At 49.1% G+C, this 64,293-nt stretch overlaps 2 protein-coding genes across 3 annotated transcripts; one reads left to right on the top strand and one right to left on the bottom strand.

The window, feature by feature from the left end:
* Window positions 1-24,816: 24,816 nt before the first annotated feature.
* Window positions 24,817-34,607, top strand: LOC115640045 (protein FAM3A-like). Its single transcript, XM_030542920.1, is given in 9 exon segments — window positions 24,817-24,912; window positions 31,067-31,127; window positions 32,170-32,199; window positions 32,202-32,304; window positions 32,511-32,569; window positions 32,750-32,800; window positions 33,141-33,229; window positions 33,613-33,753; window positions 34,596-34,607. Coding segments are annotated over 9 exon segments (642 nt in total).
* A 3,531-nt stretch (window positions 34,608-38,138) lies between these two features.
* On the bottom strand, window positions 38,139-39,962 carry LOC115640047 (dynamin-1-like protein). 2 transcript variants are annotated; one of them, XM_030542921.1, is made up of 4 exons: window positions 39,529-39,962; window positions 38,678-38,787; window positions 38,383-38,542; window positions 38,139-38,311 (listed from the first exon to the last, which is right to left on the bottom strand). In XM_030542921.1, exons 1-4 carry the CDS (start codon window positions 39,631-39,633, stop codon window positions 38,255-38,257), a joined length of 432 nt encoding a protein of 143 aa, XP_030398781.1. In that variant the 5' UTR covers window positions 39,634-39,962; the 3' UTR covers window positions 38,139-38,254. The 2 variants fall into 2 exon arrangements, with proteins under 2 accessions (XP_030398781.1, XP_030398782.1); XM_030542922.1 differs by lacking the exons at window positions 38,139-38,311; window positions 38,383-38,542 and having other exon boundaries at window positions 38,695-39,418.
* Window positions 39,963-64,293: the final 24,331 nt, after the last annotated feature.

Here is a 64,293-nt window from a genome sequence, read left to right as displayed (position 1 = left end):
CCCAGTCTGAGGAAGAACTGGTGACGCCAGCCTCAAGGGAACAGTTCCAGACTGAGCAGGAAGCAGATGACAGCCTTCAGAAAGCTTGGGCGGCTGCATGGAGCACCCCACCGCCTCTCAGATCTTCTACTTGATCCCGGTTTGTTATAGACCAAGGACTGTTATACAAGGAGATTCTTTCTGGGGGACACCGGGAAGAATGGCAGCCGGAAAAACAGTTGGTGGTTCCAACCAAATACCGGGGGAAGCTCTTAAGCTTAGCCCATGATCATCCCAGTGGCCATGCTGGGGTGAACAGAACCAAGGACGGTTGGGGAAGTCCTTCCATTGGGAGGGGATGGGCAAGGATGTTGCCAAGTATGTCCGGTCTTGTGAGGTATGCCAAAAAGTGGGAAAACCCCAAGACCAGGTCAAGGCCCCTCTCCAGCCATTCCCCATAATTGAGGTCCCATTTCAGCAAGTAGCTGTGGATATTCTGGGTCCTTTCCCAAAAAAGACGCCCAGAGGAAAGCAGTACATACTAACTTTCATGGACTTTGCTACCTGATGGCTGGAAGCAGTAGCTCTAGGCAACACCAGGGCTAACACTGTGTGCCTGGCACTAACAGACATTTTTGCCAGGGTAGGTTGGCCCTCTGACATCCTTACAGATTCAGGATCTAATTTCCTGGCAGGGACCATGCAAAAACTGTGGGAAACTCATGGGGTGAACCACTTGGTTGCCACCCCGTACCACCATCAAACCAATGGCCTGGTGGAAAGGTTTAATGGAACTTTGGGGGCCATGATACATGAATTCATCAACGAACACTCCAATAATTGGGACCTAGTGTTGCAGCAGTTGCTGTTTGCCTACAGGGCTGTACCACATCCCAGTTTAGGGTTTTCACCATTTGAACTTGTGTATGGCCACGAGGTTAAGGGGCCATTACAGTTGGTGAAGCAGCAATGGGAGGGGTTTACGCCTTCTCCAGGAGCTAACATTCTGGACTTTGTAAGCAACCTACAAAACACCCTCCGACACTCTTTAGCCCTTGATAAAGAGAACCTAAAGGATGCTCAGGAAGAGCAAAAGGCCTGGTATGACAAATATACCAGAGAAGGTTCCTTCAAGGTAGGAGACCAGGTTATGGTCTTGAAGGCGCAACAGGACCATAAGATGGAAGCGTCATGGGAATGGCCATTCACGGTCCAAGAGCGCCTGAGAACTGTGAACTACCTCATAGCATTTCCCAATTCCTCACTAAAGCCTAGAGTGTACCATGTTAATTCTCTCAAGCCTTTCTATTCCAGAGACTTACAAGTTTGTCAGTTTACAGTCCAGGGAGATGATGCTGAGTGGCCTGACGGTGTCTACTATGACGGGAAAAAAGACGGTGGTGTGGAAGAGGTGAACCTCTCAACCACCCTGGAATGTCTGCAGTGGCGACAAATCAAGGAGCTGTGCACTAGCTTCGCCCCATTGTTCTCAGCCACCCCAGGACAGACTGAATGGGCATACTACTCCATTGATACAGGTAATGCTCACCCAATCAGAACCCCACCCTACCGGGTGTCTCCTCATGCCCAGGCTGCTATAGAATGGGAGATCCAGAACATGCTACAGATGGGTATAATCCGCTCATCTACCAGTGCATGGGCATCTCCAGTGGTTCTGGTACCCAAACCAGATGGGGAAATACGCTTTTGCATGGACTACCATAAGCTAAATGTGGTAAATCTTCCAAACAACTATCAAATGCCACGCACCGATGAGCTATTGTAGAAGTTGGGACTTGCCCAGTTCATCTCTACAATAGACTTAACCAAGGGGTACTGGCAAGTACCGCTAGATGAACCTGCCAAGGAGAGGTCAGCATTCGTCACCCATGCGGTGGTGTATGAATTTAATGTCCTTCCTTTCGGCCTTCGAAATGCACCCACCACCTTCCAGAGGCTGGTAGATGGTCTACTAGCAGGACTGGGAGAATATGCAGTTGCCTACCTCGATGATGCGGCCATTTTTTCGGACTCCTGGCCCGAACACCTACTACACCTGGAAAAAGTCTTTGAGCACATCAGGCAGGCCGGACTAACTGTTAAGGCCAAAAAGTGTCAAATAGGCCAAAACAGAGTGACTTACCTGGGGTACCAGGTGGGTCGAGGAACCATAAACCCCCTACAGGCCAAGGTGGATGCTATCCAAAAGTGGCCTGTCCCAAAGTCAAAGAAACAGGTCCAATCCTTCTTAGGCTTGGCCGGGTACTACAGGTGATTTGTACCACACTACAGCCAAGTCGCTGCCCCACTGACCGACCTGACCAAAAAGACCCAGCCGAATGCAGTTAACTGGACTGATGAGTGTCAAAAGGCCTTTACCCAACTTAAAGCAACGCTCATATCTGACCCTGTGCTCAAGGCCCCGGACTTTGACAAGCCATTCCTAGTAACCACAGATGCATCTGAGCATGGTATAGAAGCAGTTCTCATGCAGGAAGCAACGGATCACAACTTCCATCCTGTCGTGTTTCTCAGCAAAAAACTGTCTGAGAGGGAAAGTCGCTGGTCAGTCAGTGAAAAGGAATGCTATGCCATTGTGTACGCCCTGGAAAAGCTACACCCATATCTTTGGGGACGGCAGTTCCAGCTACAAACTGACCATGCTGCGCCCAAGTGGCTTCATACTGCCAAGGGAAACAACAAGAAACTTCTTCGTTGGAGTTTAGCTCTCCAAGATTTTGATTTTGAAATTCAGCACATCTCAGGAGCTTCTAACAAAGTAGCTGATGCACTCTCCCATGAGAGTTTCCCTGAATCCAGTAGTTAAAAAGTGTTCTTAAAATGTAAAAGTCTGTTAGTTATATACTTAGTGGTACATGTAAAGGTGCATGTGTTGTATTAATCTGTTTCTTTTAAAGTTCTAGGTGGAAATCGCTGCCAGTGAGCTTCCCCACTGTCTGCAATTTGGGGGGCGTGTCATAAACAGATAGCTAAGGGTTAATGTTCTTTTACCTGGAAAGGAGTAACCTGAAACACCTGACTAGAGGACCAATCAGGAAACAAGACTTTTTCAAATCTGGGTGGAGGGAAGTTTGTGTCTGAGTTCTTTGTTCTAGTCTTCTGCCTATACTCTCTCTCGGCTATGAGAGGATTTCTGTCTCCTGCTTTCTAATCTTCTGTTTCCCAATTGTAAGTACAGAAAGGACAGTGGTTTATATGGTTTTTTTTTTGTATTTACATGTGTGTAGTTGCTGGAGTGTTTTGAATTGTATTCTTTTTGAATAAGGCTGTTTATTCATATTTCTTTTAAGCAATTGACCTTGTATTTGCCACCTTAATACAGAGAGACCATTTTTATGTATTTTTTCTTTCTTTTTATATAAAGCTTTCTTTTTAAGACCTGTTGGAGTTTTCTTTGGTGGGGAACTCCAGGGAATTGAGTCTGTAGCTCACCAGGGAATTGGTGGGAGGAAGAAGTCAGGGGGAAATCTGTGTGTGTTAGATTTACTAGCCTGACTTTGCATACCCTCTGGGTGAAGAGGGAAGTACTTGTGTTTTCCAAGACTGGAAATAGAGAGGGTGGATTCCTTCTGTTTAGATTCACGGAGCTTGCTTCTGTGTATCTCTCCAGGAACCCAGGGAAGGAACACCTGGAAGGGAGAAGGGAAGGGAAATGATTTATTCCCCTTTGTTGTGAGATTCAAGGAATTTGGGTCTTGGGGTCCCCAGGGAAGGTTTTTGGGGGGACCAGAGTGCTGCAAAACACTCTAATTTTTTGGTTGGTGGCAGCTTTACCAGGTCCAAGCTGGTAACTAAGCTTGGAGGTTTTCATGCTAACCCCCATATTTTGAATGCTAAGGTCCAAATCTGGGAATAGGTTATGACAGGTTTTATTTGCCATTATTTTAACTACTGCTTGTAACCTCAGGAGCCTTTTTGCCTGGTCTATTACTCCCCCAAGTGGGATAAAGGAACTGCCAATAGCCTCTTCCTAGGTGTCATTACTGTTCCATATTGTGTTAAACGGACAAGGTCCTCCAGTGAGGTCTGGGGAGTTGAGTGGGATAGCCAGGACAGGAACACCAGTTTGAGAATGAGCTGGGATGTGGCTGCAGACCCAGCATTTAGAAATAATAAGGGTCTGAGCTATCCAAACTTGCTGCTGGATAAAAGAATTGTCATTGTTGTGGACTCCCCAGACCTTAAGACACCAGCAGTTGAGGAACAGGCACCACCAGAGGCGCATGTTGGAGGCTGGACCCTTCTGGTTCTGACAACCTCAACTGAGGAAAGCGCAGTCACAGTTTTATGTCCACCAGGCAGCAGGCGCTAGGCTCACTACTGCTTCTTCTTGGGCCTTGCTTTAGGTTGTCGTCTGCTTCTGGCAACCCTTATGAGAACGTAGATTGTAAGGTATTGCAGGCTGTTCCTCTACGTCTTCTTCTGGAGTCACAATTGACTCTGTGTGGTCCTGAGGTGATGATTGGTTCACTGAGGGTGGTGCATTTTTACACGGCGAAGCATGTATCCACCCTGGGATGCCAGACAGTTTAACAGCCGTCGGGGTAGTAAGCAGTGCCTGGTGATTCTTTGATGTTATTTAAGTCTCTTTACTACTTCTTCCTTGACTCTGGCTATAACAATGGCCTTCACACCTTTATCTTTTCCTGATGCATACATTCCTCATTCACACAAATAAATTGAGAATACAAACTGTAGTATTTTATATCGAGCAAAAAAGCATTGCAAATTAAACCTTGCTAAGTTTTACAATTAATAACCAAGACAATTTACATCGAGACCCAGGCCTTCAATGTTTCTCTAATTTACTTAACATAGACACAACAGAGAATCCTGTCTCTTACTACCTAAATTGTAAAACAAAGAGTTAGAGAGGGCCCAATTTGTAATGCATATGGGAAAACAGAATCTTATATTTTCAGGGGGTCATTTCTTTCTGCTATTTAAAAAAGGTGGCTAGCAGGATGAAATCAAATTATACTTTAATTCTTATGGGACATTATAAAATCCTGCTCCTATAAATCCCCCTATTGACACTAAGATTATTAATCGCCAGTGTCACTTCTTATTTAGTCCACGTAATAGAAAATACTGAAAGGTGATTTGGGCCTGTGGCTTTAGCTTTGCATACATTTGTTTTATCCACCAGCACATTTGAAACATTTCAATTAAACACATACAATTTAAAACCAAAAACAATTAGGGGTAGTAACATTAGTATGCCAGTAGTTGTGGGAGACCATCCAGAAAATATGTTATACCAATGGTAGGCTGTTATGTTTTTCTGCAGTGGCAATTCTTAACATGTCCCCATTTGCGTATATAATATGAATGGTCCAGTTTTCCACATTTTTTTTTCTAGGAACTATGTTACCTTTTAACAGATGATTGGTAACTGTTTGCCATTCAATGCCAAGATTGATAGAGAACTCAACTAAATCAGTGCTTACAGTAAGCTGAGACTCTTTTGTTGTTGTTGTTGTTGTTGTGGCAAATAGTAAATGTGATTATTGGTAAACACAGTACTTACAGTACATTTACATTTGTCTTCTAGTGCATTGCTAACACTTTTTAAACACTTTTCCCCAAGAATTAACACATACACATAGCCCATGATACAGTACTTTGGATTATCTGAAAGACAAAAATAACATTTTTCTACCCCTTTTGGGGTGGCATTGATTATTACTTAAAATATTTCTTTCTTTTACAAATACCCTTGCTGACTGCAGGCAAAACAGAGGAATTACCCCCATTTTTTTTGCGTTTTTTGTTCTATAGGCAGGCCAGGTTTTAATGGGTTCTACTTTTTAAGGGTTATGTGGAAATTATTCCACTGTTTAGTTGTGGGGACTTATTCTCCCTACACTGATCTAGGTGGATGGGGTGCGGCGCTGGACCGGGGTTGTGTCCGGGCTCTTCGCGTGGAGCTGCCGCCTCCTCGCTGCCCCCTTGCTTCCCCCTGGGCCAGTCTCTCTGCTGCCGCCATCCGGGAGAGGAGGCGAGTGGCTCGGGCCGCGGCCCCCGCTCCTCGCTCCTTCTCATACACTCGGGCACCGGGCGCTGCTGGGGCCCCGGCAAGGCAGCGCATGGAACCCAGGCGGACGGGCTCAGCGCCGCTCCCACTCTGGTCTCAGGGATGTGTGGGTCTCTGCGCGGGGCGCTCTGCAGGCAGAGGTGGGCGGCAGCTGCCACTCGTGAGTGCCCGTTGCCTCCTCGGCCGGAGCCTTGTGGCTGTGGCGGAGGGCGCTCGGGGGGCCGGGCCGGGCTGCAGCTCGCGCCTCGGATCCACTTGTTTTCTGTGTCTCACACAGAGCGATTGGTTTGGGAGAAGAGAGGGGAAGAGGCTGTAGATCGTTCTTTGTGTGGTCGGGGATTGCGTCATTGCGGTTGGCCAATCAGGGGTGATTAGAGGCATGGTAAGCGCGTGATTTTTCTTTTTGTCCAATTAGATTGCTAGCATGTATGATGTTAGCCCGCACGATTAGTTCTTATGTAACCAGACTTAACTATATAAGGGGGTAGTAGAAAAGAATAAAGGGATTCCTGACTTGTTTGCAGCTGTGTTGACTGTGTGAATTTTCTTCGCTCCGCATGAGATACCACAATTGGTGACCACGACGTGATCCGATCCGGCAGGACCTGGTCGGCGCGCTCGAGAGAAGAAAAGCGGAGGTAGCGGCCGCGGCAGGAGGTACCGAGGGAAGATCGGCTCCTGGTCGTCCGAGAGAGGTTTGTGAGCTCACAGGTGAGCGGCCGCGCATATTATAAAAGGAAATATGGGTTCCGCTTTGTCAGCGGAGGAAAAAACGGTGCATGACTTTTTGTTATGCACTGCTGAGAAGCAGGGAGAAAAGATTCCCTCCGACGCGCTGTCCCAGTTGTTGAAGTGGGGACAAAGGCGCGGGTTTTTTATTACCCCAAGTACTGTTTTGGATACAGCCGTTTGGGAGCGGGTGGGATCTGAACTATGGGAGTCTGTCTCGCATGGCGACAAAGAAGCCCCATCCCTGAGCCAAATATGGCGCAAAACAAAAAGGGTTGTAGAGACACTCGCCACGGAGGCAGAAGTGCAGGCGGCGGTTAATAATATTTTTCGGCGAAAAGAGAAGCCGCCCTATGTGTTGCCGGTTGGCGCCCGAGAGTTCTTTGGGGGAGAAGAGACTGTAATTCCGCTAGCCCGCAGTGCGCCTGAAGTTGATCCTAGCACCGTCCCGCTCCCTCAGGATTCAGATGAATCCTTGGAAAAAATGGAAGCCATCAATGCAGGGACGGTTGAATTCCAGGAGGAGATCAGAAGGCAGGGTTATCAATTGCAAGAAATGTTAAATAAATTGTCCCAGATGGTCGGGGAGGACCATCCTCTGCAATCTCGTACATTAAAGACTCTGCACGAAATGTCTGAGCCGGGTTTGTCTAATTTTCAGAGAGCTTATAAGACTAAACCGCCTGATAAAACCCCACCCTCGGGTGATGTTGTCACCGCCTGTCATCGCTACAGGAGTTGGGGGTGTAATGTGGAATGTACTGAGCGGGATAACCCCTTTGTGGGCAAGCCGCGGGAACTTGGCCATCCCTTTATTAATAAGCCACCAACGTGTTCTTCTGATGATGTGGGTCCAGGGTCTCTGGATACGGTGCGGCGGTGGCATGGGCTTATAAAGGAAGCCCACATAGTAGGAGAATTCTTACCTAGTGCCTTCCCGGTTATTACACTGGACCCGAACAACCCTGCTAGGCGACAGTGGGCACCATTGGACTGGAAACTTGTCCATGAGGCACAAAAATCAATAATGTCCTACGGCATGAATAATCCATATGTACAGTCCCTCATAGAGCAGGTGTTCATCGGACAAGATATGTGCCCTTATGATTCGTTAAAGTTTGCTGACATGCTTCTAACACCCACTCAAAGGCTATTGTGGAAGGATAATTGGTCAAAGCGTGTGGAAATGGCTCTCATACGCAATATTGATTTGTCTGAGGACAATCCGCTGTGTTATGCCACTCAGGATATGCTTATGGGAACTGGAGTTTATGCGGACCCACAACGGCAAGCTCGTCTTGATCCTCGGATTTTACAACAGTCGCAGGGATTGGCCTTGGCCGCTTTTAAGGATGTACCTCAAATGGGTAAACCGATCCCATCGTACGCAAAAATTGTCCAGGATCCCTCAGAGCCTTATTCAACATTTCTCGATCGACTTAGAGAAGCAATAGACCGCTCCCCTAATTTGACTGCCGAAGCGAAGACAGCTGTTCGGCTCGATCTTGCTACACAAAATGCCAATGCTGTTTGTCGTCGTATCTTGGCTACCTTGCCAAAAACTGCTTCCCTAACCGAAATGGTGGAAGCCTGTAACAGAGCGTCGATATACGAGGAGACAGATAAAGCGGAAATACATGCAAAGGCTCATGCGTTAGCACTGGCAGTGGCCCTTTGACCTTTGGTAAGGCCCAGTAAGCCTTCACGCCCGTCGGGGGTTTGTTTCACGTGTGGAAAGCCAGAGCATATGAAGAAGGACTGTCCAAGTAAGAATGTACGGGTGGGGACCGAAAATGCAACGAAGGCTTTTGCAGGAACTTGTAACCACTGTGATAAGTTTGGACACCGTGCGTCTGAATGTCGATCTCGTTTTAAAAAGGATGGCACACCGCTTCAGGGAAACGGGACGCGGAGCGCCCACCGGGGGGGCGCGAAGACACAAGAGTCCCCCAACCCCAAGCCGGTTGTCTGGAATACCTTACAGGAGCCACCCGAGGAAGTGCCGGAGTGGACTTGGCCACCACAGCAGATGTAACATTAGAAGATGACAAAGTACAAATTGTTCCATCGGTAGTAAATGGCCCCTTGGGGTACGGACTTAGTGCTCTCTTAATCGGCCGCTCTTCTATGTCCAAGCAAGGGCTTTTTGTGCTACCTGGTCTTATTGATGCAGATTATATCGGGAATATCGGAATAATGGTCCGTGCCCTCTTCCCTCCAGTCAATATTGCAGCCAGCACTCGTATTGCCCAGTTAATTCCATTCCAAAGCTCCGTTCCAAAAACTAAACTGATGGAACATGGGTCCCATGGTTTTGGCTCTACAGATTCTCCACAGGTAGCCTTTGCCATGACAGTAACCCAACGTAAACCTTCACGGATGGTGCGTCTACAGGGCCCGGATGGCCGCCAGATCCGACATGAAGCCCTTTTAGACACTGGGGCCGATGTCACTGTTGTTCCGATTCAATTTTGGCCTGATACCTGGCCCCTGCAGGATGCTATGACCTCGTTTAGAGGTATTGGAGGGACCCAACCCACTTGCATCAGTACGTACTATATTACAATCTGTGATGACGAGGACCCTGCTACAACAGCAAAGGTGCATCCTTACGTTCTTTCTGCTCCCGTCTGGCTGTTAGGCCATTATTGTTTAAGTCAGTGGGGAGTTGTTTTACAAAACTCCCCTTTTGCTTAGCGGCCATTGAGGGGCGGCCGATCCTACAGTTGGAATGGTTAACTTCTACTCCGATGTGGGTCGCTCAATGGCCGTTACCAGCTCACAAGCTCGCTGTGTACAAAAACTGGTCCAAGAACAGCTCGAAAAGGGCCACCTCGAACCTTCTTTAAGCCCCTGGAACACTCCAATTTTTACTTTTCCCCAAAAATTGGGAAAATGGCGTCTATTGCATGATCTGCGGGCAATAAATGCGGTTATGAAAGACATGGGAGCCCTTCAGCCAGGCTTGCCTACACCTACGATGCTCCCACGTGATTGGCCTCTACTTGTCATTGATTTAAAGGATTGTTTCTTTACAATTCCTCTTCATCCTGACGATAAGGATAAATTTGCTTTCTCAGTTCCTTCTGTGAACAAGGCCGAGCCCGCTCAACGATATCAATGGACAGTGCTTCCCCAAGGCATGAAAAACTCACCCACCATCTGCCAGCTTTATGTAGCCTGGGCGTTGCGGCCGCTCCGTCATGCACATCCCGAATGGCTTATCTACCATTACATGGATGACATTCTTTTTGCTGGAGCAACTCTTAATACTGAAACGGCCATCTTGGAAATTGCTTCTGTGTTACAATCTGCTGGCCTCACAATAGCCCCGGATAAAATTCAACGACAGGCGCCTTATTTTTATCTGGGCATGCGCATTACTAACTCTATTGTGTGACCTCAGAAATTAACTATTAATCTTACTGTTCGCAATTTACATGACGTCCAATGCCTGGTCGGAGACCTACAGTGGGTCCGTGGGCTTTGTGGCATTTCTAATGAGGACCTTGCTCCTCTTCTTCAACTTCTCAAAGGAGGCCATGATCCAGCTGAACCTCGCTCCTTGCAACCACAACATGAAGTTGCCCTTCGCACTATTGCCAACAAGATCACGCTTCGGTATTCCGGCCGTGTTCTCCCGGGTTCACCTGTATCCCTAGCAATTCTTTCTAGAGATACCTCCCTGGAGGCGCTACTTTTTCAATGGCTCCCGGATTTACCTGATCCTCTCGTCGGACTTGAATGGATTTTTCCATCTTCTTAATTTTCCAAAACAGTTACCACTCGATTGGAAGCCATTGCATCACTTATTGTGACAGCCCGTTCCCATACTGTTGCAATTACGGGCGCTGACCCTGATGTTATTTATGTGCCTTTTAATGCTTTGTTACTTTCCCACATTCTTGCTAATGATGTTTCTTTTGCTGTCGCTTTGTTATGTTATACTGGTCGTCTTACCAATCATTATCCCTCTCATCGCCTTTTGTCAGTAACGATTCCCTTAGAGAAGGTGGTCATGTGACAATCTTCCCCTGTGCAAGGACTTACTGTATTTACTGATGCAAGTGGCAAGATGGCCCGCGCCAGCCTTCTGTGGCACACGGCTGGTGCTTGGCATCACGAGCTGGTCGTGGCTGAGGGATCTCTCCAAGTTTTGGAATTTCAAGCCATTATTCGTGCCTTTGTCAAGTGGCCCACCACCCCTCTTAATATTGTTAGTGATTCTCTTTATGCTGTGGGTGTGACATGTCGCTTGGAACGTTCTCTTCTGAGACAAGTGTCTAATTCTGTGCTGTGGCAAGCCCTTTTGCGACTTTGGCATTTACTTGATGCCCGTTCCTGCCCCTATTTTATTACTCATATTCGCAGTCATTCTGGTATTGTTGATGGTCTTGCCCAGGGCAACGCCATCGTTGACCAATTGGTTGGTTCAGTTCATGTCCCTGACTCCTTTGCTCAGGCTCGCCTTTCGCACGATTTTTTCCACCAATCTGCCCGTGCCTTAGCCCGACAGTTTAAGCTCCCTTTGGCTACCACTCGTGCCCTTGTGGCCTCATGTCCTAGTTGTCAACAGCATGTTGTACCCCCTTCCCTTGCCTCTGGTGTTAACCCTCGTGGTTTGTCCTCCTTACAAATTTGCCAAACAGATATTACCCTTTTTCCTGAGTTTGGCTCCCTTAAATATATTCACGTCACGGTGGACACCTTTTTAGGACTTTTGTGGGCTACAGCGTTAGCCAGTACTGGTTCTCAGGATGTTATTAAACATTGGCAGGTCTGCTTTGCTGTTATGGGCATTCCTGCGTCCATAAAAACGGACAATGGTGCTGGATATATTTCTCGTCGTACAGCTCGCTTTCTTTCCTTATGGGGAATTTCTCATGTTACCGGTGTCCCTGGCAATTCCACCGGCCAAGCTATTGTGGAACGCTCTCATGCCTCATTAAAGCTTCTTTTGTTAAAACAAAAAGGGGGAGTTGCCCCCGATGCTGATCCATTGTCCCGTACGCCCCATGCTCGCCTTTCAAAGGCTCTATATGTGCTTAATTGGTTACAGGTAGGAACCCATAATGTCCCACCAGTTATGCGACATATCGCTGGTGCTATGGGCCAAGATTGCCAATTGCCCCGCCCACAGGTCCGATGGTTTAATTATACAGATCAAAAGTGGCAAGGTCCTGTGGATTTATTAACATGGGGAATGGGCTATGCCTGCGTTTCTACTACTACAGGTCCCAGATGGATCCCCGCGAAGTGGGTTCGACCGTGGCTCACCCAGCGACGTGATAAGCAACCACACGATCCGATATAGAAGCGGCAAACGATGATACCATCCCGGATCTACGCTTCCTCTTTCCTGACTTTAATTAGAAACTTGTAATTATTAGTTAAGTTGTAAGATGCAGATAGTATACGTTGTGCAGTTTTGTAAAATCGAGCAACTATTGATTATAGAATAATGTGTATAACCAGGGATAGAATCCTCCCCGGGATTGGCTTAATAGTTTTGGTTAACCAACTTGGTTTACTTCACTATTACACACTAAATTGTATCTATTAATGATTGTATTGCTTTTCTTGTTTTGCTCCTTGTTTTGTTTATATATTATGACAAAGTCTTATGCGCATTGCCACGGCCTTGCTTGAAAAGAAAGTGGGAGGTGTGGGGACTTATTCTCCCTACACTGATCTAGGTGGATGGGGTGCGGCGCTGGACCGGGGTTGTGTCCAGGCTCTTCGCGTGGAGCTGCCACCTCCTCGCTGCCCCCTTGCTTCCCCCTGGGCCAGTCTCTCTGCTGCCACCGTCCGGGAGAGGAGGCGAGTGGCTTGGGCCGCGGCCCCCGCTCCTCGCTCCCTCTCGTACACTCGGGCACCGGGCGCTGCTGGAGCCCCGGCCAGGCAGCGCAGGGAACCCAGGTGGCCAGGCTCAGCGCCGCTCCCACTCTGGTCTCAGGCATGTGTGGGTCTCTGTGCGGGGCACTCCGCAGGCAGAGGTGGGCGGCAGCTGCCACGCGTGAGTGCCCGTTGCCTCCTCGGCCGGAGCCCTGTGGCTGTGGCGGGGGGCGCTGGGGGGGCCGGGCCGGGCTGCAGCTCGTGCCTCGGATCCACTTGTTTTCTGTGTCTCACACAGAGTGATTGGTTCGGGAGAAGAGAGGGAAAGAGGCTGTAGATCGTTCTTTGTGTGGTCGGGGATTGCGTCATTGCGATTGGCCAATCAGGGGTGATTAGAGGCATGGTAAGTGCGTGATTTTTCTTTTTGTCCAATTAGATTGCTAGCATGTATGATGTTAGCCCGCACGATTGGTTCTTATGTAACCAGACTTAACTATATAAGGGGGTAGTAGAAAAGAATAAAGGGATTCCTGACTTGTTTGCAGCTGTGTTGACTGTGTGAATTTTCTTTGCTCCGCATGAGATACCACATTTAGTTACTAAATTTATGAGGTGGTGTACCTCCAGTTTTTCCTCTTATACAGCAGACCAAGTTTGTAATGTTTTTCCTGCTGTGTTAAGCTTTAAGTTTATTCACAGGTAATAGCTGAGAAGCATCATCACCATATTACTTTAAAGGATTTTTTCAAAAATCATACACACTACAAGTTGTTACAGGAGTACTTACTAACATTAAAGTTATTTTAATGTTTAATATTAACAGTAACATTAGCATCAAATCTATTAAAGGTATCTTGTTATACCATGCCTTTTATGTAGGCAATTTGTTTTCTCACCAGATATGTTCTTTATTTGCAGCTGCTTTTGTGCTGGCAGTTCTCATCTTTCTTTATCAGTTTGGTAATTTGCATCAACACAGGCTTGGCTTTTGGATTCAAAGCCATCAGCAGAGCTCAGAGACTCTGTCTTAATACACAGGGATCTGAAAAAGAAAACACAGCCTATTGCGGCTCTTTTTGGAGCCCTAATAGGATTTTAATTCAGAAGCACGTTTCATTTGCATTTTTTTTACCCCTTTCTAAAATATACACTGCACATGTCCTAGGGAAAATGCACATTCCTTCTATACTATAACTTTTTAAAAACATTAGCCATATTAATTTTTACATAAAGTGTAACTTTTTCTTTTGTTCTTACAGAGTTTTCATGTACCCTTATCAAAGTGACAGTCTGATTACACAGAGCCATTTTAAGGCTCAGTGTTTTTAACGTTGCTTCTTTTTGTTTTGTGCACCTCACCTCTGCTGTTGCTTCAGAGGGTCACTGTTAATTTCTTATTCTTTCATGACAGCTTTTATCTGCTATTGTTACCAAAAAAAAAACTCCAAACAAACAAAAAGACTCTAGAATCTCTACCAATTCTCCTGATTCTGACTGCCCTATTGCAGCCATGACTTGGTCTTTATTTAAAAACATTTTAATTTTGTGAAGAATCAAGTTACCCCTTAAGGGTTAAATGCTAAATCCCAAAGCCAAACAACACTAATTACCAGTGTCTTGCAAAAAGGTCTGTCAGTTTTGCAATTTTTAATTAAAGAGTCAAATGAATTTGTAGTGGCATTAAAAACAAAAACAAAATCAATTTATCTTACACCTACAAAACAGGAGTTTTACAAACCAGATGTGCTGATTTAGATTCTTAGAACTTTACATATTTTCACAGACAAATAGATACATACACATTTTCTTTTCCTTAACATTCCTTTACACTGCTTTGTTTTTACATAGCTGTATATATATTTGGATTATTTACAGTCATTCTTCTGGAAAAGGGCCCATTTTCCCTTCAGAATGGCTGCAAAGAAACCAAGAATTCTCTCTCTTTAATATGGTCCTTTTAAACATTTTCACAAAGTTTAACTGCTTAATTCTCTCCAGCCTCTGTAGAGTTAACTTTTCACTCTCTTTTCTTAAATACTTGTTTATGTCCCAAAATGACACCTTTATCACCTCAGATTTCACCATTTTAAGTATTGTTCCAGGGGTTCATACCTGCACTTACTGTTTTTTTTTACTCCTGACACTATTCTCTTAGGGCTTTCAACCTGTTTCTTTATCTGTTGCTTGCCTGCTTGTCTGGGCCCTATCCTGCTTTTTCCAATGAACCGTTTGTGAGTGATATTGTGGTCATTTCACAATTTTGAAAGAAATGTTCAAGGAAAGGGACCAGGAAGGGTGGGGGCTAGTTGAGGACCCCACCCTCCTTGCTGAATTGGTAGTGGAACAGTAAAGAATCAGTTTTTGAGGCAGACAACAAAGGGGAACAGAACAAGGGGCTTTTTGTCCTTTTTACAATGAGATGGGAGTGTGAAGGGGGTTGGATTGATCCGGGGTTTGGAGAACGGGGTAAAGGGGAGCGCTCGGACTGGTGGTGGGAGAGGAGGCTTTTAATAAAGCTTTTAACTTATTATTTGAATAATTGAGAAAGGCAAGTTTTGATTTTGTCCACCTACGATTTGCCTCTTGCCAACACTGCATGAAACAATTAACCTCTCCTTTAGCCAATTTAGTTTTAGGTTGGCCGAGTTTGTCTTTTAAGACGTCCGCTCAGTCTTTGTTCCAAGATTTTAACAGTGGCCACTGAGTTTTGGGATCCCCCTGAGTCAGCCTAGACCATTTTTCCAGGAATTTATGGGAGTCTGGACCCTTTTTACAGGAGCCGGGACCCATCCTAAATACATAAAATGAGCCAGCATTCATTTAGGGAACTGTCCCTACTTAGACGTCTGGTTACCAATACAGGAGGACTTCACACACCAATCACACAAGAAGGAAATTCAGGTTCATCAGAGCGATGCTCGCTGCAACACACAAAAGGAGCCCACAGGCTACTGCCTCAATTGCCCTTGCTTTCACACCAGGGGTTTCACCCAAAGTGTGGTGCGGCTGCGATTGTGCAGATTCCACTCACTCAGACCGCGAGGACAAGAACCCCTTGGTCGGCTGATCCCCAGACAGAGAGGGCACCCAGACTCAAACACTCCACAAGAGGATGGATAGACACAGCGACAGGACAGTCCTCAGTCTGGACAAAACACAGAAATAATTACCTGACCAGCTTCCTGATCCCGGGATCCCTAACAGAACAGAGTGGGAACCAACAGGTTCAATGGCGTAGACTTCACTGTGGTCGTGCGCCTTTCCACTCTAGTGGAGGATCGCTCGGGCCAAATGCCCAGGTGCCGGCTGCCATGGTCATCCTACAAAAACGGTCAGGAATCAAACGGCCCCAGTGAAGACGGTTGCTATCTCGGTGGAACCTCCAAATTGTCAAAGTTAGACTCAGGACTCACAGTTTGTCAGACCACTCTGTTTTATTAGCACAGCGCTCTGCTAACAACACCCTGATAAAGTGAGCACCATGCAAGACACAAACTATCTTATTTATACAGATAAAAGAGCGGGAATTAGAGAAAGGGACAAAGAAAGCAAAACAGTAAAATTCAGCTGGGGCACAGCATGCATATCCTACTTCCTTACTAACTCTTATCGATCTAAGGCTAATACTTCACCAATTGCCCTTAAACGGTGCAATTGTTCTATGTTAATGTATGTATTCCTGACATCTGGATTGCAGCATTCCATCAATTTTGCTTAAAGGTACAGACATCATTTCTTTAATCCTTTCTATTTTCACAATTCATTCTACTTTCACACTCCCCAGTTCCCTGGCAGAAGCGGGGAGGGAAGGCAGCGCCCCACCCCCGCAGAAACAGCTGTTGCCCAGTCCCCTCATAGAGCTGGGGAGGGAAGACAGCGCCCCACTCCGCAGGAACAACAGCTCACCAGTCCCCTCGCAGAACTGGGGAGGGGAGGCAGTGCCCGGCCCCTGCTGGAATAGGCGCACCCCAGTAACCTGGCAGAGCTGGGGAGGGAACCTAGCATCACACCCCCACAGGAATGGCGCACTCCAGTCCCCCGGCAGAGCTGGGAAGGCAACACAGTGCCCATCCTCCGCAGGAATGACTGCTGCCCAGTCCCCTCACAGGGCTGGGGAGGGGAGGCATCACCCCGTCCCAGCAGGAAAGGCCGCACCCCAGTCCCCTCACAGAGCTGGGAAGGGAACCCAGTGCCCCACCCCCTCTTGAACTGCCGCTCCCCAGTCCCCTTGCAGAGCTGGGGAGGGAATCCAGGGCCCCGCACCCGCAGGAACGGCCGTTCCTCATTCCTCTCGCAGAGCTGGGGAGGAAAGGGAGCATCCCACCCCCGCTGGAATGGCTGTTCCCAGTCCCCTCGCAGAGCTGAGAAGGGAAACCAGTGCCCCGCCCTCGCAGGAACAGCCGCTCCCCAGTACCCTGCAAGAGCCGGGGAGGGAACGCAGCACCCATCCCCCACTGGAATGGTCACTCCACAGTCCCCTCACAGAACTGGGGAGGGAACCCAGCTCTCCACCCCGGCATTAACGGCCGCTCCCCAGTTCCCTCGCAGAGCTGGGGAGGGGAGGCAGCACCCCAACCCTGAAGGAACAGCCGATTCCCACTCCCTTTGCAGAACTGGATGGGAATCCAGCGCCCCACCCACCCAGGAACAGCCGCTCCCCAGTCCCCTCGCAGACTTGGTGAGGGAACCCAGTGCCCCATCCCTGCTGGAACGGCTGCTCCCCAATCCCCTCGCAGAGCTGGGGATGAAACCCAGCACTCCGTCCCAGCAGGAAAGGATGCTCCTCAGTCCCCTGGCAGAGCTGGGGAGGGAAGGGAGCGCCCCGCACCCGGAGGAATGGCTGTTCCCCAGTTTCCTGGCAGAGCAGGGGAGGGAACCCAGTGCCCTGCCCCCACAGGAATGGCCGCTCCCCAATCCCCTTGCAGAGGTGGGGAGGGAACCCAGCACTCCGCTCCTGCAGGAATGGCCGCTCCCTAGTCCGCACAGCTGGGAGGGAATCCAGTGCGCTTCACCTGCAGGACTGGCTACTCCCCCGTCCCCTTGCAGAGCTGGGTAGAAAAAGCAGTGCCCCACCCCTGCTGGAATGGCGGCGCCACAGTCCCGTCGCAGAACTTGGGTGGGAAGGCAGCAATGCGCCCCGCAGGAACGGCCGTTCTCCAGTCCCCTCGCAGAGCTCGGGAGGGAAGGCAGTGCCCCGACCCCGTAGGAAGGGTGCTCACCAGTCTCCAGGCAGAAGTGGAGAGGCAACACAGTGCCCCGCCCCCGCAGGAAGGCCGCTCCCCAATTCCCTTGCAGAGCTGGGAAGGGAACACAGCACCCCGTCCCCACAGGAACGGCCGCTCCCCAGTCTCCTGGCAGAGCTGGGGAGGAAAGGCAGCACCCCACCCCTGCTGGAACGGCCACTCTCCAATTCCTTTGTAGAGCTCGGGAGGGAACCCAGCGCCCCACCCCCACAGGAACGGCCGCTCTCAAGTCCCCTCACAGAACTGGGGAGGGAAGGCAGTGACCGGCCCCCGCAGAACGGTCTCTCCCCAGTCCCCTCCCAGATCCAGTTAGGGAACCCAGCGCCCCTCCCACGCTTGAATGTCCGCTTCCCAGTCCCCTCACAGAACTGGGGAGGGGAGGCAGCTCCCCCACCTCAAAGGAACAACCGCTCCACACTCCCTTCGCAGAACTGGGGGGGAATCCAGTGCCCCACCCACCCAGGAACGGCTGCTCCCCACTCCCCTCGCAGAGCTGAGAGCAAACCCAGCGCCCGCCTCTGCAGGATCGAATGCTCCACAGTCCCCTAGCAGAGGTAGGGAGGGAACCCAGGGCTCCGCCCCCGCAGGAACGACCACTCCCCAGTCCTCTCACAGAGCTGGGAAATGAAAGCTGCATCCTGCTCGCCCTGGAATGGAGGACCATCAGTTCCCTCGCAGAGCTGGGGAGGGAACCCAGCATCCCGCCTCCACTGGAATGGTGCCGCACAGTCCCCTTGCAGAAGTGGGGAGGGAAGGCAGCACTCCGCCCTGGCATGAACTGCCGATTCCCCAGTCTCCTGGCAGAGCTGGGGAGGGAAGGCAGCGCCCCGCCCATGCTGGGATGGCGGCTGCCCAGTCCCTGCACAGAGGTGGGCAGGGAAGGCAGCGCCCCGCCCCCCCTAGGAACGGCCACTCTGCAGTCCTCTGGCAGAGCTGGGGAGAGAACCCAGTGCCCCACCCCCGCAGGAATGGATCTCCACATTCCCCTCGCTGAGCTGGGGAGGGAAGGCAGTGCCCTGCCCCCACTGGAACGGCCGATCCCCAATCCCCTCGCAGAGCTGGAAGGGAACCCAGCGCCCCACTCCCGCTGGAATGGCCACGCCCCAGTCCCCCAGCAGAGCCGGGGAGGGAAACCAGCTCCCTACCCCTGCTGGAACGGCCGATCCCCAGTCCCGTGACAGAGCTGGGAGGGGAACCCAGTGCCCGGCTCCCGCAGGAACGGCCGCTGCCCAGTCTTCTCGCAGACCTGAGGAGGAAACCCAGCGCCCTGCCCCCGCAGGAACGGCCACTCCCCAGTCCATTGGCAGAGCTGGGGAGGAAACCCAGTGCCCCGCTCCCGCTCAAACAGCTGCTACCCAGTCCCATTGCAGAGCAGGGGAGGGAAGTCAGTGCCCCGCCTCCGCTGAGACACCCGCTCCTCGGTCCCCTTGCAGAGCTGTGAAAGGAAGGAAGCGCCCCACCCCCGCTGGAACCGGCTCTCCCCAGTCCTCTCGCAGAGCTGGGGAGGAAGGGAAGCACCCTGCCCCCACAGGAATGGCCACTCCCCAGTCCCCTCGCAGAGCCTGGAAGGGAACCCAGTGCCCTGCTCCCACAGGAACGGCCAGTCCCCAGTACCCTGGCAGAGCTGGCGAGGGAAGCCAGCGACCCGCCTCTGCTTTTACAGCAACTCCCCAGTCCCCTCCCAACCATTGGAGTGATCTGTAGAGGTATCCCTCTTTGGGGAAGCTGAGGGAACTTGCTGGCCACAGCGCTGAAACCCCCTTGGGGAAGGCTGCAGAGACAGAGTCCTGAGGGAGAAGGGATTCCTATACTGGGAATGGGCTCCCCAATGGGAGTAGAACTGGGGGGAATCGAGAGGGAGCTGGTGATGTCCCAGGAATCCACAGGGTTCTTCCCTTTCGAGCTGCTGGACGGGAGGAGAGTGAAGGGACCCCTGAACCTGGAAGGGGAGGATTGGAAGGAGAAAGGGGAAGACCCCCTGTGGGATCTCTTACCTGAGGTGGGACCCAATCTCCCTATCAGGTGTTCCCTGTTCAGAGTCACTGGGAAAGCAGCCCAGAAGCTGAAAAGAGAGGTCAAGGATATGCTGCCTTTAAATGTGATCCAGCCATTTTACAGCCCATGGGCCTCATCCGTGGGGCTGATCCCCAAGGGAGACAGGATGATCTGGTTTAGTGGGGACTATCGAAAGCTTAAAGCCATCACAGTGTCCAATGCCTACCCCATCCCTAGGCCTGGGGAGATTCTAGACAAGCTGAGGGGAATGGAGAACATGGCCCTGGCATACTATGACATGTCTGTCTTTAGCCAGACCTGGGAGGAACAGGTGTCCCAGGTGAAGAGGGGGCTGGGCTGCCTCAAGGAGGCAGGACTGACCGTAAAAGCTGAAAAGTATAAGGTGGGGATGACAGAGGTGTTGAATCTGGGCCAACAGGTGGGGAGCGGCTGCCCAAACGCAAAGCTGGCCAAAAGCCAAGAGGGGGGGCTCTTAACCAAGAGAACCCGAATCACAGCCCAGAATGCTGGTGTCATAAACAGAAAAAAAAAGTTAATAGCATAGAAGTACTTTATGTCTCTTTGACTGTAAAGGGTTAACAAGAACAGTGAGCCTGGCTGTCACCTGACCAGAGGACCAATCAGAGGACAGGATACTTTCAAATCTTGAGGGAGGGAAGTTTTTGAGCTGTGCTGTTAGTTTTGGTGGTTGTTCACTCTGGGGGCTCAGAGGGACCAGATGCGCAACCAGGTTTCTCTCCAATCTCTCCAATACAGGCTCTTATAAGTTCAGACTAGTGAGTACCAGGTAGAAAAAGCAAGTTAGGCTTGTGGTCGTTTTCTTTATTTGCAAATGTGCCTTTGGGTGAAAGGAGTTTAATTGTGTATTTGGCTGAAAGGAGTTCAAATTTGTATTTTTGCTGAAAGGATTTTAATTTGTACTTGAACACTTAGGCTGGGAGGGTATTCCCAGTGCCGATAGCTTAAAAAACCTATACCTATTCCATCTTAAATTTACAAAGATAATTTTCACTGTTTTTTCTTTCTTTAATTAAAAGCTTTTCTTGTTTAAGAACCTAATTGTTTTTTTATTCTGATGTGACCCCAGGGGACTGGGTCTGGATTCACCAGGGAATTGGTGGGGAGAAAGGAGGGAAGTAGGAGAGAAAGGCTAATTTCTCTCTGTGCCAGGATTACTTTCTCTTAGGAAGAGTCTGGCAGGGGGAAAGAGAAGGAGGGAAGAAGGTGAATTGTCCTCTCTGTTTTGTGATTCAAGGGATTTGAATCACAGTGATCTTCCAGGGTAACCCAGGGAGAGGAAGCCTGGGAGAGGCAACGGTGGGGGAAAGGGTTTACTTTCCTTGTGTTGAGATTCAGAGGGACTGGGTCTTGGGGGTCCCCAGGCAAGGTTTTGGGGGGACCAAAGTATACAGGCACTGGAATTCCTGGTTGGTGGCAGCGCTACAAGTACTAAGCTGGTAACTAAGCTTAGAGGAATTCATACTGGTACCCCATCTTTTGGACGCTAAGGTTCAGAATGGGGAATTGTACCATGACAGCTGGGAAAAGACTCAATCCCAGTTTGAACCCCAGGGGTATTGGGGTGGTTAAAGTGTTTGGGCTGCATAATCCTTCCCACGTGCGACTTGCGCGTGCCATCAAGCACACCCGACCTAAGATCCCTCCTGCTGATCACCGCCCCTTGCAGAACCCCCCCGCCAGCACCTCTCAGACCTCCCTCGCTCATTCCTTCCCCCTGCAGAGACCCCCCAGCCAGCCCCTCTCAGACCCCCGCGCTCATCCCCTCCCCCGCAGATAACTCACAGACAGTGCCTCTCAGACCACTGCCCCTAGGCACCTTCCCGCAAACTCTCGCGTCCCGCACCCTCCCCCACGTGTCCTGCCTCTTCCATGTCCACCTCGCCCCCCACCCCATCTGCTTCCAAGTGCCCCCCATCCCATGTCCCACCCCCCCGGCCCTGTGATGTGCCCCCTGCCTGCGTCCAACCTGCCCCATTGCCCTGTGACTTGCCCAACCCCAGGGTCCAACCGCCTCCCGACCCACATCCCGCCCCTTCAGGTCCAACCACCCCGCATCCCACAACCCAAGATCCGATCGGCCCCTGCGTCCCCCCTCCTCACATCTGATCGTCCCCTGTCCCCCCTGTCCTGATCCACACTCCCTTCATGTACCTTCTATCACGGACTCACAGATTGAGCCCACTCGTGGCCTCGTGTGGTCCGTGGGATGTGTGCTTTTCAGTGACACAGCCCTTCTCGAGGGTCCACTCTCACTCTGCATCAGGCCCCTCCACATCATGGAGCCGCACCTCTCTGAGCCTTAGCACGTCTGTCTCTGCTGTGGGCCCCCTCAGGGAGTCCACCAGCTCTGGACCCCTCCAGCCTCCTCACCCCCGAAGGGGTTGATGCCTCCTGTTCTCTAGCCCAGAGTGACTCTCAGACAGCATAAAACAGGAGGGTTTATTGAGAGTTGAACCCAGCACAGGAAACTCTCAGGGTCTCAGGCCTGGCCTCCCTCAGCCCAACACATCCAAGTCTCCCTGCAGCCAAGTGGTGTGACGAACTGGGACTGTTCTTACAGTGGTCTGTGAATACTGTGTTGGTGCCTCAGTGTCCCCATGGCAGTTCTTAAGTATCTAGCAAAGCAAAGGGCCAGTTCACCGAAATGCCTGGCACTCTGTCTCCTAGCCACTGATGGCCTGGGCCCCTCCTCTGCAAAGATGCCAGCTGAAAGTGTTGGAGACAAAGGGTTCAGGTGACCTCCTGGCCCGGGAAAAGCAATTGAGAGAGGAGGAGGGGCTGAAGAGGGTTTGGCAGTCTGGAGCTGGCTGGGGGAGGAAGGGAAGGATAGACAGGGCTCTGACCCCCCACCTCAAATGGGGATGTGGTGCTCCTGGGGCCCCAAGATGGACCTAACTGGGGAGATCCTGTTGTCTGGGCCTGCAAGACCTGTCTTGGACTGTGTTCCTGGCATCGAAATAAACCTTCTGCTTTACTGGCTGGCTGAGAGTCCTGGTGAATCGCAGGAAAAGGGGTGCAGGGCCCCGACTCCCCCACACTCCGTGACAACTGGCAGCAGCGGTGGGATTTACTACACCCCGTGGACGGCGCTTCCTGCAGTAAGTGACTGAGGAGCAGTAAAACAAAGGGGGACTGACAAGGACCAGGTGGGCTGAAGAGTCAGAGAGAGACGGGGTCAGGGGGTGATTAACCCCTGGGAGTGTGTGACCAGAGAGAAGGACTTTGCAGTAACAGGGTCCCCCGGGAGGATTGCAGGAGCGGTCCAAGGGGCAGAGGAGTTTGCAGCTCAACCCTGGCAGAGAGGGGGTGACCGGAAAGAGGGCTGGTGCACGAGAGGTCTCCCTGGAACCGGTGGAAGCTCAGAGCACAGGCCTGAGAGTTGCCAGCAGGAAGATTTATGCTAAGCGCCTTAGGAAAGACCTGGTGGAGCTGTGGAAGCAGAGGGGGCTGTGCATTGGGATGTCCACCAAAGAACAGCTAATTGCCCAGCTGGAGGAGAAGGATTGCTTGGGTGAACAGAGCTTGGTCCATGAGGGAAGCTGCCCAGCGGACGCAGCATGGGCCCTGGGGCCTGACATGGCTGGGAGGGGCCAGACTGCTGCCGAGAACCCCCGAGACCTTTCCCACCTATACCGAGGAAAGAGGTTGGGGGAAGCCCAGTGAATACCGAGGGCACCCTGACCCTGGCAGCCAGCAGGGGATCGTCCCGGCAGAGCTCCCCGTCCCTGGAATGGATGTGGATGGAACATGACAGGGAACTGAGACGAGAAGAGCTTGAGTTAAGGAGGCAAGAACTGAAGGAGTGGGAGAATCAGTGTAAACATGAGGAGAACCAGCGCCAGCATGAGCGGGAGGAGAAGGAGATCCAGCGTAAGCATGAGCGGGAGCTGGACTGGCTGAGGAGCAGTGGGGCCCTGGCTGTGGCGAGTGAGTGGGGACCCAAGCCTACAAAGAGCTTTGATAAGTGTTTCCTGGCCCGGTGTAAGGAGGGGGAGGACATAGACACATTCCTGACGGCCTTTGAGAATGCCTGCGAGATGCACAGGGCTGACCCTGCAGACAGGATCCCATTTCTCACCCGTTTACTGGACTCCACAGCCGTGGAGGTGTACAGCCGAAGAAAGGGGTGGAGGCAGGGGACTACGAACTGTTCAAACAGGCCCTGCTCGGAGAGTTTGGGCTGACTCCTGAGATGTACCGGAAAACATTCCAGAGTCAGCGTAAAACCCGTGAGGTCACATACCTACAACTGGTCAACCGGGCGCAGGGGTACGCCCGCAAGTGAACAGCTGGGGCCTAAACTAAAGAGGACCTGCTTGACCTATTCATACTGGAGCACTTATACAAGCAGTGCCTGTCTGACCTGAGGCTGTGGTTAATGGACCAGAAGCCGGAGAACCCACAGCACGCAGGCCAGCTGGCCTTACAATTTGTGGACAGTCGGGCAGGGGATAACAGGGAGGAGTCTTGAAAGAGCAGGCCTGCCTCAACGCAGAGAGAGAGTCACCATGGGACCTCCCAGCGGAGGCCTATGGAGGAGCCCCACCAAAAGGGAACATCCAGCATCAGGTCCATCTGTCCCACTCGAGGGGACCCACGAGACATGGGCTGCTATCACTGTGGCCAACGAGGCCACATACTGGCCCAGTGCCCCAAGCTCAGGGACAGACCAAGCAGACCCAACCCGCAGAGGGTTGACTGGGTAAAGACCCAGTCGGATGAGGGGCAACATTCCCAGGAAAGGGGGGCTGACAGTGTACCACCGGTGAAAGAGGGAGGAGGTCCCCAGGTCAGCTCCTCTCGGGGGCTGGATGCTCCAGGCTCCGAGTTTTTGGTTTACAGGGTGGGAGCAGGGCTGCCCCTCCGGAGAAAGTGCCTTGTTTCCCTGGAGGTAGATGGGAGGAAGGTCACAAGGACACGGGCGCAGAGGTGATGATGGCCCGGCCTGAGGTGCTGGCCTCAGATCAGTTGGTGCCCGACACCTACCTGACCCTGATGGGTGTGAGCGGGACCCCATTTGAGGTAGCTGTGGTGAGGTTATGGGGGGTCAAGGAGGCCCCAAGGACATGGTGGTACATCCACATTTCCCCACGGAGGTGTTAATGGGGGAGACCTGGAGCTCTGGCCAAGCAACGCCCAGGGTGCCCTGGTTGTGACCCGTAGTCAGAGTCGGCACAGGGCACAGCGCCCGGACAACGGGGAAAGTACTGTGCCCTAGGCGCAGGACCCTAACCTGGTGGGGAGGGAACGCCCAGGGACACGGCTCAGAGAGGCTGCGGCCTCAGACCCAGCCAATGAGAGAGAGCAGGTTCCCATCCCTGTCCCAGCTGCTGAGTTCCATGCCGAGTTGTAGAAAGATCCCTCCTTGTGGAGGCCAAGGGACCTGGCCAACCTCAGTGCGGTACAGTCCATGAGGAAAGGTTGCAAGGAGAGGTTCCTGTGGGAGAGGTGGCTTCCGTGTCCAGCTCTGGGAGGGGTGTGGGGAGTGGCGGTTCCAGTGGGGGTGGGGTGTGGCATCCCTCCCCAGCTCTGTGGGGGGTCTGGGGAGTGGCAGTTTGAGCGGGGACGGCGTGCTGGCTTCCCTCCCCAGCCCTAGGAGGGGAACAGAATGTGGTGGTTCCAGCAGGGGAGGGGAGCTGGATTCCCTCTCTAACTCTGCGGGGGAGCGGGAAGTGGCGGTTTGAGCAGGGGCGGGGCACTGGCTTCCCTCCCCAGCTCTGGGAGGGGCGTGGGGTGTGGCCGCTCGAATGGGGGAGAGGTGCTGGCTTCCCACCCCAGTTCTGGGAGGGGAGCGGGGAGTGGCATTTCGAGCAGGGGCGGGGCGCTGGCTTCCCTCCCCAGCTCTGGGACAAGCCTGTGGAATTGTGGTTCCAGTGGGGGTGGGGCGCTGGTTTCCCTCCCCAGCTCTGGGAGGGGAGTGGGGAATGGGAGTTCCAGGAGGGGTGGGGCGCTGACTTCCCTCCCCAGCTCTGGGAGGGGCCTGAGAAGTGGCGGTTCAAGCGGGGAAGGGGCGTTGCCTTCCTTCCCCAGCTCTGGATGGGGATTGGGGAGTGGCGGTTCCAGCGGGGGTGGGGTGCTGGCTTCCCAGCCGAGCTCTGGGAGGGGCGTGGGCTGTGGCCGCAGGAGCGAGGTTGGGGTGCTCGCTTCCCTTCCCAGCTTTGGGAAGGACCTAGGGAGTGGCAGTTCAAGTGAGGGCAGGCAGCGAGCTCGTTGCTTTGGTCACAGCCTCAGAGCCAGCGTAAGCCCCCTCTCCAGTGTGCAGGGGGGGTGCATCTCTCCCTCCCACTCAGCCCCAGGGGGCTGGTTACAGGTAGGCAGGTACCCTGAGCCCAGCAGCCCCTCCCCCCTGCCAGCCAGGTCATTTGCATTTTCACTGACCATTTCAATCCTATCCAATTGGTTCCCTGTATTTGAATTCAAACCCTTGGCCGTTACAGGAGCAGGGCCTGGATCCTGTCCCAAAGAGACACAGTCACCCCCCAAGAGGGCCTCCCAGCCGATATCCTGGAGAACCCCAACGACCAGCCAGCCAGACCCCTTCTGGGTCTGCACAGGGATCCAGGCCATAGACAGGACGAGGGGCTTCACCCCAGGGACCGTCACCCAGGTCCCTCAGCCCCTCAGCATCTGCGGCTGCACCACCACATTTCCTCTGTCCCAGGGTCTCGCCACTCCGGGCATGTTTCCCCACTGACCCTTGGGCAGCCCCCTATGTCTCTCTGCTCCACCTTCCCAAGTCCATGCTGCTGCTGCTTCTCCTGCAGCTTTTCCTCAGGCTCTTGCTCTCTCTCACGATCCTCTCGCACTCTCAGTCTCTGCTCCCATCCCATACATCTCTGATCCTCTGATGGGGAACCCGATCGTGAAAACCATCATCTGATTGGAGACCAGACTTTCGGGGATGCCTGGCTGCTGCTCCAGCTGCTCCCAGATCCTCTTGTAGCCCCATCTGGGTCAGGAATCTGCTCCTCAGAGCAGTCCTTCTCCTCCAACTGCACGATTAACTGTGCCTTGGTGAACTTCCCCGTGCGTAACCCTCTCTTTGTGCACAGGATCACAATGTCCTTCTCAAGGAGATGGTGATAGGTCATCACTTCACCGTTCCCAAGTGGCTCTGGACTCACAGGCCTGTGTGCTCTTGACTCCCCCTGGTTTCCAGGAAGAACCCCTGGTGTGCCAGCCCTTCTCGTGGTCACCACCTCTTTGCCAGGGTCGAGCTGCAGCCTCCTCCGCCCCTGGAACTGCTCCTGCCATTCCCAGGGGAACCCTACTACTTCAAAAATCTTCTTTCCTAGGGCAGAGCGGCAAGCTCCTTCGCTACTGAGACTGCTCACTGCAGTGCTCAGGGGGACCCTCTTACTCCAACAGTCCTTCTTGCTGATCACACACTCCCAGAGATTAACTGCCCTCTGAAACCTTCCCTCTCTGAGCCTTCAGCACACCTGGTCCTCATTATCCCCCCTTTGTTTTACTACTCCCCAGTCACTTACTGCAAGCAGCGCCATTCACGGGGTGCAGTACATCCCCCCCCCGCCACCAGTTGTCACGGAGTCCCCGGGCGATGCTCTGGAACTGCTCCCCACCAATCCAGTCAGGACTTTGAGGAGCCTCCTCTCCCTTGGAGCAGACGTTTTTAGGGCAAGAAGCTCACACGTCTTCACCTCCTGGGTCTCTCCTTGGAGCATTCAGCATCCTCTCACCCTCTGTGCGCTTCCCACAGCGAGTCCGCCCAGGCAAGGTCCATTCTGGGGGGGTATCAAGGTTTTTTCCCCATGTTGAACTTTAGCGTCCAAAAAATGGGGACCTGCATGATCACTTTTAATCTTAATTATCATCTTAAATTTGGTATGCTGCCACCAGCCAAAAATATAGGGTTTGGCACACTTCCTGTTCCCCCAAAACCTTCCCTGGACAATCCAAGACCCAAACCCCTTGTATCTGAACACAAGGAAAAATTAGCCTTCCCCCTCCTTTCTTTTCCCCCCAGACTTTCCCCTCCCTGGGTTACCCTGAGAGGCTTAACTGATCCAAACTCCTTGGACCTTAAAACAAAGAGGAATTAACCTTCCCCCCCCTTGTTTTCCCCCCACTAATCTCTGGTGCATTCAAACCCAATCCCCTTGGGTCTTAAAACAAGGGAAAAAATCAATCAGGTTCTTAAAAAAGAAAGTTTTTAATTAAAGAAAGAAAAAGTAAAAATTATCTCTGTAAAATCAGGATGGAAAATGTTTTACAGGGTATTCAGATTTATATAGCCCAGAGGGACCTCCCACCCACGGCCTTAGCCTGAGATTCAAAGTTACAGCAAACACAGGTAAAAATCCTTCCAGCAAAAGACACAATTAAAGTTAAGAAAACAAACATAAGACTAATCCACATTTCCTGGCTATACTTACTATTTTGAAACATGAGAGACTGATTCAGAAAGATTGAAGAAAACCTGGTTGCACGTCTGGTCCCTCTTAGCCCCAAGAGCGAACAAAGAACAAAACAAACAGCACAACAAAGACTTCCTTCCACCAAGATTTGAAAGTATATTGTCCCCTGATTGGTGCTCTGGTCAGGTGTCAGCCAGGTTCACCGAGCTTCTTAACCCTTTACAGGTAAAAGAGACATTAACCCTTAAATGTCTGTTTATGACAGCAGGGAAGCCAGCGCCCTGCCCACGTTGGAACTGCCCTTCCCCTGTCCCCTCCCACAGTTGGGTCGGGAACACAGCGCCCCGTCCCCGCAGGAACGACCACCGCCCAGTGCCCTCACAGAGCCGGGGAGGGACGGCAGCACCCTGCCCCTGCTGAAACGGCCGCTCCCCAATCTGTTCTCAGAGATGGGGAGGGAACCCAGCACCCTGACCCCACAGGAACGGTCGCTTCCCGGACTCCTGGAAGAGCTGGGGAGGGAACCCAACACACAGCCCCCGGAGGAACGGTGGCTACCGAGTCCCTGACAGAGCTGGGGAGGGAAGATGGAGCCTCATCCCCGCAGGAATGGCCACTCTCTTGTCTCCTGCCAGTACTGGGGAAGGAAGGCAGCGCCCCTCCCCCACAGGAACGGCCACTCCCCAGCCCCTCACAGAGCCGGTTAGGGAAGGCAACGCCCCCCCCCCGCTGAAACGGCAGCTCCCCAATCCACTCTTAGAGATAGGGTGAGAACCCTGCGTCCCACCCCCACAGGAACGGATGCTCCCCTGTCCGCTGGCCGTGCTGGGGAGGGACGGCCGCGCCGCATCCCCGCCGCTCCATAGTCCCTTGACACAGCCGGGGAGGGATGGCAGCGCCCTGCCTCCACTGGAATGGCCGCCCCCCAGTGCCCTCGCAGAGATGGGGAGGGAACCCAGAAACTCGCCCCCGCTGGAACGGCCGCTCCCTAGTCCCACCACAGAGCTGCGGAGGGAACCCAGTGCCCCGCCCCCACAGGAACGACGACTACCCAGTCCCCTCGCAGATCTGGGGAGGGAAACCAGTGCCCCGCCCCCGCTGGAACGGAAGCTCCCCAGTCCCTTGGCAGAACTGGGGAGGGAACACAGTGCCCCGCCCCTGCAAGAATGGCCGCTCCCCAGTCCCCTCGAAGAGCTGGGAAGGGAAGGCAGTGCCCCGCCCCCGCCGGATCGGCCACCGCCCTGTCCACTGGGAGATTTGGGGAGGGAACCCATTGCCCCGCCCCTGCTGGAACAGATGCTTCCCAGTCCCCGTGCAGAGCTGGGGATTAAACCCAACGCCCCACCTCTGCAGGAAAGGCTGCACCCCAGTCCCCTCACAGAGCTGGAGAGGGAACCCAGCACCTCGCCCCCACAGGAACAGCAGCTCCCCAGTCCCCTTGCAGAGGTGGGGAGGGAAGGATGAGCCCCGCCCCCGCTGGAACGGCCGCTCCCCAGTCCCCTTGCAGAGCCAAGGTGGGAAGGCAGATCCCCACCCCCACAAGAATGTCTACTCCTCAGTCCGCTCTCAGAGCTGGGCAGCGACCTAGCGCCCCGCCTGTCACGGAGTGCGGGGGAGTCCGGTCCTGCACCCCTCTTCCTGGACTCACAGTGACTCTCAGCCAGCCAGTAAAACAGAAGGTTTATTGGACAACAGGAATGCAGGTTACAGCAGAGCTTGGAGGCACAGCCAGGACCACTCAATCTAGTTCTTCTGGGTGTTCAGGGTGCTTGGATCCCAGCTTGGGATACCCTAAATTCCAACCAACCAGCCCAAAACAGAAACTGAACTGCCCTTCTTCCAGCCGGCCAATTCCTTTGTCCAGCTTCCCGGGCAAAGGTGCTGACACCCTCCCCCCATACCTGGCTCAGGTTACAGGCTTAAAAATCCTGTCCCTCATCTAATGTCCTCCCCAGCTCTCCCATCCCCCACACAGACAGTCCCTACTACATCACATCTCTCCCTCCTTCGAGACTGAACTGAGTGGGGTCACTCTGCCCAGTGACCTGAGGAAGTTCAGGGCCCCCTCTCCGGGAAAACGCGTCTGCTATCAGGTTGGTGCTTCCCTTCACTTCATAGTCCTGCAGGAGCAGGCTCCACCTCAGGAGCTTGGTGTTGGCTCCTTTCATCTGGTGCAGCCAGGTCAGGGGAGAGTGGTCGGTGTACACGGTGAAGTGTCGCCCAAAGAGATATGGCTCTAGTTTCTTAAGGGCCCACATCATAGCCAGGCATTCCTTCTCGATGGCTGCATAGTTCTGCTCCCGGGATAGCAACGTCTTGTTCAGGTACACGATGGGGTGTGTCTCTCCCTTTTCATCCTCCTGCATTAACACCACCCCCAGTCCCATGTCTGAGGCAGTGAACACCATAAAGGGCTTGTCAAAATCAGGGTTTGCTAGAACTGGGCCACTAAACAGAGCCTCTTTCAGCGCCCGGAGAGCCTGCTGGCACTGGTCAGTCCAGACCACCTTGTCTGGCTTCCCCTTCTTGCACAGCTCAGTGATGGGGGCGGTTATGGGGCTAAAGTGGTGCACGAAGCTTCGATAGTACCCTACTAGGCCTGGACCTGCTTTTTGGTTTGGGGGGCAGGCCAGTCTCCGATCACCTCCACCTTGGCTGGTTCTGGCTTTCGGCAGCCGCTCCCCATCCGATGGCCCAGGTAAGATACTTCAGCCATCACTACCTTACACTTCTCAGATTTTACGGTTAACCCAGCCTCTCAGAGTTGGTCCAGCACTCCTTTAACCTAGGACACGTGGTCTTTCCAGGTCCGGCTAAAGACGCAGATGTCGGCAAGATACGCCACGACAAAACTCTCCATCCCCCTCAGTAGCTGTTCTACCAGGCGCTGGAAGGTGGCCAGCGCTCCCTTGAGGCCGAAGGGCAGGGTTAGAAACTCATAGAGCCTCAGAGGGCTGATAAAGGCCAATTTCAGCCTGGTACCTGCGTCCAGCGGCACTTGCAAGTAGCCCTTTGTCAGATTCATGTAATGAGATACCGAGTGCCTCCCAGCTTGTCTAGGAGCTCATCAGGCCTAGGCATGGGGTTGGCAACATATATGGTGATGACACTGAGCTTTCAATAGTCTACACAGAACCGGAGAGACCCATCCTTTTTGGGGACCAGCATCACTGGCGAGGCCCAAGGGCTGGAAGATGGCTGGATCACCCCCAAAGCCAGCATGTCTCTGACCTCTTTTTCTAGGTCCTAGGCAGTTTTCCCGATGACCCGAAAAGGGGAACATCTTATAGGGGGATGTGACCCGGTCTCCATCAGGTGGACAGGTCGGGAGCCAGAACCCCATGGGGGGCTGTGGTAGCAGGGGGCTGGGTCCCAGGTCGGGAGCCGGAAGCCCATGAGGGGCTGTGGTAGCAGGGACTAGGTCCCAGGTCGGGAGCCGGAACGCCATGGGGGGCTGTGGTAGCAGGGGGCTGGGTCCCAGGCTGGGAGTAGGGACCCCATGGGGGGATATGGTAGCAGGGGACTGGGTCCCAGGCTGGGAGCAGGGACCCCATATGGGGCTGGGTCCCAGGCCGGGAGCCAGGACCCCATGGGGGTGGTAGCAGGGGCCTGGGTCCCAGATACAGGGGTAGGGATCCTGCTGCATCACCTCAGGTGTCCATACTGGCAGGGGTGAAGGGTGTCCTAGTCCCATAGGGTGGGGGAGGAGCACTCCCCCATATAATAGGTGACTCCCGTGGTCCTGTGTCCCTCAGCTCACGTTCCCCCACCAGTGCCCCCCTCCCAGGAGCCTGTCCCCCGCATGGTGGGGACATGGCACCCTTGACTGGTGTGGGATCTGTCTAGCCCAGGGGACCAGGGGTGGTGTGTGACATGAGGGTGTTTTGGCGATCTCCCCACATCTCCCCAGCCCCCTCCACAGAGCCGCGGCCCAGGAGATATAATGTGGCCTCCTGCAGCCCTGCCCCGAGCAGCGTCTCACCTTCCGCCTGGTCAGCGGTGCCGCCAATGTCATCGGGCCCAAGATCTGCCTGGAGGATGAAATGTGAGTTGCAGGTTTGGGGCTCAGCATGGGAGGTGAGAGAAGGCAACATGCTAATCAGGGTCAGAACTGTGGGACGGACCCAGGAGTCCGGGCTCCCTCCCAGCCCAATGGACTGCACACCCCTCCCAGAGCCAGGGAAATAACCCAGGTGTCCTGGCTCCCCTGTAGGTGGTGGGTGGGACGTTCTCACCTCACTTTCATTCCAGGCTAATGAGCCATGTGAAGAACAATGTGGGGCGGGGCCTGAACATGGCCCTGGTGAATGGTGAGGGGGGGAGGGGGAACATTGTTGTGGGGCACTGGGCAGGCCAGAGGGTATGGGGGGGCTGGGGAAGAGGGGGGCTGCAGAGGGTGGGGGGAACTGGGGAGGGGGCAGGAAAGGCGAGCTGGTCAGGGGAAGGAGGGAGGCTGCAGCGGGGCAGGCTCTGACTCTCTCTGGTTCCAGGGGTCAATGGGGAGCTCATTGATGCCAGGTTCTTCGACATGTGGGCTGGAGGTGAGAGGGGGGCAGCACTTGAGGATGTTGGGAGGAGGGAATCTTTGGGGGCTCCAGTTGGGAGACCCTGGCGCAGGGGGTGGGGAGTCTGTGAGAGGCAGGAATGTGTGGGGGGAGGAGGCTCGGAAGCCCTGTGGGGCAGGAGGGCAGGGAGTCATGGGGCAGCCACTGAGGATGTTGTGGGAGGGGCTTGGGGACGGGGGGAATCCATGGGGGCTCCAGTTGGGAGACCCTGGTATGGGAGGTCCGTGTGATAGGCAGGAACCTGGGGGGAGGCTCAGGGGAACCCCGTGGGTCAGGGGGGTCCAGGCCTGCACTCACCCTGCATCTTTTGCCCCAGATGTCAACGAGCTGCTGAAGTTCATTCGGATGCTGCACGAGGGAACCCTGGTGTTCGTGGCCTCATACGACGACCCAGCCACCAAGTGGGTGTGGGGTGCGGGACCAGTGAGGCCTTTCCCCTCTGAGGGTGCCGGTTCCCATTCAGCCCCAGGGCAGGGACTGGCTGACTTAGGGGGGTGGGAATGCAGCCTGGGGCCTCACCCCTCTGGGGGTGCTGACTCCCATCGAGACTCAGGGCCAGTGTTGGGGGGCCTGTCTGGCTAGGGGGGCAGGATATAGGTCCTCTCCCCTCTAGGGGGCACCAGCTCACATCCGGCGCCAGGGCGGGGACTAGCTGCCTCGGGGGGTGGGGTGGGGTGGGGAATGGGGCCTGGGGTCTTTCCCCTCTGGCAAGTGCCAGCTCCCATCCAGCCCCAAGGTGGGGGCCCTGGCTGGCTCGGTGCAGGGCCCTGATCCTCCTGCTGAGCCAGGGCTCTGCCCCCCGGATGAACAAAGAGACGTGGAGGATTTTCAGCGAGCTTGGCAGCAGTGTGGCCAAGGAGCTTGGATTCCGTGACAGCTGGGTCTTCATGGAGGTCAAGGGGGTGCAGGACAAAAGCCCCTTCGAGCAGGTGGGCCCCCCACCTTCCCGTTTCCCCCTTCCTGGGGGCCAGGCCCACTGCGCTCCCCATCCCCAGCTGATTGCCTTCCCAAGGGCAGACCTGGGGCCAGCCAGCTGGTGTCCTGTCATTCCTGCAGAGATTCTCATGAGTGGAGGCCTGGGGGAGGGGGGGATGGGTCACAGCTTTGGGTGGGGGAAGAGGGTGGGGCCCCTGGGACTGAGGGGGTGGAGAAGCTGGGGGGGGCAGTAGGGGAATGGGTCACAGCTTGTGGGGAGGAAGAGGCTGGGGCCCCTAGGACTGAGGGGGTAGGGAAGCTGGGGTTGAGGGTCACAGCTTGTGGGGGGGGAGAGGCTGGGCCACCTTGGACTGGTTTTAGCTCGGAGACTAGATGAGCCCGGGGGGGTGCACAATGCTGGGGGGCGGCGGGGGAGACTGCAGAACTCTATGCAGGGGGCTCTGTATAGACCCCACCCATTTTGTGATGAACTCTGCAATAAATGGTGCAGTAACAACCCCTACCTGTCTGAATATAAGCAGGAAAAAGACCCACCCATCCCCTCCCGAGGCTGCAATCCACCCCTTGGAGCTACCCCCACTGGAACCGCCCCCAGCATAGCCTGCTGGGATCAACCTTCTCCCAAGACCGCTCCCATATACAGCTTCCCTTTCAGGAACTCTCCCCTCCCTTTGGTTAATGAGCCCTGTGGCCGCTACGCAGCCCTCCCTTGGATCCTCCTTCCGCCCAGCATGGGAGATGGGACTTTCCCAAAGACCCACAAACAGCGTCTTCCAGAATCCACCTCTGCAGACCCCCCTACCCCCCCAAAGGGACATGTGCCCCATGCTGGCAGGTGAAGAGTTAACAGGCAGCTGAGTGGTCCAATTAGCCCATCCTGGAGAGGGATGGAAGGCAGCTAATTAAGGATGAGCAGCAGCTGAGGAGGTGCAGGCTTGGCTCCTATAAAGGAAGAGGATGAGGGTGCAGTAGCTGGAAAACAGAGGTGGAGAGAGAGGATTGTGCTGGGAGCTGGACCCGCCCCCACCCCCCGGGTGTGGGTTCCTATATTGCTGGAAAGCCCCCTTCCATCAGTGCAGTCTCTGTCCATGCTGCGGGGTCACTCTAGTGTGGTCTGTTCCATAGATACCCCTATGGCCAGGGTTGTAGGGTGGGCCCCTGAGGGAGGGACAAGGAATTGGGGGGGGTGACCTTCATTGAGGTGGAGCTAATTTCACAAGTAATTTTATATTTTTATTTTTAAAAACAAAAATGTGTTTAATTACAAAAAAATCTCCATTTTTTAGTTAAAAATATGATCCTCCCTTATTTTGTGGCCCCTTCCCGGGGGGACAGAGATGCCTGCAGTGTTGGGAGCAGCTGAGTAGGGGTTTTGTTAATGCCGGGGGGAGGCATAAATGCTGGGAGTGCCCCTTGTCACTCCAGCCCTCAATGTTCTGTTGCCCCCCCATGCACTGGAATCAATGTCCCAGCACTGAAGTGGGGCAGGCTGCACCAGGAATGCTGGCAGAATCACTGCCTGAGAGCTCGTATTTGAGACAGGTGTCGGAGGGATTCTAAATGCCATGTGTAGTACGGGTTTGGTTGTGCAGGGAATGTCCGCACATCAGTGCCGTGTCAGCTACCTATGCCAACAGGGGGCCGGGGGGAGGTTTCCTATCCTCATAGGTAATCCACCTCCCTGAGAGGCTATAGCCAGGTTAATGGAAGAATTCTTCCATCTTAGTGCTGTTTACACCAGGGGTGGTTCAGTGTTGCTGCCTCTCTCAGGTTCTTCACACTGTCGCTGCACTGATGTAAATTCCTGGTGCAAACCAGGCCTAAGAGATTGTGGCTGGTATGCCCCGACAAGCATGCTCGCTCTCCCCCTCCCCACCCGTGGGACGCTGACTGGCAGCTGAGCTATTAACACCTGCGTAGGCTCATCCACACAACAGCTCTGAGGACTGACTCTGCTGAGCGCCAGGAGTTCAGCGACGGTGCAAAGCAAAGGGGTGTGCGCCAGTCATGGTCCGGACCCAGGAGAGAAGAGAGGCAACGGGCTGCACTTCAATGCATTTGAGCTGCAGGTTGTTTGGGGACATAATCTGTCCAAGGTTTGTACATGGGGCCCAGGGCTCTGTTGGGAGCTGCCGGCCCAGCATGGGGTCAGCCAGGTCACGCTGATGTTTGTCGAGGTGGGGCGAGGCCCTCGGCTCATGCAGGACTTGGGGCCAGAGACCCCCCCCACTCCTAGGACGTTCCTGGGGCTGCTCCTCTGGGCGGCGCTCTGGGGGGGTCGAAGTAGCTGCTGATTCCTTAGGAGCTGCGGTGAGAGCGGCCGCAATTCAGCCCGTGGGCAGCGATCCTGAGGTTCCGGCCGCCTCGTGAAGGGCAAGGAGCAGCCGGAACTGGAGGGAGAAGCCTGGTCCTGGGGGCCAAGCAGTGGCTGTGGAGGCCGGGTGCAGACGGGCAGCGAGGGGGCTGGTGCGGAAAGAGCCCCAGCTGCAGGTCCCTGTGGGCGGACCTGGAGGGAAACCGGGGTTCCGGGCGGAGCCGGTGTCCCAGCCCCGTCCTGGCTCCTGGTTCAATCAGTGGCGGGTTCAGCAGCTGGTAAGTTGGTGCGCAAAGCCCCCCCCAGGGGACTCCCAGCCCCGGGCCAGGACACAGCGGCACCAGGTTCCCCCCCCCCCCCCCGGCTGAGAACTGGCCATGGACCCAGCGTGACAGCCTGGCAGGTGCGGCCAACAGCGCGGCGATAAAGCAGGGGATGGCCCCCACTCAGGGAGCAGCGGTGGCTGCTGCCTCCGAGCAGGGAAGAAGGCGTGGGGGAAGCCCCCCGTGTCCTGCTGCGGAGGTGCCCCAGAGGGAGTGAACCCAGCAGGCAGTGACCAGGGATCTCTTCTCTCAGCCATCTCCACCCCCGACAGACAGAGGCTGGGTTCCCCATTCCTTACCCAGCCTGGCTAGTTATCCAGTTCCCTTGTAAACCCCACTTATAACTTTTCCTTATCCCCTTTCTCCACATGACTCATAGTTTTATAGACCTCTGTCATAGCCCCCCTTAGTCATCTCTTTTCCAAGCTGAAGGGGCCTAGCCTCTTTAATCTCTCCTCATATGGGACCCTCTCCAAACCCCTAATCATTTTAGTTGCCCTTCTCTGAACCTTTTCTAGTGCCAGATGATCTTTTCTGAGATGAGGCGACCACAGCTGTATGCAGTATTCGAGATGTGGGCGTACTATGGATTTATAAAAGGGCAATAAGATTGTCTTATTTGTTATTCCTGAGACTAACATCCTGTTTGCTTTTTTGACAGCCTCTACAAACTGTCTTATTGTAGCTAAATCAGCCCCTATCATATTGTATGTATAGCCCGAGTTATTTTGTTGCCCAAATCATTTAGTTTTGTGAGATTGTTGAGCAGTTTGAGACAAGGCACAGGCTGTGGGGCTTGGCCACAGGCCTTCTCCCCTGGCAGTCAGGGCCATGGGCAGACAACGGAATTTGGGCAGGGCAGGAGCTTGTCTCCAGCTGGAGAAAGAAAGGTAAGTTGGGGATATGGGGCACCCCTAACCCCCAGGGAGAGGGAGAGTAGCCTGATCTCTTTCCCAGTCCTTCTGGGATAAGTTGGAGGAGCAGGTCAGGAGAATGGCTAGCCAAAAACTCCAAAGGTAGTAATAAAATGTTTTTTAAGTACATCAAAAGGAGGAAGACTGCTAAACAACAACCAGTGGGGCCCCTTGATGATGGAGATACAAAACTTTGCTTCAGTCTTTACAGCTGAGGACGTTAGAGAGATTCTCAAATCTGAGTTGGCTTTTGTAGGTGACAAATTGAGAAAATGTGAAGTTGCAGAACTAGTCATTTAGATTCTCTTTGTTCCCTTATCAATTTTCTACATTTCCTAGGTTCTGGTTTATGTTAAGACCCTCTTGTATGGTTATGGTTATCATCCCTGCATTTCAGCCCAAGATGCCACCTGAAAGGGGTTGCTCAGAGCTGGGGGCATTTCCCATCCTTTATTCCAACATACGAGACTGGGCTTGCAGGTCATGCTGACAAGGACAATGACAACTGTGCACCAAGGGACAGAACAAAATGGCAGTATAGGCTGCTAACAGAGTAGGGAGCATACTGGTCCCGTATGAGGAGAGATTAAAGAGGCTAGGACTCTTCAGCATGGAAAAGAGGAGACTAAGTGGGAGGGAGGGAATATGATAGAGGTATATAAAATCATGAGAAAGTAGATAAGTAAATAAGGAAAAGTTATTCCCATAATAGACAGCAGGTTTAAAACAAATGCAAGGAAGTTCTTTAAAAAGCATTCTTATGAGCCAGGCTGGTGCCCATACTGCATTAGAGCCACTCAGTGAATTCAAGCCAGCTTTTTGTGCAAACAGGTTTTATTCCATAACACCAACCCACCATCAGACCGGCTCAGATATATAGGCAGCAAAGAACCAGAGGGAGGGGTGTGTGTGGTGTCTCGAAACTCAGCTTCTCCAGCCATCCTCACCAGAGTTGCGTCTCCCGGATCTCAGAGATGGTCTGGCTGGCTCGCTGCAAGGCCTGATGGGAGATAGAAGACATTAGCAAAGGTAGGGTGGCAGAGAGACCTCACACCCTCCCTCCTCCCTCACCTGGAGCAGCCCAGCAGCCTTCTTGCGCTGCTGTGCCATGTCCTCTGACTCTGTAAGCAGCATGTCCAGCAGCTCCTGCTTGTATAGCTGTCCAACCAGCTGGCTCTGCAATTGGTCCTTGACATAGTTCACCAGGAAATGCATGATTGTCTTGAGGATGCTGTGGAGGAGGGGCAGAGGTCACAAGGGCACCCATCTCAAGCCCTTTCAATTCCCCATGGCCCTTAAGGGTCCAGGAGAGGGGCTGCAGCCTCACACCTTTGTCTGTCGTTCCCCCCTACCCCCTCAATCTTACCTATCCTGGATCCTTTTGCGCACAATGAGGAAATAGGATATGATGAGTCTGCGGATCACCTCACAATCCCACTGCTCCTGATGGCTCAGCTTCCATGTGGCCGGCATGGGCTGTGGGAAAAGAGAGAGGGCATGGGCCTTCAAAGGAAAGGGGGGGGTCCCAACACGCAGGGCCTTCTCCCAGGGATAACAGTAGTAAGGTTATAAAGCCAGGCAATCTCCAGTTCCAGTAGCACAATGCTAGGATCACACACAAAGGTCAGAACATTCTCCAACGAGGTGGGTCGAAGCTGAAGCTAGAGACATTGAGACTGGAAAGAAGGCAGAAATCATTAAGAGTGAAAGAATGGAATGTGGTGCATTGTCCAGCACTGGCCAGCTTTTCCCTAGGAATAACTTTGGGGCAGTTCTCTGGCCTATGGGTGTTGCAGGGTGTGTGTGTCAGACTAGATAATCAAAATGGTCCCTGCTGACCTTGGAAGCAAAGCAGCTCTGAAAAGGCGCAATGGGAGCCAGAGCACTGAGGTTGGCCCAGACACAGCTCTCCTGCTGTCACTACCCCACTCTCACCTGCCTGTGTGGGAAGGGTGTAATTCACTGTGTCCAGCAGATTGACAGCATGGGAGCGACTGGGGCTGGAATACATGGGGGCCTGGGCATTCCCCTTGGGCTTCTCCTCCATGCCAGCATCCTCCACTTTGTCACTCTTCCAACGCCGGCTCCCCTCCGCAGGGGGGTCATTCTGGGGACAGCAGAGACCAGCTGGCCACGTCAAGAGGGGTGACACTGGTATCCAGTGGGGTGGGGGGGGAAGAGGCTCAGCAGTGGGATACAGGAGCAGAGAAGCATTACCTTGCTGGTGCTGACAGAGGCAGACACCAGCGCTGTGTCCATGAAGTCCGGGTGCTTGGTGTTAATATAGGCAAGCTCGATTGAAACCAGATTATGAACCTGCATGGGAGAGAGATGGGATGGGGCCCAGCATGGTGGATTCAAAACAAATAACCCTATGAGCTTTGAAAACAAAACAAGATTTAATTTAAACTCAATAAATGTGATTTTTATTGTGAAACTGTTTAAAGTAATATTGAGAGTATTGTAAGCTTAGCCCTTAACACAAGTTGCCAGAATTGTAATGGATTTTAATCAAGAGCAGTACATGCTTGCTGCTGACATCTTAAAGGACATCAAACCACACATCCTCTTAGGATCATAGACTTGCCAGGGTTGGAAGGGACCTCAGCAGGTCATCTAGTCCAACCCCCTGCTCAAAGGGGAACCAATCCCCACACAGATTTTTGCCCTAGATCCCTAAATGGCCCCCTCAATGATTGAACTCTCAACCCTGGGTTTAGCAGACCAATGCTCAAACCACTCAGCTATCCCTCCCCCACAAAATTTCACAACATTTTTCCCCTGCTTTGTGACAAGCTCTAGTATGAAATTCTCTATGGATAAGGTCCCAAGATCTCAGATGCTACCCTATCCCAAAGTATCGCAGACCCTACAATTCCCTATAGCCCTCCATGTCTCCTCACTCCAATCCCCCTCCATCAGTGAATCCTCTCCATGACAATCCTCCATCACTCCTACCTGGTACTGTCTTTTAGGGCTCTGTATGTCTTACACTGTTTGCTTAGGTAGCAAGGCCACAGTCTCCTTGGATTAGGAAAGGCAGCTGTGGGAGAAAAAAGAACCAAGAGATCAAGTGGCTGGCAATTGCTTAGAGAAGGTCCTCTCTAGAGCTCTGCAAACAGTTGCAAATTGAGTTTGAAATCACATCACAAATGTTAGTTAGAATGATTCAGAGGCCCTGGAGTCCAAAAGAAGGTTATTGTGTTAACACACTCAGTTTTCCCTTAGCCAGACCTCATTCCTAGTCCATAGATTAGCTTTGGTTTGATGATTTTGTGCCCATTTGCATAGTTTTGCTGGTATCAAATGTGGAACCAAATTAGTTTGAGATTTGATGCAATAACAGGATTTGGATCTCTAGGAAATTTTCTCTTTCAAAAGCGGGATGTTAATATGTGAATCAGAAAGACATTTGTTACCTTATAGCAACTGGAGGTTCTTTAAGATGTGTTGTCCCTATCTGTATTCCACCGAGGGGTAAACACGCACTCTATGCACCCGTAGACAGAGAGTTCTGAAAGCAGCATCCATTGGTCCACACCTGCACTCTGGCTCACCTCAGGCCTCCAACCAAGGAAATAAGGGGTAGGGCAGACAGACTGCCTCTCCAGTTCCTTCTCCACAGCAAATCAAAGAAGATCCAAAGCAGAGGAGAAGGAAGATGAGTAATGGAATACAAGCAGGGACCATACATCTCGAAGAACACCAGTTACTATAAGGTAAGTAACTTTATCTTCTTCTTCTTCTTCAAGTGCTGATCCCTATGTGTAATTCCACTGTGGGTGACTGACAAGCTGCACTCAAATAGGAGGAGGATGCGAGGTTGGAGGTGGCAGAGCCAAATGGGGGACTGCCATTCCAAAAGATGCATCAGCAGAGGAGTTCTGTACCAAGGCATAATGATTCGTAAGCATGTGAATGGAACTCCACGTAGCTGCCATTCAGATATCAAGGAGAAGCATTTCTTAAAGTGATGCTATGGACGCTGCTTATGCTCTCGTGGAATGAACTCTTATCCTCTGAGTCTGGGGGGAAGATTAGACAGCTGAGAGCAGAACAAAATACATCCTGAGATCCATATTGAAATTCTTTGAGAAGATACAGCCAAACCTCTGACTCTTTCTGCTATGGAGACAAACAATCTCCTTTCTTCTGAGGATGCATGTGGTTTTGTGAAGAGCACAACGTGAACTGACTGGTTCAGGTGAAACTCAAACAACTTTGGAGGTGAGTTTAGGGTGTAAACACAATGAAATTTTGTCCTTATGGAATATAGCACCGTCAGTGCTCCAAGTTCACCAACCTTCCTAGCTGAAGAGATGGCTACCAGGAATGCAACCTTCATGGAAAGTGGACTCATGGAGCAAGAAGCTAATGGTTCAAAAGGGAAGCATAATAAGTACTGAGAGAACAAGATTCAAGTCCCACGGGGGTAGGCTTTTTTTTTTAATATCCAGAAAGGTTCTGATTAGACCATTCCAGAATCTGCTAGTCTATGGGTGTGGGAAGATAGAGTAGCCCTGTGATTGCTGCCAAAAGGAGCTGATGGACAAACTTGCTGTCTTTAATGAAAGAATACAATCCAAAATAAGAGGAATATCTACTGCTTCTCTGGATATATGTCTTTGATATCCTCAGATAAACTCTTCCATTTGGCTAGGTAACATTTCCTAGAGGAATCCTTCCTGCTATTAGAAAGGATGCTCTATATAGCTTCACAACATGATCATTTTAAAGACAATGCCCATACAAAACCCAAGCCCTGAGATAAAGTGGACATGGGTTGGTCCTGCTTCATCTTGCTGTTCCCCTGGGTCAGGAGATTAGAAAATGTGGAATAATGATCAATGCCCGAGATGACATGCATAGGAGGTTCAGGAATCAAAACTTACTGGGCCAGCTGGGGGCAATGAGGATGATGCATTCTCTATCCTGCCGAATCTTGTGCAAAACCTAGGGCAAGAGTGGTAGTGGAGGGAAAGCATAATTCAGGTGGTCTGACCATGGAAGAAATAGTGTTGCCCTGCAAGTGGCAATCTAGGCCTCCTCTGGTGCAGTATATGTTGCATTCCTGTTTGTTTGGGAGGCGAACGAGTCCCTGGAGGTGGTCCCACATAAAGTAAAAATATTGTTCACCACAGAGTCATATAGCTCCCACTCATGATCAACCACAAAGAGTCTGCTGAGAGAGTCCACTAGCACATTCTGGTTCCTGAGAGTTACAGGGAGATCTGATTGCCAATGCACCAGTTCAACAGACTGCCTGCTTCTGTATTCGGAAGACGGTTGTGATGTCAGGCATGGTGACCTTGAATGAACACAAGAAAAGCTTCACAAGCTCTTCAAACTGCTCACAACTCCAGAACATTGATATGCATCCTGGACTTTTAAGATGTCCAAATGCATTGCACTCTACGGTTGTCCTTGTGGGCTTCCCAACTCCACAGTGATGTATCTGTAATGACTTCCCCATCCAGTGAGGAGGCAAGCAAGGGAACCCCCATGCATACTTGGCAGGGATTCTTCAACCATAACACGGATATCACTTTGGGGGAACAATCACTATGGTGTTCATGGACTGCCAGTTTGATGAGTACACTGTTTGAAGCCATACCTGGTTTGCAGCTCTCAAGCTCCCATCAAAAATAATGTTTAGCCAAGGCTGAGACTGGGAACCAGAGGAAGGTGCTGTGGAAGGTGTGGGGAAATGGGGTTTTGAACCTTCTTCTCCTATGGGGTGGCTCAGAAGGTCTCTGGTGGTAGAATTGTTGACCCAACAGTATAGACTTGTAAGACTGCCTATGAAATTTCTTTTCAGAGCAGGAGTATATATACCCAGGGAGGAAAGCGTGGCCCTGGTGTCCTTAAGTGTGTGTAAAGACTTTTCCATCTTCTGATTACACAGATGAGTCTCTTCAAAGGGTAGATCCTCAGCAGTATACTGATCCTCTCTGGGAAACGCCGAAGCATGAAGCCACAACTCCATGTGCAATCCAACGGCAGTAGCCAACACCCCGGAAGATGTATCAGCTGCATCTACTGCTGATTGAAGAGGGGTCCAGGCAACTATTTTGCTTTCCTCTATGAGAGCTCTATGACAGCTCTGTCCTGATGCATACGTCTGTTAGTAAAGTCTGCATCTTTTAAATAGTTCAGAAAGTCATACTTAGCCATTAGTGCTTGGTAGTCGGCTATTCTGAACTGGAGACTAGAAGTCCTTCCTTTCCAATAAGTTGAGATGCTTGCCCTCCTATCAGTCAGGGAAGATTGGCGGTGTTGTCATCTGGATTTCTCCATGGGAGCCTGGACCACTAAAGAGTTAGGGGCAATGTAAGAGAATAGAAATTCCTCCCCTTTGCTGGGACACAGTAACGTTTCTCTGCCCTCGAGGGTCAGGGACACAGATAGTGGGGCTATACAAGACTGCTCTAGCTGTCTCCAAAAATTAAAGTTCCAGGCGAGGCCAAAGAAAACAAGCAATTTTTGGCCTAATATTCTTCAGAGCATGCACATATTTGAATAATTAAAATTCCTGTACCCACCTAAGGACTTCTTTAAAACATAGCATGAAAAAACTTCCCATTCTGTTGCATATGTATAATCTGAGTTAAATATACTTCATTAATTTGTATCAAGCTGGTAAAAATGTGCACTCAGACATGTTACTAAATATCTGCTCAAACTATGAGGGTGATGCCAGTTTTTAATGTGTTGTAGCTGATTTCAGCAATCTCACTTTGTAGTCTTTAAAAAGTTTTTTTTAACTTTAAATATATAGAACATTTAATAATAGGTTATGCTGTACCTCTATGGCAGTTTCCATTTGATCTGAAAGTGCTTTACCACCATGAATGAATTCAGCTGCACAATACTCCCATCAAGCAGGGACATTTTCAGATGGGGAAGTTAAGGCACAGAGCGATAACAGGCTAATCCTGGAGCCCTATATCATGTGAGTTGTCCCCTTTCATATAAAATAGAGAAATGGGCTTTTAATTACTTGAGTCATGCAGAAAGTCTGTGGAAGAGCTGGGAATAGAATCCATATCTTCTAAACTGCTGCCCCTCATCCTTCCCCTCAATTGCAGTTAGTTGTCTATCTATTGGTTTAACTGAACAACTAAGGCTGCTCTTGCTCCCATTACATTCAGTGGCCAATCTGCCATTGTTTTCAATAGAGCCAGAACAGGTCTTTAGCTAACATGCCTGAATCTATTTCTTGCACTTCAGATCTTTCAGTGAAACTAATTTGTTCTAAATTCTCAGGATCTTTTAATGATTTAAATATAAATGAAGCTTAGATAATATACTCTTTTTCCCTCCAATAAATTGGCAAGGGGGATCTAACTCCTTTTTAATGTAAACGATCCTAAGGCCCAACTTCAGACATAACATTTCACTAGGTGGTCTGGGAATAGCTGAATTGTATTCAGACAGAATTTCTCTAACTGAAAAAATATACTTCACTTGTTTCAGTTTCGATAGCTTTGCCAGACATACATTAACCAAAGTGAAGAATAATTAAAGCGGCAGCTGATGCATATGAATTCTAGCCTTTGCATTTATATAACATTTTACTTTCTCAAAGTGCTGCATAAGCATTAATGAATCAGTCACTTTTTAGCAAACCGGTGTGTGCATCTGGAGCATTCATCATAAAAAGATTCATCTTACAAAAAACAGAACATTAATTGTACCCGTGCAACAAAGTAGACCGTTCTGTCCCTAAACACAGACTACTGAAACTTTAGAATTCCTCAAGCAGTGATCCCTACTTCATGTTGATAAAATTCAGGGTTTTCAGAACTTTTGACCCCTTTTGATTTGCATTCTGTTTGCAGAGTCTTTCACCCCCTCACTTCCCTTTTAGAAGCACATTAGGCTTTCTAGCCTTTACTTTGGATTCATTAGCCCTCGGAGAATTTTTCCCAAGACTGCAGTTCCAATGAATATTTCAGTGTATCTTGTGCTAAGTATATCTCCTTTGAAAACAATACTGTTTTAACAAATCGTTATTTTAATTTGTCCTCTGTTGTCAAAGGATAAAGCGTACTCATTAAAAAACCAAAAATACAAAAACATCTTTAACAAATAGTGTTACGCTAAAGGATTTAACTTCTCAACCCAATCACGTGTTCCTCATTCGCCCCAAGCACCCCACTGACATCAACAGGAGTTGAGCGTGCAAAAAGAATGCCAGATGGGGCCCTTTACTGGTTTGGTCTAATGTCTGTTGATGGCAATGGGAGCCTTTCTTTTAAGTTCAGTAAGCACAGGATCAGGCGCTAGGAGTGAGATTTTAAAAAGCACACCGCTTTGGTTGAACTCTACCCACACTGAAGTCAATGCAAGTTTTACAACTGACTTCCATGGAACAGCTAGCCCAATGCTGAATGCTTTTGAAAATCCCACCCTATATAACAGTTCTTCGGTCACCATCATTCTTAGCAGTTCAGAGATCTCTGCATTCTCTTGCAACTAAATTTTTCACTGAAAGGAACAGAGTCAACTTTAAAAATAAATCACACTTTTGTCTATTGTTAGAATTTTCCCAGTCACTTTAAGATCTTTATGTTTCACTGAATAATTTAGATTCTTTGTGTGGAAGGGGAGAAAGGATCTCTCTTTAGTTACTCTTTGCGCAGGGGGCGGAACAGGGGGTGAATATTAATGCTATTTCACAAACATGGTCAGTTTTATTTTTGAAGTAGTATTAGTCTTTGTTTCTGAATTGTTAGTGTGGGGTCTTGGAGTACTTCAGTCATTCAAAATCTGTGTTCATTGGGGGTGAGTCCAAGCCTAAAAAAGCTATGCGAAGTTGTTAGGGTTGGCACAATTCCCTTTAGACTGCCACACCTCAAAATGAGCAGAGAAATCGTCAAACTCAAATGAAAATGCTCACAACAGAATAAGCAACAAATCAAGAATAATTAGGGGAAATCTTGTGTAAAATCCTGCTATATAATCCTATTTTTCCGTTCCATTTTCCCTGCCCCAGAATGGGTATTTAAATGTGAGTTTCTCAAGAGCCCTAACCAGTGGACCGAAAGCTATGTGAATGGAGGGGCAGACCCACAATCACAAAGATTGCTGGCCCCAAACTGACTTTTCCAATTTGCTGACAAATTCCAAATATGTTCAGAACCAAACCAAATATTTTCGCTGATTTTTTAGTTTGCTGGCCAAACTGAGAAATCAATTATTCAGCCAGCTCAGCAACTAGCGCTTACACAAATAACACTCCAGTTCCTTTCTCTGAGAGGGATGTGGTTTGTTTAAAAAGCACATCTAAGGGCACATTTATGCAGCAAAAAAAACCACCATGGCAGCGAGTCTCAAAGCCCAGGTCAACTGACTTGGGCTCATGCTATGAGGCTAAAAATAGCAGTGTAGGCATTCCTGCACAGGCTGGAGCCTCAGTTCTGAGACCCAGTGAGGAGGGTGGATCTCAAAGCCCAGGCTTCAGCCCAAGTGAGAATGTCTAGACTGTTACTTTTAGCCCCCTAGCACGATCCCTGCAAGCCAGAATCAGTTGACCTGGACTCTGAGGATACGTTTACACAGCAAAACAACAAACAAAAAAGGCAGCAGCAAGTAGGCTGACCAGATAGCAAGTGTCAAAAATTGGGAGAGGAGGACAGCATCTGTATGGAGCACCACACAGGATCAGGACCTGAGGTCACATAAGAAGTCTGTGGCAGAGCCAGAAACTGAAGACCAGGTCCGCCTGAGCTCCAATCTAGTGCCTTAATCCCTGTACTGTACTTTCAGTTTGAATAAGGAAATAGAGTAACTGGTTTCAGTTTCTGGTTTCCATGAAATGGCACACTGATTAAAAGGAATTGTTTCAACTGGAATAATTCATTGAATTATTGCTATTAGGTTTTTAACTAATCCTAAAACCTGGTCCAAATTGGACCTAACAATACTTCTCTCAGTCTCTCTGTGTTTGACTGATAATAAAACATGATGAATTTTACCCAGTTTAGTCTCTACTAATACAGCCCTAAGTTGACAGGAGCCAAATGCAGCCACAATTCACCTGTGAGCTGATCCTGCAGTGTGCTGCACATCCTGAACTCCTGCTCAAGTCAATGAGAAGTCAAGTAATCAGCATGCAGAAGGATCAAAAGCCCTGTTTTTTCTCAGACATCTAGATAAAAAAGCATCCTTACAAGTTGGCCTAATTAATACTGAAACATGTTGTCTATATCCATAATCTATGTATCTTGCCAAATAATGCAGATGTGACTGTTAAATTTTGCTTCCTTTTTCCTCATGTTGTGAACTTCCCATTTCGGACAGCAAAATTCGATATATACACACATAGACGGATAGAATATGCCACTGAAACAGACCCAGTAACTTCATTAGAGTAACATATAACTCAAGATAAATGATGGTATTAGGATCTGACCCTTATCTTAAACATCAGCCATCCTCAAACCATGGTCCATGGACCACCACCAATCTGTGAAACCTTTCCTCGTGGTCCCTAGGGCTGGAGTATTGGTGTGTCCAAAGATAATTTTTCCTCCCTTACTGAGGAGTTTGCAGAAGGAAAGGGCTGCTGAAGTTCAGGACAGTAATAAGTATGTTATATATATTAAACACCTTCTATATCCGTGTTCATTATTGCTTAGAAACTACATTTTCATTTGAAACAAAATGCTATGACTTTATACATGCTTTAAACTTAAAAACTGAAGGGATCCAAATGCACATGATATTGCTTCCAATGTAAAAACCCTTTGCAAATGTCTTTAAAATGTCCAGTACCATACATCACACATGGAATTTACATTAGCTAGGAAAATATCAGGTTTTAATAGTACTTATTTGCCCTGGCTGTTCAAAGAGCCTTCGTCCTTCTTCACTATAGGCTTCAGTGAATGCTGAGGGCTCTCCATTTCCCACAGGAAGAGTTGAGGATGTTTAGAATCTCACAGGAGGTGTTCAGTTTCTTGCAGGAAAAAGCATTATGTAGTGCAGCAAAGGAAGAAAAAAAAAATCAAAAAAAAAATCAAGGGGAAGTTAGATTCTGTACTAGTATCCAAGCAACATAACATAGTGAACCATGCAACAGAAGACGGGGTTTTGCTAGGTGAACCTGCAGCAAGCTAACAGAGAGATCTGACATCTTGAAGGTGAGTCTAAAATAGCAGGAATACCTGCTGATTCAGAGAATATCTGATTCTGTTGTGCCCAGGTAAAGAAATGCCTCTGCTTGGCTAAGTAACATTTTCTGGTAGGTCCTTTCCTGCTATTATTAAGCATAGCATGTACAGCCTCTAAACATGAACACTCTAGGTTTGATGCCCATCTAAACACCAAAATGTGAGGTGAAGAAAGTCTAGGTTAGGACAATTGACCCTGACACTTTCCTAAGTTAGCAAGTCTGGGAAGGGCTGAATGCGGATGGGTTGACAGAATTGTCAGGGCCAGTTAAGTGCAAAAAGAATGACTCGTGCTTTGTCATGATGAATCTTGCATAGAACCTGGGGTAGTAACAGGATGGGAGTGAAGGCGTACCTCAAATGGCCTGTCCAGGATAGCCAGAGGTCATCACCCCTGGAGTCCTGACCTTGTGCTGCTCTAGAACAATGTAAGTTGCACTTCTTTGTCATCTGTACCCAAGATGCTGTATCCTACTGAGTGAAGATGCTGATCAGCACTGAACTGTGTGATTCACACTCATAATCAGCAGCAAACTGCCTGCTGAGGCTGTCTGCCACTGAGTTTTGGGCCTCTGGGAGGTGTGTTACAAAAACTGTGATGTGGTTCCAGATACACCAGTTCCATAAGTTAATCATTCTACACATAGTGGAAGGGATTTCACCCCTCTATGTTTGTTTATATAGGTTGTTGTCTGACATTATCTGGACAGGACAGGATTGTCTGAGTGGAAGGAATGCATTGCAGGCCAACCTGACCTGGCTTCCTGAGATGTCCACGTACCTTGTGCTGTGTAACCGTCCCCACCCTATGAGGAATGCCTCTGTGATCATCATGTCAGATGTGGGAGGTAGGAAAGGGACACAAACATGTCCCAGATTTCTCCACCAGGTGAGTGAAGCCATGACACTGACAGGGATTATCACTGCAGAGGTCATGGTGTGCCTGTCTGGCATATACAGTGAAGGGAGGCATGGTTGTAGACAACAGAGGTGTAGCCTGGCAAACAGTGTTAAACAGGGACAACAGGGCATATGGACTGACAGGGAAAGCCAGACCCAGACTGTTAACAGTCTGAGATCTGACAATTACTTGGTTTATTAGACTGCTCATGGCATGAAATCTGTCCACAAGGAGGTAGGCCCTTCCTGTGATTGGCTCAACGGTTGCTCCTATAAAGGCTATGATTTGCATGGGAATCAGGGTAGACTTTTCTATGTTTATGCAGATTCCCAAGGATGCCAGGAGATACAGTAATAAGAAGGTTGCTAACAGAACTACTAGGCGAGATCAGCCTGTTAGAAGCCAGTCATCCAAGTACAGGAGGACAATGCAGCCTGATTTGTGCTGCCACCACACAGACGACAATGTGAAGATCCTGGATGCTGTTGCCAAACTGAATGGGAGTACCCTGCACTGGTAGCATTTCAGAAATGTGAGGAACTTTCTGTGGGATGGGTGGATGTCCACATGACAGTAAGCATCTCTCATACTGAGAGCTGCAAACCATCTGTCTTTTCCCAAGGAAGGACTTATTGATGCCACTGTAACTATGCAGTATTTTAATTTTTAAATGTTTAGCTGACGTAGGTCAAGAACAGACCTCCAGACTCCCATTTCTTTTGGAGACTAAGTAATTGAAATAGAACCTTCTCCCTTCCCACTCACTGTATAGCTCCCCAACTGAGGACAAAGTCTATCTCCTGCCAGAGAATCTCCTTATGACAGCAGTCCCTGAAGAAGGGCCAGATTTTGGAGGAGGTGGGGAGAGGAACTCAATAGCGCAGCCAGAGTGGATGATATCCAGTACTCCACTTGTCCATTATTATTGCTCTCCAGATGGGGGCAAAGTTTACTAGCCAGACACCAAAGTGGACTGAAGAAATGGGTAGAGATGGCATTGTTGTTAGGTCACAGCTCCCAATCATCCCTCAAAAGTGACCTTCAGCTGATGGCTGAGATTGGGTATCTGCCATTGAGGTGGAGGAGGCTGCATATATGTCCTCTGCAGCCTTTGTTGCTTGGGGGGTGCTTTGTAGTTTGCTGGTGGTAGAACAACAGTGGAAAAGGCCTTGGCTTATATGGTTGCTTATGGTGAATCCTCTCTGGGGATGGAATATAAATGCCCATGGATTGGAGGGTCGACCTGCAGTATTTTAACAAGTGTAAAGATTTTGTTTTCTCATCAAAGAGATTGGCTTCATCAAAGGGCAAGTTCTCTATGGTGTTCTGTACCTCTCTGGGGAACTCTGAAGAGTGGATCCACAACTCCCAGTGCATCATAATTTCAGTATTACCCACATCCACTGCAGGGTGCGGTGAGGTTTTAGCCATGAGTCTACCTTCCTCAACAAGGGCTGTCCTCCTGGGGGAGTTGATCTTTGAACTCCAGTAAATTTGAGTAGTTCATAAAATAATTTTTCACTAACAGAGCCTGGTAGTTAGAAGTTCTGAACAGCAGGCTTGTGGATGTGAATATCTTCCTCCCCTAGAAGTCAAGGCATTTAGCTCCCTTGTCCAACAGGGATAGTCCTAGAGTGCTGCTATCTGGATCTTTCCATGGCTGGTTGTACTACTAGTGAGTGAGGAGAAGGGTGGATGAACTGTGAAAGGGGCAGAATTCATGAGTAAGTCTGAAGGATGGAGCCCTTTGTCATAAACAGATAGCTAAGGGTTAATGTTCTTTTACCTGTAAAGGGTTAAAACAGGGAACTAAACACCTGACCAGAGGACCAATCAGGAAACAAGACTTTTTCAAATCTGGGTGGAGGGAAGTTTGGGGGGTGAGTTAGTTGTTTTTTGTCTTGAGTCTGACCCTCTCGGCTCTGAGAGTGATTTTTCTATCTCCTGGCTTTCTAATCTTATGTTTCCAAGTTGTAGGTACAAGGATAGTAAGACAATAGGTTTATATTGTTTTCTTTTGTATTTACATGTGTGTAGTTGCTGGAGTGTTTTGAAGTGTATTCTTTTTGGATAAGGCTGTTTATTTTTTTCTTTTAAGCAATTGACCCTGTATATTGTCAACTTGATACAGAGACTATGTTTAATGTCTTTTTCTTTCTTTTTTATAAAGCTTTCTTTTTAAGACCTGCTGGAGTTTTTCTTTAGTGGGGACTCCAGGGAACTGAGTCTGCCGCTCACCAGGGAATTGGTGGGAGGAAGAAGTCAGGGGGAAAATCTCTTTGTGTTAGATTTACTAAGCCTGACTTTGCATACCCTCTGGGTGAGGGGGGAGAGATTAGATCTCTCGATACTTGTGTTTCCAGGACTGGAAGCAGGGAATCTCCTAGGGTCGTCCAGGGAGGGCAGCCTGGGAGGAAGTAACAAGGAAACAAGGGGAGGAGGTTATTTCCCTTTGTTGTGAGACTCAAGGAATCTGAGTCTGGGGGTCCCCCAGGGAAGGTTTTGGGGAGACCACAGTGAGCTAGGCACTGTATAATTCCTGGCTGGTGGCAGCTTTACCAGGTCCAAGTTGGTACCTAAGCTTGGAGGTTTTCATGCTAACACCCATATTTTGGACGCTAAGGTCCAGATCTGGGAAAAAATGTTATGACACCCTTATTTAGGAATGAGAACTCAACTAGTTGGAACTTTAGCTGATTCCGTAATGGTCTCAGTCACTGGGAACACTACCCAATTGGGTCCAGTGGGCTGCAAGATGCCCAAAACTTTGTGCTGTGTATCATGAAATAATTTCTCTATTTCATTTCTAGAAATTCCATTTCTCTAATGGAATTTGAAGAGCTGCCACCAGCCTCTGAAATAGTTCTTAATATTGCCTCTGGTCATCGAATGGGGGCAGTGAAGATGGGGCAATTGCCTCATCAGGTAAGAAAGATTATATGCTTGTTGGTACTGCTCGAACCAGTGGATCTAGTTTGTGGTCTTCCTCTTCCCCACACTCCTACAGAGCTGGCTGCTGTTGTGTAGGAGTAGAAGGATGGTATGACTTTCTGGTAGAGCACATGGATCCAGGGTGTCATGCATAAGGGTTCCATGGACCCCAACAGGGCCAATATTAAGGGTTGACAGCTGGTTTGGGGGTACTGGGCACCAGCATTCTCTTTCAGGGAACCTTGTTTGGGCAGACGATGGATCTAAGACACCTTCAAAGCCCTGTCTGGGCTAACCTCCCTAGGCTGAGGAAGTGATGGTTCATCATGGAGATCGGATTCAGCCCATGAGAAGGAAAGTGCCAGCTCATGGAAGGAATAGGGGAGAGATTCCTCCCTTTTCAGGTAGAATACTCTTCTTGGGGTCAATTATGTGACTAAGAAGTATCAGGCTCCACAATGGAAGAGATTGTGGGTCCAGGAAGACAAAGATATCCTCAGGTTAGTATATTTCTTAGTCCATCCTGATACACAAGGGGTCCTGGCTGCTGGTTCCACCAGATCTGGTACCATGAAAGACTTAATGATCGGTGTGTCCTTTCAGAACTAGGTCAGTACTGCCAGGGAGAGAAGGTCCCATTTGGAGCTCTTCATCCATACTGGCGGTTGATGGTCCTTTGACTTATTAGAGGTCACACTCTTATTAGAGGTAACCTATCAGAGGGCACTGGAGCCAGTACCACAAGCACCTTGCTCCTAGGCACCTCCCTTTGTGGGCAGACCTAAGCCCTTGGGATCCACACATGAAGACTCACCTGGAAGGAGTCAGGGAGGGATCCCTTCTCTTGGAAATAGACTTGGAGAGGGATCTGTTTTTATGCCTGTGACAGTGCCCCTTACTATCCTGAGAAGCCCAAGACAATGGGTCTTTAGTTTAACTAATTCAGCCTCTGTTCCAGAGTTTGTGCTCAGAGGCACAATGCTCAAAGTCTCCTGCCAGTTTCCAGGGTGGTTTCCAAGGTTGGATCTGATTGGGGTCTCATGGCTTTCACCATAAGGTTCTTCTTCAGTCAGAGTCCTTATTCCTTGCTGATCCGGGGAGGGAAGGAGCAACAGACATTGTACTTAGTGGAGATATACACCTCCCCAAGGCAATAAAGACAGAACTGGTGGTCTTTGCTGACCAAGAAGAAGAGGCAGGAGATGCCTTTTTTGAATCCCATAATTCAGGGCACAGTCCTACTCCCAACATGGGAGATGGAAAGAGTCCCCGAGTGGGGAAACTAAGCTACACTAACTATACAGAAAATGATAAAAACACTAGCAAACTATACATAAGTATATTTACAGAGATGGAGACAAACTTGATGGGAGGCTAGCTCTAGACACTGGCGGATTCCAATTCATTCCATGTGGTGGTAAGAAGGAACTGGTGAGGTGGTCGCTTCACACCTCCTCTTATGCCCTCAGTGCAGAGCACAAAGGGAACAAAGGCACCGGTGCAGACCAAAGGACACTTCTTGCAAGGTTCTCTCACTCTCAGGTGCATGGTGGTCATGTATACTCATATTTTGAACATACGTAAAGACCAGCACTCAAAGAATCATAAATACCTTTTGTTTGCAGGAGAGGGGGTGTCAGGGAACAAAGGAAACATGATAACCACACATATATATTTGCATACAGCAAAATAAGCCAACTCCAATCAGTATATAAGGAGCATGGCCAACCTCAGAGCACCAAATATTAATTGTCTGGCTTGCTGGGGTCCAGTATTCTTAGTCACACAACAATCCCCACCCGCTTAAAACCGTACTCACAAGTCCAATTAGACTCAGATTATGTCTACACTGCAGCTGGAAGCATGCTTCCGAGCACAGGTAGACAGACAAGCTAGCTGACCTTGAGATAATGCACTAAAAACAGCAGTGTAGCTGAGAGTAGTATGAGTGGGAGCTTGCGCTAGGTGCCTCAGTACATACCCAGGTGGGTTTGTAGTCCAGCACTAGTCCAAGCTGTCCCCTGTGCTACCCTTAGCTACACTGCTGTTTTTAGCATGCTAGCTCAAACAGAGATAACAGCTGTACACCCACATGGGGAAGCCCCCTTTCAGCCACAATATAGATATACACACAATGAGGTGGTTCTTCTCTGCCTGCCTTAGTCCAGAGAAGTGCACACCATCGAGTCACACTCTGACATGCAGCTACCTGTTCCAGTTCTGTGATATCTGCTCTTTGCCACTGCTTGATCAATTGAACCTGCTCTTCACCATTTCTGCCACTGGTTTGGTCGGGCTTTGCTCTGTGAAGTCGGCTCTACACCACTGTCACCAAACCAGAGTCCACTACGCGTAAAAGGTGACCCCTTACTACAGGCATAATCTGCACCAGTTCAAAACGAAACTCTTTCTCACTTCACATTAATAACTGAAACACTGAATTCATAGATAAAAGCAGCACTGTTTTCAGCTGGTTTAGAAATTATATCACATTCAAATTGCTCAAGAGGGCAGTTGAATTCATTACCTGCTATTCAAAAACTTTGGGTCAGTGCCTGGATTAAATGAGAAACCATTAAATACACAGTTCCGCTAACTAAACCATTTCAAGCTGGACAATACTAAGAGTTTAAATTCAGTTATATGCAATCGTAACTAAATGAATAAATTGCATCTAATGCTTGCCTAGCAATGTCACAACAGTTGTCAGAAGAACGCTCCAGAAAGGGAAGGTTTATTACAATAAGATAAAATCAGTCTAATTATCAGATGAATATGAATAATCGTATGGTCCATTATGATCACTTTATTATATTCAAAAAACATTTAACAGCATTCAGTGGCACAGTTTAATAGCAATGCAGATATTAGTGAATTTGATAATACATACAGTTAATTAGTGTAGACTTCAGTTGACTCATTTTTATATATATATAAACCCTAAGTAATCATGTCTCTTGGAGAGGAAATCTGAGTGAGATTTTCTGAAGTGCTCAGTACTGGTTTAACTCAGTGCTGTTACTTTAGTCAATGGTAAAACTCCCATAAGCTTCAAGGGGAGCAGAATAGGCCAACGCTCTGTAAATTTGAAAATCATATTCATATTTGTCAAATTTCAAATAGAACCATAAGCCTTCGTAAGAAACTTTTGCCAAAGTATAGAGCATTCTCTCTCTGGTCTTCCTTCAATTCATTATTGACAACAGAGTCAAGAAAGGAGAATTGTAGCAGAAGGTGAGAGGTACGCCAAAAGTGAAGAAGTGACATAGCAGGAGGGATGACAGCTGCTGGGGTCATCAAAAATAAACAGGGATTGACAGGCATCAGCGGGAGCTGTGCAGGGAAAGCTGAGGCAGGAACAGCAAGAGCAGAAGAGGAGCAGATAGCAACAACAGGGGACAAAGGAAGACCAGAAACAGCAGTAGGCACATGGAGTCTGTCAGCTAAAGCTGTGTGAAAGTGATGACATGTTTTTATTCCAGGCGATTTTACTTCCTCTCTCTCTCTCTCTCTTTCTCTCTCTCTCTCTCACACACACACACACACACACACACACACACACACACACACACACACACACTTTCCCAATTTTATTCTAAACAATGTCATTCCCCTTAGATTTTGCTTCTGTGCTAAATTCAACACACTGGGTATTTTTCAAATTCAAAAATCAGGCTGTTAATATTTCAAACTAAATTATGAAGTATGACTTTTTAGAACAGACATATTTGCAGTGTGGTTGTAGCTCAAAAGTTTCTCTCTCTCTTTCTCACCAAACAGAAATTTGTCCAATAAAAAATATTACCTCACCGACCTTCCCTCTCTAATATTTTCCCTTAGACAATTTTTCAGTTTTACTAGAAAAGGGCCCATTTTTGAGCCAATGGGTCACAAAGTGAGGCAAATTTTGTGGTTAAAAAAATGCAACTCGCCTCACATTTTGAATATTTCACTTTTGATGTAAATATTTCACACACATCTAGATGCAGTAGCACGTAGGCCATGGTGGGAGACAAGTGAAGGGGGACGAGGTTAGGGAGGAGAAGCAGAAGTAACCGGGAAAAGGCAGCAGGAACAGCAGGTGAGGGAAATTAGGGAGAAAAGGGGTCAGGAAAAAAAAGTCAGAATTTGTGCAGGATGGGATTAGATCCATGAAATATAGAAAAAAAATAAGCAGCAAATTTTGACTAACCCAGCTATAATACCATCTTCTGTCATGGGGCTAGTGATGTCACCAGTGGAATTACAGCCCAGTATAACATTATATAACTCTTAGTACAGTTGCCTAGTTACTTCTTCTATAATCAAGTATACAATGCAAAACAGATTTATTAAAAAGAAAAGGTTTTATTCTGCCTTCTCTTTACTTTTCCATTTCCTTTCCCTGTTGTCTTCTCTCCAATATTTTAAAGATTTTTATGAGCTTTATGTCCAGTGTGATTGAATACACATGTGAAGCAGATTCCCCCCTCCAGCCTGCTTTTTAAAGATCTCAGTAAAACACTGCTTGAAAAGCACTATAACCCAAAAAACCCAACTTGTCAACTCTACATCTATCTTTTTCTGTGAAAAGCTGTTAATGGAGAGGTTTTGAACTCTATGCAGGATCTTCCTATCTGCTAAACTTAATCTCAGAAGTCTTATTGTTACACAAACAACAACTGGACTTTCATCTGGGCAACACATTGGAACAGTTTCTCCAGGGGGAATATGTGCCCTGGTTGTTCATTGTCTCAACTTATACAATGATCCTGTGAACAAAAACCCAGTGTTTAACAGAAATCAATTTCTTAGTCCTTTTAAAGAACAATAGTCAAATTGCAAATGAGGCTGAACTGCTTTATTATAGTTCATACTTGATGCTTAAAGACACTTTTTCTTCAATGTCTTCAATTCAGTTATGTCTTCAATTCTCTTATTCAATTTTCATCATACATCCTCTAATGGCCACATATTTTTGAGTCACTTTTCAGAAACTTAAATTGCTAGTGGTGACTCAAAAACCATCCTCTTATCTCACACATTAGCTAAGTACTCCTGACTGCAGCTCAAATAATTAACTTTGTTAGCACTTCGATTTTACATTATGTGAATACAAAGTTACCCATGTAATCCAAGTCATGCCAAATCACAAATGGTTTGGTTTAGAGAGAGCCAGAGATGAGTTCCTCCCACAGTGGATGACTTGAATCCTCTTCTTTCTGCATTTCTGGATTAGCAATCATCTGGTCAGTTGGGAATGATTTGGAGATCTTGTTAGAACACCTCTCTGAAATGGAATTATAGTATAACTGAACACTTTAAAATACTAAATTGAATCACATATACTGCTCTTAAAATTCACACAGAACTTTTGTTTACATTAGTGTCAGCTCACGCATATCAAGGACCTACAGATGTATTACACAGAGTAAAACCCATGAACAGGCAGTCCTTTGCTAAAATATTGCACACCAAGAAATGCCCCAATCATCCAGCAAATGCCACCTAATAGGCCCTGAGGAGATGTGGCACAGGCTGCTGTCCCTCTCTCTTTGAGCTTTTACACCAGTGGATTTGTTACATGTATGGACTCACTGGCCAAGCCTCTAGCCTGTTTATATGTAGATTTCAGTGAAAAGACCCACACAGAGCTCTGTTCCATGGCACATAGGAGGAATAAAGTCCGCCTGCCTGGGCTTTCCACAGCCTGGCCACCTACCTAGTGAAAAAAAGCGTATTTTTGTTATGTTTGGGCCTTTCTGCAGGTATGTGGTGGAGAAGGCCAGGGTCAGGATTTGACCCTGATGTTAACATTTTAACACTGTATTTATATGGTACATACAGGACTTTCAAATGTCCTGTATGTACCATATAAATACAGTCCATTCTTTTGGGGTGTACCCACTCTACAAAACCTCTACGGGTCTAACCTATATAAAAATGTAAGAAATTCCAAGCCATCACATATCCTGAAATTTTACGAAAATGCGGAGGCCTTGTGCGATTTGTAACTCAATCTCCCTGAAGAAAAGAGGCAAGGGGAGAACAGAATAAAGGAGAAAGAGGCAATGTGATAAAGAATAAGGCCCTGGTCCTGCCCTGAAAAACAAATCGGCACACCCATGAATAGATGAAATCAAAGGGGCTCCATGCTCAGCCTTATTGATTTCAGCCATGCAGCAGTGGTGGGCTCATGAGGTTCTCATTGTAGGATTATGACCTAGAGAGAAAAGGGGGAGGAAAGAAAGTTAAATTAGAGTCAGTGGGCTATCAAAATAATATCAAACCCCTCTCCAGGTGCTTGAATCTAGCAAGAAAGCTTCCTGCCCCACATGAGCAAACTCAGCCAGAACTAAAGATAACAATCTAACTATAAAGACTCCCTTAACCCATTTAAATCTAAACAGTCAAATATAAATCCTTCTTAGATCTACCAAATTCAATTTGATGTACATCATTTTATGTTTAAATTTTATATTTATTATATGTATCATTTTAGGTTTAGAAAATATTGTGAAACTGTTTAGTAATATTCCATAAAGTGCTGCTGTTTTTCATTGGAAAAATGAGAGAGATTAATTCTCAGTGAGGCTCTTCGGTTTTCGTATTCTGGAGACTGCGTATAGAGTACAGCTCACTGAATAAGATTAGTTGAATAATTTATTCAGCACATTTTGCCCAGTTGTTGCATACGTTGCATGATGCCCCTTTTTCACTACTTGCCCAACCTAATGTGATCCAAAACTCATTGAAGTAAATCAGAATCTTTTCACTAACTTCAGTGAGCTTTGGATCAATTCCTCATACAGCTGAGCACATATCTGAGAGGGAAGGCTAAAGGTAAAGTCTGTGGGAATTGGTGTTATTAGGGTTATCAAAGCACTCCAACTGACTCAGTGCTCTGGCAAATTCTGTAAAGCTCATCAGGACCTAGGTAAAAATTCCTATGGCTCTCCAGAACATCTGGCAATCCTTTAGAAGCTTGACAGCGTCTCACAAGCTTTTCTTAACACCTTATTTTTGTTACTCTTTTCAGTGTCTCAGATTTGGTCAGTGCCCTATACCTTGCCACAGTCTTTAAATAGACCTCATTTGAAGTATCTCGCCGCCGTGTAACCAGGAAGTGTGTGTGGAGAAGAAAATCACAACCCCCTGAAGTATCTTTGGCATCTTTTCAGTATTTCCAGTGCCTGAGAGTCTTGGTGTCTCTTGGATCTTGGGAGGTTTCTTCATATCTCTCATCCCTTGAGAAGCTGGTAGCTGCATCTACCTCTGCAAGACCACAGTACGTTTTTAACTGTGGTGAGGAACTACTGTGCTATAAACCAAAATTCCAATATGGTGGGAATTACAATGTAGACAGAACTCGTTATAGCCCAGCTTGGCTAGCACAGCTCTCAGAAAAAAAGTCCCGATGGCAAGTAGTACAGACAGGAACTAAAATTACAGGCAGCCAGGAACCAGGCAAAGAACTGGTGCTGAGGTATTGATTCAACAATGCAGACCTAATCTGAGTTAACGATAAAATAATGAAAGTCAGTGTTGAATTAAAAAATAAGACCAACTGAGGGAATACAATCCTCATGATTATGATTGCTTTGTTCCAGTGTTTATTTCTAAACCTAAAACAAAGCTTTAAAAAACCCCACAATCTTCCATTTAAATATATCCTAGAACAGATCATCAGAAGAGTAAGCTGAATATAATACACCCTGTATAACTACAGAAAGAACTTTGTGAGGGTGGCAGAATTATAGAGAAGCAGATGACTATTTTCTTTGGCGAAGGCTGAGTTTGTACAAACAAGAACATAGCTGTATTCTGAGCATTCTACAGTATCTGAATTAGAAAAAAGGACACCTCAAATTACAATGTAGAGGAAAATACAGAGTGCATGCAGAATTCAGAGTACTATCTTTATTTGTATGGAATAAATGATTTTGCAACAGCATATTCTTTCTTGACATGCCTTTAGCAATTTATCTGAAAATTTCATTAGCTTGTCATATTATATGGGCACTGGTCACAACTGTTCCCCTGACTTCATTAAGGTGGCTGGACACCACACACTTCTAACTGAGGACTATCTGTTGTTGAGTGTTTCCAGGTTTTAGTTAGTGATGAATTTTTGTACTATTGGACAATATCACTAGAATGACGTACTATAGCCAAAATGGAGGGTTGCATGGATGTGTAAAAAAACAAAAAGCAGTGGTTGGGCTCTCAGGTGGTGAGAAACAAACTCAGCATAACCCTCAGGAAACACTCTCCCTCATGTTCAAGTTCAACTCTAAAATACACATGGACCTCCTGCTGACCTAATGCTGCACTAGAAATGGAATTCCAACATCTGTGGGCGAGATTTGCCCATAAGAACTTTGACTTCTGTTGTTCATTCCCGTTAATATTGCGGCTACCACAATATTTCATTTTTTTTACATTTTGATACCCACTGTTCACATGGACTAGAGATCTAATCAAGATTTTACCAAATTTCTATTTAAAGTTTTCCTTGTTATTGCAGACAATCTGCGGGGGTAATGGAGGGGGGAAGTTTCTCTCTCTCTTTTCCTGACTTTCCAAACACCCTCTTCCTAATGCTAGTTGAAGGCTGAGTCCACACCTATCTATCTCAATAGGGTTGTAACTCAACTGATAACAAGATGTGACCCAATTCATAACAATGCTGATAGATTATGAAGGTCCAGGAAATGCTGTAGTGCTTACATACTCTAATGGTATGTCTACATAGACTGCAGCTGGGAGTGTGCTTCCCAGCATAGGTAGACGTACACACACTATCTCTGTTCAAGCTAGTGTGATAAAAATAGCAGTGTGGCTATAGCAGCACAGGCAGAGGCTCGGGTACATATCCAGTGATTGGGCATGATTGTACTCAGGTAGCTAGACCAAGCTGCCACCTATGCTGCCAGCCCAGGCCTCCACCTGTGCAGCTGTAGCCACACTACTACTTTTAGCATGCTAGCACGAGTGGAGCTAGCACGTGTCTGTCTCCCAGCTGCTGTGTAGACCTGCCTTAAGGTAACTGTGCAGGGAACAATGTGAAGGAGCCGAAGGACTCATGCAATGAGAGGGGAAGGTGCCTGTATGAAATGACAGGACTGAAACACAACTGACATATTAAAATGTTCCTACCTATTTTTTAAAAAGGACATTAAGAACTATTTGTTTTAGCTGAACAGAAACACAGTATCATCTTAGACTCATTATAACTCTTTCCATGTTTTTGGCTGTAGACACTAAAATGACATCATCAAACCAATCCCTAGCCTAGTGGGATGAGTCATATTTCAGTCTGTTTTCACTTGATTAAAATTCTTAACATTTATGGAGTTTGACTAACACAGAGACAGCCATTGAAAGTGGAAAATGATTAAAAGCCAAATATGGTGAGGTTCTGACTCATTGGCTAGGTATTCTTGATTTCAAGGAAGGCCTGAGAAAACTGTGCACCCAATGTGCAGAAATCTGTGACAGAGACCATAAGAAAGGATGACCAATAGATTTCTGAAAGTGAAAACATTTTATATAATATCAGCCAGAAGGGAATCTAAATTACCATGAACTACTTGAGGGAGTATATGTTGCTACATTAGAGATTTTAAGTTGGGGGGGGGAAGAGAGAGAGAGAGAGGATGGCTCTGTACTATATTTCATATTTGGTCTTTATAATCTTCTGCTAAGGATCTTCTGGTTCCTTTTCTTTAAGAAGGAACCTTGACGGGAGAGGCAGATTTTAATAAGAACTAACAAGGAGACTTAGACAAAGTGTTTTCTTCTTTGTGGGAATATATGTCAGGTAGTGCAATCTAACTGCAGACCTGGAGGCAGATCATGAATTGCTATTGGATCCCCTAATACCCATGTCATAAACAGATGGTTAAGGGTTAATATCTCTTTTACCTGTAAAAGGTTAAGAAGCTCAGTAAACCTGGCTGACACCTGACCAGAGGACCAATAGTGGGACAAGATACTTTCAAATCTTGGTGGAGAGAAGTCTTTGTTTGTGCTTTTTGTTTTGTTCGTTGTTCGCTCTTGAGACTAAGAGGGACCAGATGTACACCCAGGCTCTCCAAATCTTTCTGAATCAGTCTTTCATGTTTCAAAATTGTAAGTAATAGCCAGGCAAGGCGGATTAGTCTTATTTTTGTTTTCTCAACTTGTAAATGTTTCTTTTTGCTGGAAGGATTTTAACCTCTGTTTGCTGTAACTCTGAACCTGAAGCTAGAGGGGTTTCCTCTGGGCTATATAAATCTAAGTACCCCTGTAAAGCATTTTCCATCCTGATTTTACAGAGATAATTTTTACCTTTTCTTTCTTTAATTAAAAGCTTTCTTTTAAGAACCTTATTGATTTTTCCTTGTTTTAAGATCCAAGGGGAATGGGTCTGAACTCACCAGGGACTGGTGGGGGGAAAGGAGAGGGGATGGTTAATTCCTCCTTGTTTTAAGATCCAAGGAGTTTGGATCTGTGTGAAGCCTCTCAAGGCAACCCAGAGAGGGGAAAGTCTGGGGGGAAAGGAGGAGGGATGGTTAATTTCTCCTTGTTTTAAGATCCAAGAGGCTTGGATCTGTGTTCCCCAGGGAAGGTTTTGAGGGAACAGAAAGTGTGCCAGACACTAAATTCTGGCTGGTGGCAGTGTACCAGATCTAAGCTAGTAATTAAGCTTAGAAGTGCTCATGCTGGTCCCCACTTTTTGTACTCTAAAGTTCAAACTGGGAAAAGAAACCTTGACAACCCATGAAAATATTAGGCAGCAAAACCATTGACTGAACCATCCTACAGGGCCTTCTTATTTAAGAAGTCTCTTGTGTATCATGAAGTAAGTGTCACTTGGGGATGTCTCATGTCACTTCACAGTAAGTGATTTACCAGCGGTTGCTGATGCCTAAAATCTCAGGGGATGCTTGAAGACACAATGTGTCAGCTAGAAAAAGTGACTAGACCATGTTGCCTAAATACACAAACTATTCAAAAGTGCAGTTGCTCGAGGAAACTATAAACTAGGTGGGCTCTCTTTTCCCCGGATTTTTCCCCACTATCCATAGGTTTTTACATATATTTTAAGAGATGGTGCACGTCCCTCCCAACTCAATGAGTGAGGGGTCTGGAAAAACAACAGTCAAATCCACGCCAGTGGGTTTTTCCTATCCCAAAGAAGTTTAAAAAGTGATTTCCATGTTAGCCAAGATTATGACTAGCATCATAACACCACAGAGTAAGGGGACATCAGTTTTGCACCCTGCCCATTTTATTGCATTGCTGCCCTGTGCAACAGGAGGCTCTGTGAGAGCATTACATCCCCTCACCCATGGCAGTGAGCAGAAGTAGACCAGGAGAGCTGGAGAGTGAGTGGAGCTTTGATTCTGGTCAGAACAGGGGAGGTGGGATTGGGAGAAGGTGAGGTGAACCAAGCAAGGAACTCTGAACCTCTTCCCTGGGTTGCTGCATCCAGCCTCAGCTCAGGACGAGCTGTACAATCTCACTCTTGCCCCTACAGACTGTACAAGCACTGAAACTTACCAATGCATTCTAAAAATGCAAACAAAGCATTGATTAATACACAGCTGAAGTCAATGGCAAGACTCCTGTTGATTTCAATGGACCAGGATTTCACTCCAGGCTCTCACAGTAACATTTAACTTGCCAAACTGAAGAAATAGCTGGGAGCGAGGTTTCCAGAGTTCTAAGTCCGTTCCTGACACTGATTGGAAGCCTTGGGCAAATTACTGAGGCAGAGACCTAGATTTTGCAGAACGACCATAATGCAAAAAGATGCAACACAGCCAGCCTGATTGAGGAGGGTGCAAAATCTGTACACACTCCCCCATCAATGTACAGAATCTGCATTTGCTAAGCCTGAGGTTACCTGTCTGACATGCACAAATGACTCCACTTGTACATACATGTGGTTTGGCCCTAATGTACGGATATGAAGCAATAGTGTCAATGGCACAGAGTTTCTCATTC

This window comes from Gopherus evgoodei, unplaced genomic scaffold, assembly GCF_007399415.2.
Source record: "Gopherus evgoodei ecotype Sinaloan lineage unplaced genomic scaffold, rGopEvg1_v1.p scaffold_184_arrow_ctg1, whole genome shotgun sequence".
In the NCBI taxonomy this organism is placed as follows: Eukaryota; Metazoa; Chordata; order Testudines; family Testudinidae; genus Gopherus; species Gopherus evgoodei.
The sequence above is the reverse complement of the archived record's forward strand: the minus strand, read 5'-3'. Positions and strand labels throughout refer to the sequence as shown.

What these genes read in the sequence shown, in the direction of transcription:
- LOC115640047 (XM_030542921.1), bottom strand. Translation starts at nt 39,633, where the DNA reads ATGCAGGTTCATAATCTGGTTTCAATCGAGCTTGCCTATATTAACACC. An exon ending in CCTCTGTCAGCACCAGCAAG is followed by an intron (nt 38,788 to 39,528) that starts GTAATGCTTCTC and finishes CTTTTCCCACAG; the next exon opens with CCCATGCCGGCCACATGGAA. An exon ending in AGGCTGCTGGGCTGCTCCAG is followed by an intron (nt 38,312 to 38,382) that starts GTGAGGGAGGAG and finishes ATCTCCCATCAG; the next exon opens with GCCTTGCAGCGAGCCAGCCA.